Below are 70,521 nucleotides of genomic sequence, written 5' to 3' on the forward strand. Positions count from 1 at the left end.
TCGTCTTTTGGGAGAGCCACTGAAGGAACGAGCTTCTGGGGCCAGAGGGCCTACAAGCCGTGTTGCCAGTGTCTCCAACGTGTGATGTCAGCTACCGAAAGCCAATTGTAAATCCTTTGATTTGTAATTTCCTTAGCTGCATCAGAGATAAGAGGCAACATTTATTCACGATATACTTTGGCACTGATGCTCCACTGTGGGCAATGTAAGCTTTTCAGATAGCTAGAGGAGCAGAATTTGGCGAAAAGGGAATTTGTATGGAGTGTCAGGGTACTTAAGACACAGTACCACAGCGCAGAAGCAGACGGGAAAAGGACGCTGACACAGGCGCTAACAACGGCGCTAATTGCCTAGAACTGGCGTATAAAGACACCAGTCTCGTGACAACACAAGGAAAGTAAACAACGCACCCATCCGTAGCACGATTAACTCTCACGTTCTCCCCCTTTCCCTCCAATCATTCATGTTGCTAGCGCTCAGAAACAGGCTTCAAACAAGGCACTTGAGCCCTCGTTGATTTAAAATTTAAAATAAAAATCCATGTAACGTCTTCAACAAAAGTTTTATGCTACCTCAGTGCGTCCAGCTCATAGAATATCTCAGTGTCTTTTTTTGTAATAGGATCTGGGACGAGAGCGTATCGTTGAATGTTTGCTTAATATGGAAACTCACTAATAAACCGTTGGAAGCAGATGCGCCTTGTTGGAAGCCGTGCGTGCGTGCAGTGTCATGTTGAGCGAAATCCTTTGACGTACTGCCCGTGCAACTTATGTATCATACATGAAAGAGGCGTATTTAAGCCACGCCCTCTTTCACCCCCCCCTTTCTTTCTCGGTCTCTTAGCGAAAGCGTTCTGTGGGGAAAACTTCTTACACGAGAAGAGTTGGGTCCATTTATGCATTTCTTTTGTCTCTTTCGCCACCCACTGATGAGGTTAATAATATTAACATCCAATAAGCTTTAAATAAACCGATACAACCATTACTACCATTAAAGGGCCACGCACTTCCTCGACAGATTTTTTTTGTTAGGTGTGCCGGGCCCAGCAGGGGGGGCGCTGCGAGCGCGAGCGACAACGGACGAATTCCACGTGAGCTCCGCTGATTTCGTGTTTTTACCCTAGACAGTGAGACCCTACAATACTTCCGTTGATATCACCGGTTTCCTGAAGACGAGCGGAATCCAGGGACACCAACCAGAAGTACGTACAACAAGTTTTGACCATTTTAGGTCAACTTTTCCCCGTGACCAAGCCAGATGCCTCGCTAGGCCTACTGCGCCGCGCCGAAGAATACGGAGCTCTGCGTCGCAGTGGCGTTCGCTACCTGCGTCGCAGCAGCGTTCGCCAGCTGGGCTGCGCCGTGGACCGTGCCCGCGCGCCGTAGGTCGCCATGAGGGTCACCGTAGAAGGCATCCCAATTTCTCGAGAAGAATTAGCAGCGAGTGATTGGTTGACTAAAGTTAACAAGCTCCGGGAAGCGCGAACAACATCAGGGCCTGCCGTGCCAGCTTTCCCTGGAGACAAAGCGGGACCGAACCAAGCGTCCCAAATCGACAATGGGCTACGTGCGAAGACGGAAGCTGAACTCACGCCTCGGCAACGAGGACGCTTACTAGCCAAAAAATCTGTAGCATCGAACCAGCCTCGCTTACCCAGCAACGCTCTCAAGCTAATTGTGCGCCCACGGGGCGGACTGCTACTCTCCAAGATTACAACCTACCAACTACTGGAAGCAATTTGCACTGCTGCTCGCTTCCCCAGGGACGCTGTTCGTCACGAAGACCTAATACAAGCTAACCTGATTCAGAATACTTTCGCGTACTGCACCCCAGTCGTCGAAAGAGCTGAACGGATGATGCAACTCAAAGAGATCACCGTTGACAACAAGGCGTATGAGATATCCGTCTACTGCGCTCCAGATGATAGCTCGAGCCGTGGTGTGATTACAACAGAGACAACGCAAACACCCCAGAGACGTGGGAGTCTCTCCTGTGTACTTCCAAGCCAGCAGACCAACGCTGGCTTATCCAGCGCGCGGTGGAGGCCGCGGCATCCCAAAGGATCCCCGCCGACCTCCTCTAAGTCAGCGCAAACGGTCCTTTGACTGGTCCCCTGTTTTTGGGCGCAATAAAAGAGTTTACCTACCTACCGGGCCCAGCAGCAAACGTTTACATGGCTGCGAAGTTCCTGATACTGAAACATTGATTCTCGTATAAATCGGCTGCTCCACGTTCTCAGGCGGAGATGCAGCGTTCGATTGTCGGCTACGGGGAAAATATGTGCGAGGTGCCTGACGGACACTTTGATGCTGTGCTACTGACCTACGTCCTGTGCTCTGCCACCGACGGCCGAAAGCTGCTGCAGGAGTGTCGCCGCGTCCTCGCCAAGGTGAGCGGCAGGTAGCGCCTCGTGGAGTCGTTGTGCAAACAGTGTTCGATAACACACAGCCCGTCACGGGTGTTCTCGGGCAAGGTGTATGACTGTGCGACAATGCGCGCCATGATGTGCATTGCTGGCACCTTCCCAAACTCTCTTTTTTGGTTGTTGGGAATTATCTAATAATTGGTTTTTGGGGAAAGGAAATGGCGCGGTATCTGTCTCATATATCGGCAGACACCTGAACCGCGCCGGAAGGGAAGGGATAAAGGAGGGAGTGAAAGAAGAAAGGAAGAAAGGAGGAATCCGGAATAATTTCGACCACCTGGGGATCTTTAACGTGCACTCACATCGCACAGCACACAGGCGCCTTAGCGTTTTGCCTCCATAAAAACACAGCCGCCGCGGTCGGGTTCGAACCCGGGAACTCCGGATCAGTAGCCGAGTGCCCTAACCACTGAGCCACCGCGGCGGGTCGGAATTATCTGTTCCTTTCTGTTTCTTCACCCACACTGCTGCGTCTTAGCATCTGCGTTTGGACCGACGTTTTTGAACAAAAAATTTCGTGAAAAGGAGAAAGAAGATTAAAAAAAAATAAACCCCAAGTGCTCAGGTGAGCTTAATATGGCAGGCGTGAGCTATAACGATGCGAGACCGTTGCATTGACATCTTCTTTACAAATTAGTTTTTGTTGGCCTGTGGTACTTTCAGTGTGTAGCACTGCCTCAGGCCAGAGACAGAAACTGAGCGTCCTGAGTTTTTTAGCGTCAGCCTCGAAACCTTTTTTAACTTTGTGAATCACTAAGAGCCCATTTTGAGGCATAATTGCTTTTGTGCAGAGTATACTCGGTATGTACCATTTTACAGTGGTGGCCATCGTTATACTGTGAACATGTGAGCTCGCTTATTCAGATATAATCGCAATATTAAATCGAAAGATTCAAGTGACCTTCGCAACTATCACAAAAACTCAGGGAGCAGATGTCCGTGCCCCACAGCAGATGACGCTGGAACGTCTCAACAAAGTGGGGCCGGTGAGAGGCATGCGAACTCATGTTCATGGTAACCATGGTAACTTCTGTATTGGGAGGAATTTTTTCCTCTATTTAGGTAGGTGGCTTGTATCACTGGTTTAAAGTCTTATATGTTTAGGAAGAACATACGATAAAGTTTAGGTGTTTTCAGCGTTTAGGATCGGCGGATATTTGCTCTTCTTACTTATATCGACGTACGACACAGAGCTACGCTTGAGTTTTCAAAGTTCTAGCCGAAAAGAAAAAAAAAACAGTTTGTTTCGCAAGCTTTGTGTAAAAGAAAAAAAAATATGAGCAGGCCGGGCTCAAAATTTCAAGTCTTTCTGAAAAGTATGTCATTTAGTGAGGCAATAAGTTCAAAGATGAACGTACAATGAATGTTGTCTAATGCTGCAAAACTTACGCCTTGTTTGTCCTTCTTATCTGAAAAAAATTTTCAGCAGACTGTTGGAATAAAAGTAAGAAATGCAGGGGTATTTCGATCAGGTTTCATTTTTCAGAGCTTGTAACATCGCCGAATACGCAAGCGGGAAAATGAAATAACGAACAGTGCCCAGCAACAAAATGATCAGGAAAGCTGATTTGCACTTTACAATTACTGTTTGTGATTTGCGGTGTCACTGAAAAAATATTCTCATCGGCCATACAATGCTGAATGCGCCGGTTTTAGTCCGCGTCTGTGGTAGCACTCCATGTCCAATACATGATGGGCCGCTGTATCCAACCTGCCCATAATATATATCAATCAGCTCATCGGTGGTCGGTTAAGACTGGAATACACAGTCGGCTATTTATTTGCAGGTTTCTAAAAGATTTCTCTCAGCATTGTTTGCCGAAGATAAGCAAATACTAGTTTTCAAAGAAACGGCCACGACCGATCCACCACATCCAATTTTTTTAATCTTTAGTTCATAGTTCTCCGCCCAGCACCATTTTAATGGCAAGCCAAAGTTGATTGCAGATATTTTCATACCTTTTATCGAGTTCCGGTTCTATGACTGTCTACACTGGACTGCTAATGTCAGTTTAAACAATTCATACCATAGCTAAATCTACCTACTTATCTTTCTGTCTTAGCTAAATCTAGACTATAAGGGTTCCAACTTATTTGCCACTAGATCGAACTAGAATAACAGTTTTAGATAGGCTTATAACTTTTCTTATTATTTACCAGCCAGTGCAACGAATGGTATTCAGCAAGATTATAGCGTAAAAGAAGGTGTCTTTCTATGACATCCCCCGTGAATAAGCTTCAAACGTTACGGTACTTTTTTTTTTTTCAACCCAAAAGGGCGGGATGCTGCTGTTCAGCGAGCACGTGGGACATCCGGGGCCGGGATTGGAGAGGCTCCTGCAGGACCTGGCGACGCCCCTGGCCAAGCGGATCACCTGCGGGTGCCACCTGAACAGGGATAGTGGTCGCCTCATACGCGAATCCGGCTTCGCACGGGTCGACATGAGCGAGGCCTGCCTCGACATACCTTTCCTCATGAACCGACATGTGTACGGGTTCGCAGTGGCCTGAACATGGCCATAGTGCATTGCTCACGAGTCTTTCATTGTAAGGCGGTGATCTTTGCTCAACGGGTGGAGAGCAGTCTTTCCAACCCTTGCGTAGATAGCCTATTGCATGACGGCTGTCTGTATAAGGGGATTTAACAGGCTATGCAGCTTATAACTGCCTGAAACAAGACTGACTATCTGTGCTTTTTCCTGCAGTGACGTCGGCTCGCATTTGCTAGTAAGCATGAAGGAGAGAGGAAAAAAACAGCTTTGACGAAACTCGAAGTCCGCTGAAAAGTATAAACAGGTGTATATCCACCTATTTGGCAGAAACGTGGAAGCTAACAAAAAGGGTTCGATTTAAGTTGAGGACACCTCAACGAGTTATGGAAAACGAAAAGATAGATAAAGCGTTAAGTGACAGGAAGATGGCAGTGTGGGTCACGTCACATTTTAGTCGAAGCCATGAAAAAATGGGTTTGTGCAGGGCATTAATGCGAAGGCAAGGTAACCGATGGTCGTTAAGGGTAACGGATTAGATACTAAGAGAAGGCAAGCGTAGCAGGGGGCGGCAGAAAGCTAGGTGGACGGGTGAGATTAAGAGGTTTGATGGGGATAAGGTAGCCGCAGCTGGTACAGGACGTGGTTAATTGGAGAGATATGGGAGAGGCCTTTGCCATGCAGTGGGCGTAGTCATGCTGAGGGCGATTATGAAAGCCCGCTGTTATAACGTCGGGACAGCCTTGACGTGCTTAACCAGAACTCTCGGGGTCTGCGAAGAAGCTTGGAGAGACAGAAAGGAAAAGGCCTGTATACAGTCAAGCTAAGACCAGTAGGTATTCAGTGAGCTATTTTGGGATTTGGGACAGAGAGGGGTAAGGGTGGTTTGAACGAGGTCGGTACGTAAGCCCCTTTTGCATTAATATCAGGGGAGTGCATCGTATCAGTGTGCTGGTGGGTACTTCGTACATAATAGAGAGTTTTAGTTTCACGTACGTAGAGGCTTCACGTACGTAGAGCTCTTACGGGTGACCAGTGCGCATGCGCAGAACGCAAAGGGTATGCGCGAGTCTCACGTATACGTACGTGACATTCGGATTTTTACGTTGCGGTCTTTGCGTTGCTTGCGTACCTATAGCGTTGACAAACATGGCGGCGCCCTGCCCACCGCTTCACAGCGATAACAGCTTCGTCGCTAATCCCTCGACGCGATATCGTGTTCTAAACTGTTGTATACGCCTTCGATTTGCCCATTCTTACCCTGGCATAAAGTTTCAAGCGACAAATAGCTTTTGTTTTTCAGATATAAGGGCGAGTTCCCAGCTGTTAAGCCTAACGAAGCAGCGCTCTGACGCAGTTCGACTGGCTTGGCTTTGACTCGTTTGTCTTAGAGTGGCTACAGCAGTGCCTTCATCTGTCAGTAGACATCGCTAGGAAGAACGCGCGGCGTCCGTCGCGTACGTGCAACTAAAAGGGTTTGAAACGACATGCGCGTATGCTACGTAGACTTCTCACGTTTGCGTACGTGAACTCTGTACGTACGTGAAACTAAAACTCTCTAATGTAAAGAATACTGGAAGGCTCATCCGCTGAAAAGGTAGATGGACGTCATGCAGGAAATCCTCCGGGTTGGAGAGCACGGGGGGCGGGGTTTCGCTGGTGGCAGCGTGTAAGGGATAGACACATAAAAAACATGGAGGAAAAGGGAGTTATTAGATTCGTGTTCGCACAAGAAGGAGGCCATTGTCTTCGGGCTCGAAGTACGGGTTGCGTGCTATGTGATTGAGGTTCTTTGCCGGTGTGCGCAGTATTGATCTCGCCAGAGGTCTTCACATCTCCTCGGCCTCAGGTCTTCACTTCTTGGCTGGACTGGATGAGTATAACTGTGTACGTTATCACTGCAGCACCCATCTGAAACATAAGCAAATGAGGAGCGATGATGAACAAGCACGTACTGCCAGTCCTTGCGGACTGATGTCAACAGTTACGTTAGGTACTGTTGTCGTTAATCAAGCCAGACCTTAGTTAATCGCTGGCGTTGACCTTGAAAGGCAACTCATAGGACCAGATAGGCGATGACTGCATGATGATTGTAAAAGAACCATCTTTAACCCAAAAGTCGATGAGCGCTAGAAAAGTGTGACACAGATAGCTTGAGGAAAGTGATATGTGCATGAAATCATGAACATATATACGGCTGCAAAGACTATTACTCAATAACTCTCGACATTTGATCATAAACATTGTGTATATATACATTACAGGGTTCTTTTGTCTGTTCAGTCATGTGTTCACCCTGCTTTTGTTCATTCTTCGCGTCGTTTGGTGCGTTCTGTAGCCGCCGCATTACATTTGTTGCATCACTTCTGCGTCACTACACAAAAAACCACACCTTAAGCCGACTTCCTTATGGGGGAGCAGAACGCGTTTTCGAACACGTTGGTCGGAAAGGAAGATAGAAACGACGTATCGTAGTTAAATAACGTCACTCGTTGCGCGTACCAAGACTCGCTTGCGCCTGTGAGCTTCAGTCACGCCTGCAGTGTAAGCTATAAATCTCGCAGCCATACAGACAGTGCATATGACGTTTAATTATTGAAACGCATGAGAACTCGAGCGGAGCATAAACCAAGCGTCTATATGACACCAAACGCATCGTCACTTCGTCTTCACCGCCTCGAGTATCCCCTTCGTTACGTCCTTGACCTGTTGGTTTCAGTGCTAATGACTATTGAGAGCTTCTGTGGGCCGATAAAACCGTCACATCGAATATATAATGATATACATTCTTTTGCTATGACACGGGCTCTAAACTCTAGAAACCGTCTAATAAGCGTGTTCTGCGATAATCTGCACACACACACACAAAATGACGCTGTCCTTTACTGTGGTCTACAGTTGTGAAATCACAAGTAGCCTACACAACTGTCTTTTTAGGCTCACTCGCCCGATATTTTATACTTCTAGAAAACATGATTTTAATCCTCTCATATATGAGGGCTCATATGAGGTTACGTATTCATCCTACCCTTAAAATTCTCCCAGGCGATTGCAGCGTGTAAATAGCCACACGGTGTCATTAATTATTTAATTCATCATAAAATCTTTGTTGACACGAATGGCCTGAAGGCTAAGTGATGGGAAACGGGAGGGAATGCAAATATAAGGATCATTACATGCCCTCATAGAGGCCTGTAAGCATTAGAGGTTTCGCACCAGAGACTTCGCAGTGGGCGGCTACAATGCTGTGCCGGGATTTCGCGAGCACGGCTATCTCGCACGCCGATGGGCTGGGCTGTAATAACCTCATACCTACCGAAACCATCTGTGCCAAGTTCACGCGAAAAAAACCATGCGCTGAGAGAAACATGGAAGATGGGTCGAGAATTTCGTGAAAGGACCGTACCTGCGAACAATAACAAAATTTGAAAACATTTTCAGTGTGAGAACAATGTCTCCGAGTCGTTTACCTAGAACTTTTGACAGTACACACGTTTTTTTTTTTACATAAACGTTGCAGGTCACGCATTTCGCACCAGTCACGTGACAACGTACTGGATGCGAACACATTTGTATAATGCTATATTTTTTTAGCGTTCCTGCCGCTTACACAAGGCGTCGTCATGCTTTCGTTGTGACACACTCTTTGCTTGCGGTTCTTGTGCCGTTTTCGCCATGCCCGCGGCATCTTCCAGAACTCTCGCGTTAACCACCGGCTTATCTTAGCTTTGTGATGATAGCTATAAGTGATTGCAGGCTGTGAAGCAATGCATAATTTGACTTTACAATTTTTTGCGGTTAACAGCCTTAATACTTATAGTGCGCATTTGCCTTACGATTGACAAAAGCGATGCAGAGCATGCGATCTAGTGACTGTGTTCAGTTCCTGCTTTCGTTGGCTATTTGCGTCTGAGGTTTGCGAACATGAGTGTGTACTCAAAGCTTGGTCTTAATTCCTTCCTTCTAGGAGTATAGACACGAAAATTCGCTTTCATGTTTTCTTTTTTGTAATGATGTGAAAGTTCAGCACGTTGTATTCGTCTGCGATAGCTAAATAATTTGTAATTGAACTACTTCCTTAACCTGTTTCGGTTTCAAAAGTCGAGCGATGGCTATGATGTCAAAGGGCAGCATAGGTCACGTGAGGCATGCAGAAAACTGCAATATAATCGTTGCTTCATCATTCGTTGTGATTTCGGCTGCTCAGGCAGGCTGACTTTGGTGTTGTAGTGAATTAAAACGACTAAGCAGCGATTACACTGCAATTTTGTTTCATGCCCCACGTGACCTATGTTGACCTTTGACGTCATAGCCATTGCTCGGTCGTTTAAACCGGAACAGGTGAGAGAAGAAATTCGATTATAAATTATTTTGATGTCGCAGACGACTACCGCGTGGTGATCTATATATTCTGATGTCTTAAACATCCTTACAAATAAGAAAATCAGAAGCCAAAAAATTTATTTCTATACTCGTTTCACCCTTTTTGCACATACCGTCGCCACTACTTCATGTTATTTAGTAACTTTGAAAGAGCTCATCTTCATTCCTCAGATGCGCATATAACTGTTGATGATTGTAACGCATTTGCCCTGCATTCCCACACGAGATCGACTTTTCGAAAATATAAAATATAAATAGAAGAAAATGAATGTACCAGTGACTAAACACTGAAATTTCTCCAGAAGTTTTTTTCGTCGGCGATATAATCCATGATACTGCGCAGATGTATGGTCAAGCAAGTAATTGCGTGAACCAGAAGACTTATTTCTATACGTGCTTGTTCGCATATAGTTTACTAACTCTGCTCTCCCACACACTTGCTCGAGTTTAATACATGATTTCGCTCAGTGTGGCTTTCCCCTATTTCTCCCGGACCTCCTCCTGCTCCTGCACTGTTCGACATCAGGTATGAAGACTACATAATCTAACAAGGATTGATTGAACGGCATAGGATGCCCGCTACTGAATGCATGAGTAGATACCTGCGTAAGTGCAACGCAGCATTTATTATAGCCTACGACAGCAAAATCATTCGAAAAAAAAAATGTGTAAAGTTCTTGCGTAAAGCGAAGTAAAGAAACGACGCTTACGTCTCTGGCGAACTCGTCGGGGTGGCCCTGAAACGGCAGTGACCGCAAGGTCCACTTCATTTCCGTGATCTGGAAAAACAGAGGGGCGGCCAGTTGGGTAAGGCAGGACAACTCAACAACCCTAACGACTAGCCACGTGCCGTTACAGAAACACCAAGCGGGCAAGCGTCGTTTCCTTCCCTCGAACCTGACCTCAGTCGCAAGTGACTCGGAAGCGAAGGCGATGTCCAGGGCATTGGCGAAGTTGAGGCCAGCGTACATGGTGCCGGAAAACAGTAGACTGGCCGGGCTCGAGGAATCGGTGAGCGCGTAGAGTACGGCGCACACAACACCCATGTTGGCGCCAAATGACAACAGCAGCAGCGTTCCCAGAAGCTTTTGCGCGTCTCCGAGCATGCGCACCACAGCCTCTACGTTTGCGCGGCACTCTCCGAGCACCGCACGCAGGTCGTCGCCTCTGCTAGGCGAGGAGAGAAGACGCGAAGTGGCGTGAGTGAAGACTTTATTCGCAAGCACAAAAGTTAAGGACAACGCAGAGAGCCATGGAAAAAAAATGACAGGTGTAACGTTAAGAAACCGGAAGCGGGCAGAGTGGGTGAGGGAACAGGCACGGGTTAATGACATCCTAGTCGAAATCAAGAGAAAGAAATGGGCAGGGCATGTAATGCGAAGGCAAGATAACCGCTGGTCCTTAAGGGTAACGGATTGGATTCCAAGAGAAGGCTAGCGTAGCAGGGGGCGGCAGAAGGTTAGGTGGGCAGATGAGATTAAGTAGTTTGCAGGCATAGGGTGGATGCAGCTGGCAAAGGACAGGGTTAATTGGAGAAACATGGGAGGGGCCTTTGCCCTGCAGTGGGTGTAGTAAGGCTGATGATGATGATGATGATGATGATGATGATGATGATGACAAAAGGAACATGCCTTTCTCTATGTTCCTAAGGGAAGAGCAGCATGGGGGGTAACACGAGCGATATTTGTGTTTGAGTTCGAAACAACGCTGTTCTGTTTTGTGCTGCAGTTCGTTTCTGCTTTTGTTTTGGTTCTCACAACGTAGTAAATCTTCGGTTGATGCTTGCACCAATAAAAAAAATACCAAAACGTGCAGTTTAAAGGCAGCATATGCGAGGTCCTTAACCAGCATAAAACGAAATACATAGTTGAGCAACGCCTCCAAAAGCGAGAAGGCGATGATACAAAGAACCATGCAGGCTTCCTCTCCAGCTCCCATGCTATGGTATTGCCCTTGTCCTGCGCCGAATATTTTGCACATAACGTATAAGGTAACGTCGAGATCAGACGTCCGGACAAATGGTGCTACAAAGAGAAAGCATTCCTTGCGTATAGGGTATTGTGGTCACTTGATTTTTGTTACAAAATCGCCTTGATTTTGCGTCCACCCGTGCAACACTTGAAATGTCTTCCAATTGGCGACGTGTGGGAAGTGTGCCATGTCCGCAGATTTCATGCAAGTGTGGAAAGTGCCCACCGAGAGGTTATGTTCATGTGCCTCATTATAAATCGGTCTACGTAAAAAACGCTGTAACACATCGCTTTTGCGTACATGCTTTTTTTAAATTTAACTAAAGTGTGTTTACTGCCTTACTGCTGTAGAGCCGTGTACAACTGCGCGTCAAATGACTTTTCCTCGAGCAGGAAGACCTCAAGCTAGCAGAGCTTATTTTGAGGCTGTACAGCGCACAGTAAGAACGTAAGGTCGTAAAACTTGATTCTCATATACATTATGCTAAATTTAATTCATTATTCAATTTGGGCCTCAGTAAATTTTTTAAACAGTACGCATTTCATCGCTTCCTGCTGTGCCGTCACGACAAGGCATTAGTACGGGTTGGAAAATGCAACTTTGTACTATTTACGCACCCAACATTTCCTCCATCCCTCTTTACGCCTGAGTGCACGAAATGACTTTCTCAGGCAGAACATGGGGGCATATTTTATATCTTGCACTTTGCGGGTAAGCAAGTCGTCCCTGCGCTCACTGCCATTGCGCACTGGCTTTCGGCAGCGGAACTAGGGACGTATTTTGCATTTGTTTCTGTATTCTTTGTTTCATCTCTCTGCATGGTCTGAACCGCCTCTGGTACGACAAAGCTTGCTAGCTATGAACTCTGAAGTCACAGGCGGCAGCTGGCAGTTGTAAAGCGGCGAAATAACAAAGCAAGAAATGAATCCCTACAAAACACGAGCCCTGGTCTCCGGCTCAGTGACAACCCGCCGCTATGAGAGAGAGGAAAAAGATGCTGCTTAAGCAAGGGAAATGCACATAAAAAGATACGAACGAAAAGAGCACAAGTACAGGTGCATGCCCATCCCTTTATCCCTATTTTTTTCCCTTGCTTAAGTATGTACGACCGACTCGACCAACAACGTGCATTCTTAAAAGATGCTGTGCTGAGCAACTTTCACGAGCGTCATTTCTATCCGAATCATCAAAGATAGGAGCGAAGAACGTTCGCGCGCTCCGCCGCACCTGCATCTTCCTGCGTCCACGACTAGCACCTGGCCGCTTGCGGCTGCCGACAGCGCCATGTTCTCGACCCTGAGGCAGTGCACGAAGACCTCGGCGAAGCACTTTGCCAGGATGCCGGGCGCGCTGTCCCAGACAGCGACGGCGAAGGCCGCGGCCACGGTGGCGATGGACAACAGCGCGGACAGCAGCACTGGCAGGAAGGCGTGCAGCCGGACCAGAAATACGTGCCAGCGTGTTGTGAAGAAGGTGGTGACGACCAGCAAGTACAGAGCCCTGGAACCGACGACGTAACAACAGACAAAAGCCTACGTCGGGCTTCTGTGAGCTTTGGGAGACGCAGGGCTCTGAAGATTTTTGGGAGCACTTTGGGGCAATAAGGAGTAAAATGTCTGCAAGGTTTAGTCTTTGCGAACTGGCTGTCTTGCCGCAGTTAGTCCTGGGATTCACGTGTTACTTGGGATGGACATGTGCCTGGAGCAACTGTTGGCTGTGAGAGTGCTGAGAAATGCTTGCTGGTACTGCATTTGTTACATTTCCAATTGTGGCTCTGCACGTGGGCTGTGCCAACGATAAACACCCAGGGAGCCTCTGAACATGCTTGATATCCTTGCATTCCAAACACTAGCATTGCCTTCACTTCCGCTTTCGTGTCTCCTCGTCAATATCCTCACCTTTGTTCTCTTCACCAATCCTAGATTCTGAGACTAGGTCTTTCAGCGGACTAACCGCTCGTATCGAGGACTAAGAGCTGCAGGTATTTCTATTTTAACAATTTCTGGCCTAAAGCACGCAGTTAGTGACTGGAACAACTGCTGCGAAGGTGTAAATACCGGAATGAAAGGTCGTGTATATTCCCGTATTCTGTGTAAGCAAGTTCAGTAGGTTTTTCTCAGGCGCTTGTGGGCTGTGTCTATGTGGCTGTGCGTGAGAAAAACTTTATGAATTCGAGGGACAGTAGAGAGTATTTTACAGCGGTTCATTCATTCGTTTCTATTCCATGCTTCTCCTCAGGGGCACTGACTGAACTGCGATTAAATATAAGAAGGTCATGGGAGTACTCCAGCCAAGTAATAAAAGTAAAGGCATTAGACATATACAACTGGAATAAAGTCAGCGTAGGATAGCGGATAGATTCATGCAGATGCAAAAAACTTAGGGGCCTTCTTATGCACATTCTTGAAGAAGAAAATGCGATAGCATTTAGGTTGCCTGTTTAAGGTGTCTACTACCAGTGTCTCATGTTCTTGCGATTTGTCTGCCAAAACTCCGATTGGAACCGCTTCCATTGCCTTTATGTGGTATGCAAAAGTCATCAACTTCTAGAATGTTTGAATAGCTCCCATTGGATTATCATATTTTATTATACTAATGGGACCTACTAATCCCCACTAATCCACCTTGGACTATTTTCTTAGGTGCGCCTACTTCCAAATTTTGGGCGTCCTCAGATTTTCAAATTTGGCGGGGCCCTATGATTGGTCCACTGGTGGTCACATGGGTATGGTGACGTCATGTCACTTTCAGTCGCATTCACAGATCGTGGGGAGCCCTCATACCGTTTCTGGCGCAATGGTGCAGCGGTAAAGCGATCCCCTTAACCGTTGCACCACTGCCCAGTAAGTGGCTGTTTCAAGTTCGGCCACCGAAGGGGCTTGTGCATCCCAGGCTGCTCCTCCCGAGCTTCCGTAAGGCTCATGCGCAGCGCCACGGTGTTCAGGTGGCAACTGCACTGAATTCATTTGAAAAAAAAAAGTCATTAACACGTGCGACGGGGGGCAGGTAGCTCACAACCCGGTGGACAGGTTGCCAAGTGTCATGGTGGCCAAGTTGTGATGACGTCCCAAACTTATGTGACCTTTCTCGACTAATCGGGGAATTTCGTGAGAGAGAAGCCACAAATTTTTGGTGAGATCACAACCTGAATGCTATCGAATTAATAAAAATCGAACCTCAAACAGGTAGTCTCCGATAGATTCTGTACAAGCCAGCTACAAAATGTCCATGCAAGAAGTGCTTCGAGACAACATCTGGGCGACCACAATGCTGGCCGTAAGGCTGGAAAAATTGAGCTGCGTGAAAGTCTTAAAGGAGCAGATGCGCTGCGCTACACACGCGACTGAAGATCGCATTCTTTGATTGCAAGCCGCGCGGTTGGTTAGCTATAGTTAGGTAGCCTTTTTAGTTCAGTTGGTTAGAATTTGAATAGTCAGCAATGAACTTATAAGACGGATTTTACCCCTCATGTAATTCCCCCATACGGAGGGCCCCTGAGGGTATCCTGAATGAATAAATAAATAAATGAACTTATGACTTCGATCAAGCCATATTTTCGCTGATGGCGGTTCTTGCCTGTAGGCTGTCTTGAAGGCGCGAGATCTGCGCCGGTCCTGCTGACGGCGCGTCCGCTCGTACTCCGTGGCCTGCGCTACCAGCGCCCACGTGTCGTGCGACTTGGCCAGCATGGCGGCCAGCTGCGAGATCACTTTGACGAACATGAGCACACGGATGGAGAAGAAGAGATCGCCGTTGAAGTGGCTCATGCGCGAGCCGTGCCTCCTCGAGCGGCCCTCGAAGGCGGCCAGCTCGAGCGACGTCACGGTCACCACCACCGCCACGGTCAGCATGGTGTACCGCCACCGAGACCGCCGCTCTGGCCGCAGGTCTCCCTGACCACGGAAGGGCGGTAGGCAGCCGGACAGCAACAGAAGCCACGAGTCGGAGCGGAAGCGGGCCTCAGCGAAGGACGGCATTGTCCCTGACAAGCAGCGACGTCAAGGTGCAGGCGGATGTTAGCTCTGCAAGCGTACTGCCTGCAATTGGTCTTTCCGGCGAAGTGACATAAAATGATAACTTTTACATTGCTTCGCCTGAAGGCCAGTGACGTTTTAAATGTAGCTGAGCTCTATGCAACGCTACACAACAGCTTCTGAGGTGGCGCAGCAAGATTTGACGCATTTCATGAAATCATGGGCATGCATTCCCTTACAAAAATTTCTTTAGACAACCTACAGACTGTCTATCTATAGACTTCTGTCTATAAAGGCTATAGACTCTCTATAAACAAGCCCTAGGGAACAGTCCATAGGCAATACAAATCCTATAGCCAGTCTATAGACAATCTATAGATTTATGACCTTTAGTAGGCTTTTGTCTATAAACAGTCTACAGACTATGAATAAAGAAAAATAAATACCTATAGGAAGGAAATAGTCCATAAGAAGTCTATAGGCAGTCTATAGACAATTTTTGTAAGGAAACAATGGTAATGATACACACACTGGAAGATCTTATAATTCGTGCACACAGATTACGCTGAAAGGCATGCGAAATATTCTGAAAGGAAAACTCGCGATCCAATTCGTATCCGAGGTTCGGCGTTCAAGTACGAATTAACTGTTCAAGGACATATTGCTGCAAACACGCTTCGAAAAGAAATCTTTGAATTCGCCATAGCCTGTATTTTCGTTCCAGCACATTCGCTCTTAAAACGAAGCAATAGTTACAACTAAGAATTTTCAGCACCTGTGAGTTAAGAGGCAGAACGACGAAATAAGGCGTCTCTCACCGCATTCGTTTTTCCCGGCGTTGCGATGGGTCTCGTCGGCGTAAGTGGATTACTCGAACGAATAATGTTCTGCGTGAAACGATTGCCATGGAAACCACTGTGCAACTCATGTCCGTTATGTTAGTCTTCCCATTCGTTTCTTTACTTGAAGCCCACCACAATAGACATCCAAAGATAGAAGCACCAACTTCTGGACGCTCGCAGGTACCGTGCAATTCGATATTTTAGCTCTCAGCCTAATTAACTGGCGGCGCCACTATGTAAGACGGCGTCAAAAGCTTGCATTTGTATAAGCGGAGGTTGCTGCCAGCGTCAATTTTCATCGATATCGAACACATCCCATGCGCATACATAGACGACGCAGTACGCGAACTTACAGCTGAGCACACCATCAGCGAAGTGCAGCGAGATTATGACGTGAATGCAAACACATTGAGGTTGATGATAATTATTGACTGCCAAGCTTTATTTGTTGACTGTCATGTGCATGTGGTGATATATATGAAAACATCCTCTAATTTAAAAGTGGTTGCAGGATTTGTCGCGAGAACATGCACTGAGTTTGAAGGGAGGAGCGTTGCGGAGTGGAATGGCAGAAGAATGAACAGCAAGTTTGAAATTCTTGTTTTCTTATCGTGAAAACACTGGCCTCACTGGAAACTGTTTGCTGTTCGCGCGACGATACGAGCTGTTCCATTTATAAATTTTAGGAGAGCTAACTTTATTCCTGACATAGTTTTTTAATCTTCAGTCCGTTCCAGTTCATTGGGCATTTCTCCCTGTAGAGCGCCTTCCCTATGCACAACGGCATGGCGGTGATTTTTACGCCCCGTGAAAAATCATCGCTCTCCATTCAAGGCATTTCTCTCTCTCGCTGCCTCATCCTCCGAATTAGTCCAGCCAGCCCTTAGCGTAGGTTCGGGAGAGCACGCAGCTAAATATACGAATAGGTCGACCTTTCGGCGACAGGATGAATCTTTCCACATCAGTACGCAAGCGTCGAATGGTCCACTCAGGAAACTCCTTTTAAGGGCGGACCGTTGTACTTAGTCGACACAACCGCAGGCGAGGAGGGCATGCCGCATTGTTTCGTAATACAAAGAGGGCATACTAAAAAACAACAACTCTGTAGTGCCTTCTAAAGTACGAGCCAGTGATTTGCACTATCGTTATCTGTAGCGCTTAAATGATGGAACTCTTCAGCGTTGCTTTCGCTACGCAGAAATCAACGTTCACAGTATACGTTTTCACAGATGGCTTTATTTTTATAGACATTCACAATGCCTTTTTATCAATCATATACAGAAGAGAACCCTGCGAAAAGGCTAAGGCTGTCTCTGAAAAAAAGAAAAACTTTATGAAAGCAAGTTTAATGTAGCTCGTGTGACAAATGATATGTGCATGTGTTGATCACGCAATATGACACTGCGTGCACGCTACAAATTCTTAGCGCACGCCCACGAACGCATGCGTTTTTGAGTGCGAGCACGTGTGTGTGTGTGTGCTCGTGTGTCAAAGAGAAAGTGTTTGTTGATGATTATGTGAGAGAGCGGTTATTATTTTGATGACTGCGTCACTTCTGAAGTGCATTTCAGTAAGGTTTCGTTCTTGTAATTATTTTCGCTAGTTTTTCGGGACCAGCCTGCGCCCAATTTAATGGTTGCCTGCGTACAGTTAGGAGACAAAAGTTATGAAGAAAAGGTCTATCGTTATCTGAAAAATCCCAGAACAATCACTGTCTGGCGCTCTCAGATAATTTTTTTTTGCAAATACAGATCTTCTCGTTACAATTTAAACGCCTACAGGAACTATAGTTATACAGACCAGAGTTCACTAGTTTTTCATTTCGAAGACGTGCACGAAAAAAAAAAGTGGGATGCATTCAGCCACACTGACTTTAACGGGGGAATGGACAGATAACGACAACAATGCACCAACTTATGGTGTGAGTAAGCAAGGCTTTCATACAGTGAGTGGCGATCTCTTTGGAAAATTTGCAATTTCAAAATGTAGACAAGGCACTTATCAAAATAACCATGGCAGTTTGCATATTACTAACTTGTACGTAATAAATAACTTATCTACGGGGCGGTGACATCCGGCAGTGCACAGCAGATGGAGTGGTGTTGTCTGAAAATATGTTATTCCTGATACAGCATTAAATTGACATACTTTGCCCGATATGTTTCTCGGCAAGCGGCAGGTTATCAAGACGGAAAGTGGTAATTCAGGTTTTTGGACAGCGGCTTAACCGTTTAAATAGTACGAAACAATGAAACACGTACCACTTTCTCGAACATATACAGCAAGCATCCACAAAATCCCACTAGTTCTCAAAATGCGTGCGAACCAAAGCGTAACAGATTGCACGAATTGTGAACAAATGGCGATGACAGTCACATCGTAATAAGAACACAACAAGCCAGCTGTAAAACTTGGAACACGTCGCATACACAGGCACCGGTCTTTGGTGGCTAAAGAAGGCACGGCATCAGCCAATACGGCCGAAAGCCACATAATCGCTTGGAAATAAGTTGACGAAGAAAACGTCGCTCACTGAAGTTCATATAAGCTCTGCTGAAAAAATTGAAGCTGTCCGCAAGCGTTTCATTAAGGCACTGACACCGCTCGGTGACCAGACACATTGGCGTAGCTGCCACACTCGTCCACAGCAGCGCAACGAGGCGCTGTCTTTCCTCACAGTCGACGAATAGAGAGACCGGAGGCTACGTCACACGCAGCCGTATCACTGTAGGCTCAGATGATTTGGCGGCAGCAGAGCAGGAGTGAGACGATTAGCGTGAACACAGCGGATGCGATGGGCGGCGCTGATGACGCTGGTTTGTCCTTCGGCGCCGAAGACGCTGTCTTGGCGGGCGCTTCCTGTACCTCCGGCTTCTCAGCCGCTGGCGGTTTCTTCGATTCTACTTCCGGCTTGTGGCTTGGATTGTGGCTCGTGGATTCCTCTTCCGGCTGTGCTTCCGACGAAGAGCTAGGAGGCGACGATGACGTCGTTGTGGATGCTGGAGTGGGTGGAAGTGCGTCTGGGTCCAGGGCGGCTTCTTCCGGACAACCCAGATCCTTGAGGGTCAAGCGCGTTACCTGCAGTGAAGTTGAATGCTTCATTTGCATTTATGTGAAAAGAGGCGCCGACGGCTGGAAATTGCTACAGACATTCTTGCGTTCGTAAAACTTGTATGATTTTTTTTTTTGCCGTTCCCGGCTACCATAACTACGCTCATTGTTCAAAGCACAAGAACGCACGCCCATGCGCAAGCACAGTTGACCACTTAACTGGAACGCAGACAAAAAGAAGAAGAGAAATAGGCTCCCGTGAAAGTTCTGGCTTAGGTGATTCTCTCCGACCAGAGGAAAGCTCTCGAGCCCGTGAGGTAAAGAGCAACGGACACGATGAAGAGTTTATGTGGGTATTTTTAAACTCGTTCATGGTTTATTTGGACACATGGGCACTCGTGGATGGCATAGGGTCACACGGCGTATGACCTCCTCGCGAAAGCATTTTGTATTTGAAAATATAAGTAAAAATAAAAAAAAAATGAAAAGCGCGGATTTCGACTCACTGTGCTCACCTTGCTGCTGCCGCGCTCCGGGTCGCTGAAGTCACACTTGACATGCCGCAACTCGCGGCGGAACCTCTCGCTTTCCGTGCGGTTCTCCAGCCGGAGGATCCAGGCCAGGCGACAGTCGCAGGTCAGTTTGTTGCCTGCGTAAGCAGAGAATGAGCACAGCGAGTTAATTCGAGTCCGGTGTGGAGAGGAAGAAACAGACAAGGAGAAGGAACCACCTCTATAAAAAAAGGGACGAAAATTTTCAGTACGCATAGCAGAGTTTTTGTAGCACTTCGTTACGTGCTGCATAGCAGCAAAAAAAAATAGTAAGCATAAAATTTTGCTGTAGTGTAGCGCATTGCTTTGTCGTAGTGACAGGACAAGTTATCTCGTGACAACAGGCGACTTCGTAATACTGCAGAAAAAAACTGTCTTTGCGACAGAACAAAACATTTTGTCGCATTTTGGGCCAGACTCTCCTGTATTTTCCGACTGGAATAGACGTTATCCACAGCGCACACTAGGATTTGTTACCGTAAAGACCGAGTGAAAGAAAAAATGACGGAGGGTAAGTATATACACGATCGAACAGACACGCTACCCAATTGAAACTACGCTGAGTCCAAAGTATTTTAGGGGAATCCCCAAGGTGGAGTGAGCGTTTATAAGAGAGCAATTGCTTTGACGATGATGATGATGATGATGTTGCGCTTGGGTGGATGCTAATGAGTAATAACCAACTGCTGCAGTCTCAAAGGCACAAACCAAGTGGCCGCAGGTAGTGTCCGTATAGCATCCGTTTCGATGGTTTGCCTGGCGAGCGGGAAAATAAAGATAAAAGGCGCGATAAAATGTCAGAAGATAAGGAGTGTGGCAGTCACGTATGCCACTTTCTTTTGTTTTTCTCCTCTGGGACTTGTGACTTGTGACACTAAAGCCGTATGTTGCAGCATCAAAGGCGATAACGCAGGTCATTTACGCCGAGCTAGTGTAACAGCACTTCGGTCGCGTCTGCCAGGAACGCTGTATCTGATATAATGCTGCATGTTTCCCAACACAGGATAAGGTTGTCGGTAGCGTTGTGAGCGTCTGCGACTGAATTCCCTGAGAAGGTCCCGCTCACACTGACCGTGCGTTTCAAATGGTGCGTGTTTCACTTGTGACAACAATTTCTCGATGCTCAGTTTGGAAATATTTCCAGCGCAGAATGGAACTATATCCCGACATCTGTTAAAAGCAAGCATCAAGCTTCACCCATATAAATGTAATAAAGCTGATATTTCTCCGTGGTCTCTGTGCTTGTACCACATCGAGTTCAGTATGTTTGGACATTGAATGAGGAAGAGCCAGCCTTCAATAAGTATGGTTTTCCTGTCTTACTGTGATTTCCAAAACCTATAGGAGAAAAGCCTTCATGCTTTTCGTTCTGTATGCCTCGCTGCGAAGATGAGAATGATAGCTATACATGCATGGTCCCCTCACCAACCGTTGGGAGCGCCCATCGTCAGTGTCACACGGGTGAACATCATATTGGCCAGAAGACGAAAGTGGAAGTTTTTGGTTACGACATTCAATGACAACGCCGCCATTTAGCCCGGAGAAGGTTCTCTACACAACTACCGCAGCAAAGAAACCAACCGACTTAGCACAAGCCCAGGCAAACATGTAAAACATTCTCGTCGGCTGGTGATGAACGCGTAGATTTGGGATGACAAACTTCCGTCAGGGGCGCCATTTTACCTAAAGAAGGTCATTCGCACGCCTATCGCTGTTTAAGGATGGGAACCATAATAATGTTCCCTCCCACTACTGCTTAACCCGTATTAGGGGACACATTTTTTTTCCCCGGAAATGGTACCAAAATAATCACTTACTGCCCGTGCTGCCATCTGTCGCGAAATTGAAAAAAAAAATGATTTGGCCGAGCTTTACTCGCATTAAGCCGGACACGGAATGCCAGAAAACGGCCAACAAGCTGGACTCATCATGGACCAGAAATGACAGTCGACTCATTGCAAACCTGGCTTGCCCAAGTCCACTAGGTGGTTAAATTAAGAGGTGGAAACCGAATTGGCCAGGATATGGGACGGATTCTTCGTCGTCCAGCCGCTGTAAGCATGAGCAACTGACACTAGCCTCGTTTCCATGAAAGCTAGAGAAGTCGACTCCAGTCCACTTTCTGAGGGAAAGTGCGAAAACGTCGAGGAAGGGAGTGGAGGACTCACGCCTTCCCTTCTCAAAGCTAGCTCTTTCCCTCAAAATCTGGACTGGAGTCGACTTCTGTCGCATTCATGTAACCACAGCTGCTGAGGGGGCGGGAATAAGAGTGCGATGGGCACAATATATTACCATAAGCGTAAATACGCGGATACATAGGGCAAACATGATACGGCTGCCGTAGAGTAGTGGCAACCAGAGATTGCAGGCAGGGGCCTTCACTCCTTATTGAACTTAATTAGGCTGATGATGGAGTCTGTCATGGGTGTAGTATCCCATACGACGCAAAAAAAAAATACAGGGACACTCGGTACATTAATATTAAAAGGGTTACACGTTGAAAATCTCACCACATATGCCCGAGTCTGTGATTGAAAGACGTCTGGCATGCGCTATTTTCAAAATTGCGTTTCAGAAGCTGATAGGTGACATGATTCCGAAAACAATAACGCACATAGGCGAGGTAAAAGAATGGTTTTATGGTTTATGTGGGTTTAACGTCCCAAAGCGGCTCAGGCTACGAGGGACGCCGTAGTGAAGGGCTCTGGAAATTTCGACCACCTGGGATTCTTTAACGATCACTGACATCGCACAGTAGACGAGCCTCTAGAATTTCGCCTCCATCGAAATTCGACCAACGAGGCCGGGACCTAAACCGCATCTTTCAGGTCAGCAGCCGAGCGCCATAACCACTGAGCCACCGCGGCGGCGGTAAAAGAATGATATGTTACAATTGATTAAAACTACACAGACGAACGATTCTTGAAACATTGATGGCCGAAAAAAAAATTCCGACGGGGATCGTTAAAGCTATGCATTCTGCTTTTGCATGCATTATCGTACTAATAAGATAGCACGGGAGACATGGGAGAGGCCTTTGCCCTGCAGTGGGCGTAGTCAGGCTGATGATGATGGCGATGATGATGACGAGAAGCATCATCGTGAAAATAAAAGCGGCTTGACATAATTCCCAGGTGGCAGATGGCGTCACCTGCCAAATGTGGCAGGTGTACTGAAAGGTGGCAGGCGCGGCAGATGTGGCAGCGGTGTACTAGAAGAGCTCAGGAAGAACATTACAAGGGCAGAGAAGCCTGGGTCTCACAACCCGGGTCTGGATACGACATCAAAAGCTGCGAATACTATCACATTGGCAACACATATTGTAATTAGGTGTTGTGGACTTCTCACGGTGCGTTCGGATGCAGAAGTGGTCTGTTTCGGGTCTGCGTGGCGCGTTACTCCTCGGCTTTAACTACAACGGGTGCAACCGGCACTAACCTGCGGCATTTCGGGCACCTCTCTAGCGATTATATATGGGAGTCGTTTCAGCGACGCCCCTGCGCCACGGTCCGTCTCGCGCGGCAACATGCCGCGGCGCTCGAGGCTATAATTAAAGCGCCTGCGTCCGTGTTGAGCGAGGAACCGTTACACGACTCGTTGCAGGACGCGCGTGCCTCGTCGCCGAGAGGTGCTCGCTGAGCCACACACAGCGCCAGCGCCGCCGGAACATGCGAGGTCAGCGAGGCTGGCCTCGCTTGGTTCTGTGGCCGGATGGACAAAGCAGAAAGGGTGACAGCCTTCGGCCATTGTCGTCCCGGTGCTATTCTTGTTTTCTCCGCATCGCGCGCCTGCTAGCCGGTCGCTTTGGTTGCTGTCCCAAGAGGAGCACTGACAGCGAGGGTGCGGGACGGCACCGTCGGCACGTCTATAGCACGTGGTTGCTGTTGTTGCCACTTCTCTGCGTTGCTTCGAAAAGGCGCGCGTAAAAAAGCAGACATCGGGAAGCGTACCGTATTTCTGGGGGCCTTGTGTCCTCAAGCTACGCGGCTTCTGGACGGAACGGCCCACCTTTCAAATTTTGGGGTAAGCGCGACCGGTGAGTAAAATGAAGCAAGTTTGCGAAGGCATCTCTGGAGAGCGCTATCTTTAGAGGGTGACTCTCTAAAGCTGTGTATACTTTGCATTCCAACATCTCCTACTGTCTCTGTTTGCCTATAGTGTGGTAAACGGTCTGTTAATTTTAAACACTTTTGGTCGCTCCGTTTAGTTTATTGGCGGACATCTGTTTGCCATGTTTAGAAAGGGTCTCATTCAGTCCAGCTACTCCCAGGTCTGTTCCCTTAAACCAAGGCAGCCTAAACATGAACTCAACACTGTTCTCTGCAATAACAAATCTCCAGCTGAGTGACTGGCGTTCAGCTTATATAAGGGATGCGTATTCATTCGTTTTACGCTTCGTTTTGCCATCTGTAAGAGTGGATAAGGCGAAAAGGAAGAGTATTCTTAGTTTGGGCATATGATCGTCTGGCTCGTCGGAACAAGCCGCTCGGGCTTCGGCCCCTTCAGTTCCACCTGCCGGCGCTCGCTCCCTGCCTTCCAGCCGCGCCTTCACCGAGACCGACCGTTCGCGCCTGCTAGTCGCTGGAAATAAATAACGAGCGCCCGCTCGGCTTTCCTCGTGGTGGGCTCGTGTCCAGACGAGGCGCGGAGTGCCACTCGTGGTGGAAAAGCCTCGAGCTAAGAAACAGCGATGAGCGAAACGCAATTGAAAAAGAAAGCAGGCGCTCGAGTAAAGAAGCGAGACACGGCGGCGGATGCTTTTTCCGGCCACGATTATGGAGCACGTCCGCGGTCGAAAATAGCGGACCGAGCTCCGCAGATGGAACGCAGCGACCGCCGAGGTCGACGCACATCGGCCGCGCTTCGATGGTTCCGAGGCGGGCACCGGCTGGCCTAGACTCGCGGAAGGAGTATTGGAGGAGCGAAGGAAGATGCAGTCAGTGCAGTGCAAGCAATTTCAAATCGAGCGGCGCGTGCGGTGACTTCTCTGAACGCATACGTCGCTTGAACGTTATCGCATTTCTTCCAAGTGCAGTAAACATGAACAGCCTCTGCTGTGCTTTTCGTGCGGCTTTCATTGCAAGAATACAGCCGGAAGGGTTTGGTTCTGGGCCATGGAGTGTGGCCCATTTTGCATCGCCATAGTTCAAAATCTCTCGAAAATAAGTGTCCCGTACTTACACCTCATGAGTTCAGATCCTCCGCTGGTGGTACAAGAGTTCAGCTGTATGGTTTAGGCCAGTGGGGCTTTGACAATATCTGTATTACTGGCATAAACTAAAATCTACTTATATGAACCGGGACTTGTGCTTCGCGCTTCTGATTCTTGCTTGGCAGCTACGTCTATTGTCAATACAGAGTAACTAAATATTAAAAACACCTAATGACGGTAATTATTTTGTGTAATTAACATTTTGTAACTTTCTATACTACCAGGGTTAAAATTATGCTTTACAGTATTGCCCTACGGCAAAGTTCCAGGCAATTAGCGGGGCATCTGTTCTTCTGGAACACAGATCTCTTGCAAGAACAAGAAAGAGCCTCTCGAAGGCTGGCTTGCCAAGCGGGAGGTCTTTGCCGGGATACGTCGCCCACAAGAATTGCAGCATCAAGTCTTTTCCCGCAGAAAGTGCCGCCCTTTACATACGAAGGGAGATTCCTCATGTGGCTTTGAATGTCACCGATCTTTGCACCGACAGTATTGAGGTAGTGGCTGTGAGGATTCGGCTCGCCTTCCGAACTCTGTCCATTGCATCAGTATACGTGTCCCCGCGGAAGAAGGTCGATATGGCTTTGTTTCTCCAGCAACTTCGTGACCGCTGCCCAGCACCCAGAATCATCTGCGGTGACTTCAACGCCCACCACCCTGCCTGGGGTGACAGGAACACAGATCCTCGCGGACGCCAACTTGTAGAAGTCATCGACAGTTTGGACCTGTGCGTGGCCAATGACGGAAGTCCCACTTTCTTTCGGCCTCCAACCTCACCCGCATCTATAGACCTAACCTTACATTCACCTGACGTCCGTGTGCAGTGGTCAACTAGAGCTGACCGAATGGGAAGTGATCACTACCCGATATTTGTGTTTACTGCCGACTTCCATCTGCGTGGTCCTAAAATTTGCCATGTTGTTAATTGGGACAAATACAGGGAGCACTTAGCCTGTGTTTCCGGTGATGTGACAGACAAAATGATTTATGCTAAGATGGCTGCTACCACGGCGCTCAAGCTACCTGATCATTTTCCGACTCCGGATTTAAAACTCAGGAACCTCTGCGCAGCGCGCAGAAGGGCGGAGCGACAACTGTTGCGGAAGAAGGACGACAGAGCCTTGAAGACAACTTTCAACAGGCTCAATTAACTCTGCCATTAGACGTCATGCGAACAAGCTCTGTAGGTCCCAGTGGGCATCCTTTTGCGCTAGTTTGACTGTTTTCTCACCGATAACGAGAATTTGGCGTGTCGTTGGCAGTCTTGCTGGTGGCTCTCGTCCGAGTAAACCTTTCGAGGCGCTTGCATTGCGCACGCAGAAACATCTCGTGTGCTTGGCAGAGGAATTTGCGGATGCATTTGTAAATTCTAGACCAGGCATTCATCCCTGCGCTCTACCTGCTACGTCTCCATCTGTTATGGACGCCCCGTTCACACTTCGAGAACTACAGACAGCGCTCCGCAGCCTGAGGCGTCGCTGTGCACCAGGTCCTGACAGCATTACCAATCAAATGTTACAGAACCTACCTCTGGAACACCAGAAGAAGCTCCTAACCTATCTCAATCGAGTGTGGGAGTCTGGTGACGTTCCCCCTTCATGGAAAGTGGCTTGTGTAGTCCCACTGCTGAAGGCCAGCACAGAGATGACAGACGCGCCCTCGTATCGTCCTGTATCGCTGACGTCGTGTGTGGCTAAGCTTATGGAGAAGATGGCAAGTAAGCGTTTGTCTTGGTGGCTTGAGGATAGAAGGGCACTACCAATATGCATGACTGGATTCCGCACATGTTTAAGCGCGCAAGATAGCGTCCTGGACTTGATAAGCCACATTGAACATCAGAGTGCTTTTGGACTTTCAACACTAGTTATTTTCCTAGACGTATCAAAGGCTTATGATAGCGTCCTCCAGAGCTCAATACTGAATAGTCTGCAGGTTATAGGCGTACAGGGCTATCTTCTGCGATTCATTCACTCATTTCTCAGTGATCGTAAATTTAGAGTGCGGTTAGGCACTACAATGAGCTCCGAAAGGGCGGTATCGCGAGGGGTACCTCAGGGTAGTGTCCTGTCCCCAATGCTCTTTAATGTTGTCATGGCTGGTCTTCCCGCAAAAGTGCAAAAACATTGTAGGCATGTCCATATGTCGATATATGCAGACGACATTTGTCTTTGGTTAACCGGATATCAACACAAACGCATAGCTCTATTAGCGCGACAGGCCGTGCTTTCAGTTAAAAGTTACCTTCAAGGTGTTGGGTTGACTCCCTTGGTGGAAAAATCTGGCTTCGTCCTGTTTCCAGGTAGGGGACGACGGTATGCGCGGCTGAGCATAGACCTTGATCAGTCTTGCCTTCGTCAGGTTAACCACATACGTTTTTTGGGCGTCACTATTGACTCACGTCTACAGTGGCGACGAGCTGTGGACTCGATTGTGGCTTCACTATCTTCGCGTCTCAATGTGCTTCGTAGAGTTGCTAGTGAGCAATGGGGAAACCATCCTGCTTCAATGATCAGGCTTCACGATCCCCTGGTGACAAGCCGCATAATGTACCAGCTCCCTTTAATTTCCCCCTCGGTATCGCAGCTGGAACGCCTTGAGGTTTTTCACAGAAGGGGACTAAGGAGGGCTCTCGGCGTTCCGCAGGCTGCTCCAAACAATGCAGTACTGTATGAGTCTCAATCGAAACCTCTTCGGTTAGCCGCTTCACAAAGACTTTTGCTGCAAATTGGCCGCCTCAGAGAGACTGTTGCCGGGAGAGCGCTTCTACAGCGCCTTCGAAAGAGATCTGAGTCCCGGGCGTACTTGGCTTTAGATACTCTTCGTTCTCTGGGTCTCGACGTTCGAGATCGACCTAAGACGTTGAAGCCACCTTGGTCCTTTCCGAGCCACGATTGCTCCTTGACAATTCCCCACGTTCGCTCTAAGCGGAGTTCTCCTTTAGCGGCAATGCGTTCGCTCGTGCTGGAACATCTTGAGACCGAATATGCCAGTCATCTTCAAATTTTTACAGACGGCTCTGTGGACAAGGTCAGAGGAACTAGTGCAGCTGCTTTTCATATTCCGTCTTTGAAGTATGATTGGTCTGTTCGTTTTACTAAAGTCGTGACCTCCACAATGGCCGAAAGCGTTACCATTGAGGCAGCTCTAAAGAAGCTACGGTGTTGTACGCCTCAACCTACTGTCATAATTGCGGATTCAAAATCTGCCCTTCAAAGGTTAGAGTACGGGTTCCCCACTGATGCCTTGAGTTTTAGATCCCTACGTTTGGTGCAGAATCTCCATAGCAAAGGCTTCTCAATACGTTTTCAATGGGTGCCCTCGCAGATAGGTGTCTTAGGCAACGAGATAGCAGACAACCTCGCCCATACAGCTCTCTCCGGGATTCCAGTACATAGAGTCCCTCATGAAGTCAAGCAAATGTTCAGAGATGTGGTGTTGTGCCACTTCAGTTCTTTGTGAAGCTCTCCTCATCAGCCATGTGTGACCAAGGGTCTCAAAAGGTACCAAGCCACTTTGCTGCACCGCGTTCGCACGGATTCTGCTCGTACGCCGGCGTGGATGTATAAGACTGGCCTAGCTTTGTCACCATTGTGTTCAACGTGTGGTGTGTGTGGTGACATAGAACATTACCTCTTGTGCTGTACATTGTACAACGCGGAACGGGCTGTGTTATTCGGATCCCTCAAGAAGGCAGGAGTTCCTCACAGTTCTCTTCAGGACATTGTTTTCCCGCGCGGGAGCCAGTCGAGTAGAAGGGATGCTTCTCGCCTTCTTCTAGTTTACCTGCAGGACACGGATTTGGCCTCCACGTGGTGACCTCAGGAGTGTCTATGTGGGTTTTTGCGGACAGTGTTTCTGTGATTTCTATTTAAGTGTCGCTACGGTGGAGCAATTGCCGGCAGCAACTGCAAGGCTAATCCCACCGGTAGCTTACAACCACTCAACTCAACTCATCTGTTCTCCTGGCGACTCAAAAGGCTCTGAAGGAAGGTGCCTTCTCAGCACGCGAAATATACAGGGTGCCGTGAGCTATAGTGCTCATATGCCCACCGCTACAATTCTGTTGAGACTGTGACCACGTCGCCATTATGGTTCGAACCAAACGGTGTGGCGCAGCATGGCGTATATCGCGGAAGGCCCAATGTTTACTCTGCCTGCCAAGATGCTGCACAATGGTGCGTCCAGGCGTCATATCGATTTGGTTGGAAATTTGAAAAAAAGATGATGACAGCACTCTAGACCTGCCGCTTGGCCATCTTTGAATCAAATGGCGGTTTCCTGGAAGAAATGTCGCTGGTGTCCCAAAGGATATCGCTGACACTGGGACGTCCTGCAAGTGCCATAAGGATATCGCTGACACTGGGACGTCCTGCAAGTGCCATAAGGATATCGCTGACACTGGGACGCCTTGAAAGTGCCATAACAGTAGCTCTGTCAAAGGAACTGGCAGCATTTGAGACCACAAGTGAAGAGGCGAAGAGGTGAAGAGTATTTTCCAAAAATCTGTGTTAAATAACAGCATGTGGACTTTACTGCCGTTGTGGTAGCAAAGCCGAAGTCTTGGTTTTCTTCAAAATACGGCCGCACGAGCTTTCATCTTTTACATTACCCTGACCCAACCGCAAGTTGATGAAAAGTGGCACAGGCGTAGAATTAACAACAGAATATTAACTTGAGCTTTGAAAGCAGGGCAGGGCGGGGTTTTAGAGTACGTAAATAAAATTCTGTAAAATGCGCACGATTCGGTTTCCGATTCATCTTGCGGCCGCAGTCCTCGGCGAGACGGACTATTAGAACAAATGCTATTTTCACGAGACCCGCACCGTTGAGGTAAAACGTCATAAATTACTTTTTAGCCTATCCATTGCATCACGTGCTTAAATTAAAGCCTTGACGGGAACGGTTTGCCGGGACTGCTCCCATAAAAGAATGATGCATAACCAATCAGTCCAGTCGTATAGCATTGCTAACCGAATTTGTCGAAAGACGAGGTGGAGAAGATCACAGACAAAGTTGTCCTAGAATTCGTTTGGTTACGCAATCACGAGCGCGCCGCCCGCCGCAAGGTTCCTTCTCAATTTGACCCACATTAAGAGGCATTAACGACGCCCGCTCGTCTGTATTAGTCCAGCCTATACAGGTAGATAAACCGGTAGAAGGCCAGGCGCGCCGTGATGCGGGGTCTAGTGCGCCCATTACCATATATGCTGGCGCTCTACGCCCCATCGGCGCCGGGAAATGTGATGCACCTGAGTGCACAACGAGGTGAATTGAGGGCAGAATTCTGATGTGTTTAAACAGTGCATCGTCTGAGAATGTGTTAGCCTTGAAGTGGAAGCACTAGCTCGCGCCTGAAATTTAGTGGATGAATTCTTAATACTGTTTACGGGTCACAATTGTGTTTTATTTGGCGTGCCACTTGTGACCTCGCATCGTACAATGGGACCACCGACATTAGGGTGCAAGCCCAGTCAGGAACCGTTCTTACGTGTGAGATGCTTCGCTAGTTCGTCTCCTGATATCCAGGCCTAGCCTGTGGGTTCTGTTTAGGAATCTACAGTGGATTGCCATTGATAATAAATACCTTTTAGATTGCAGTCTTGATGCCCTTCCCCCTTTCTAAATCAGTTCCTTATGGCATACTTCTAAAATGAAACGAAAGCCTGCGGTCAATGTAAATACACGCAATCTATTTAATGCAGCCGCATTAAATATATTTCGTACACGATATCCCCCAACTCCAGATGTACACTTAGAAATTAATGCAAAAGAAAAAAGGTAAATCACCCTGCACACGGTATACTGCACAGTATACTGCAAAACGTGCACAGTTCTGGGCAGGGGCTGTATACTTATATATTTAAAAGCAAAAGCTAAAAAGCATGCAATCTGGACAAAAATTTGCTTACGTCGAGCCGTTACCTCTAGCTGTGCAGATCCTTTGCAGCTTTGCGCAGCATGTGCCCTGACTTTTGTAGCTCTGTAGAGCTTTAAGTCTGTCTTTATGCTGTGGTGCCTAGCGTGCAAACCGCACGACAGGCGGCAAGCATTGCGCCTTGTGGCTCGTTGGCGACTTCCCAACGCGGGGTGGAGCGGGGTCGTTACGCTTTCGCAGGAGTTAATTGCATAAGCTCATATCACGCAGGGTGGAAGCGCTGAAGACGGCACGAGCATCAGATATGTGTGTCGCCCTTGTTGTTCGCTGACGGGCCTCCGTGTAGTTGATGCGAGAGCACCCAGCACAGGCGCGGTGCAGTCGAGGAGAGCTGAGGGCGACCTCTGAGATGAATAGTTCCAGGAAAACGGCATATCAGTGTCTTTGTGCTCCGCCTTCACGGCTTTAAAAGGCTCATCCAGGGAGTTCATGACATCGGGAGCTGCTCGTCAGGCGAACAGTTTAAAAGTAGTTCTGTGTCGCTACTTCCGTTTTGTTTATTATTTCCTTTTGCTTGCCATCTAGATATTCATATAATCTTCAGAAAAACTTTTATTTTCAGAGTTCTGTCAAGCTAGGTTTACACCCTAGAGTGAAGCTATAGCCTGAAAATTTTAGGTGTGCAAAGCACACGAACTCTGAAAGTCTTCATTGCCTAGTAAGAAGGCAGTTCCGACCGCGTAACTACCGAAAATGTCGTAGCGAACTTTTTCAAAACAAACCAAAACAATGCAATTCATCCTATATACCTGAGGTATGACCCTCACTTTTCGCCTAGGTCACATGCTGGAGTCATCCCTCAGATAACTGGCGCACAGGCGCACGTGTGCACACCTCGTCACCTTGCATAAGATTTTATATTAAAACAACGTCATCCAAGCGCCCATGTAGTTTATTTGCTCGGACGCACGTGTACTACCCGGAGTACTGACTCGTTAAACGGCATCCCACTGAAACCTCACATGAATTTTTCAAGTACTCTTCTTTCCTTCCGCAATTTCCCAGAAAAATGAGTTGGATGGATCCCTGAGGAAACCGCGAGGTAATCAATTTCTCGATTAATTATGTTATGATTACCGCTTTTCCCTTTGCTATTTAGCCTTGTGTTGTATACTTTACCAGTTGTGTGTATTCTATTATTTCTGGTCGCTTGTTTATTACCATGTCCACCCTACAATGTCCCGCAGTTGAGACAGCTGTATATGTAAATAAATGAATAAAAATCTTCCGCATCCTAGTTGGGCGGGTTTGCTTCGAAGCGGGTCAGATCGAGGCGCCGTTGAAACCGCGCACCATTCTAACCCTTAGCGGCGGATAAACATACGAGGGCAAGCGTGGTTAAACAGGTGCGTATACAGAGGCTAGGGTGTGCGAAGCTCGCCGCAAGCTGGGAAGGACGCTGGCTCTACCGTCCAACCGGTTGCAACAGCGAGGAGGGCTGCGAGCGACCCGGCAGCTCGAGGCAGCGGAGTTCCCGACACGCCACGAACGCGAGAAGCGTCGCGGAAGCTAAGATGCCTCCGGTCTTCACTCTCTCACGACCTTGAGTACGCGTGTGAGCCACGTCACTGGGCCATAGGCGGCGGCGGCGGAGGAAAATAAAAGGCGCGATGAACAAAGGATGAGAACGGAGAGCCGCTGGCGCGCTCTCCAGACAAGACGACGATTCGCTCCGCTCTCCCTTGTGGCCCTTCTTGTTGGCGAAAAGAGCTGCCAACTAAAGAAAGGGGGCGGAATAAGAAGCGATACCGTATTAAATCGTCGAACTGCCTGCCCCCATTCTTCACCCCGCGCTTGACGCTATCGTGTGTCGAAGTGTTAACGTCGTGGTCCCACGGAGGGTCCGTTCTGTGCGCTAACCCTGTTATATAGCCTCAATAGAGGCCTTTAAGGGTAAAATAAATTATTATGATGATGGAGTACGGGTGTACCGGTGCACACGTAGGCGCGTGCACTGCAAAGGATGCATGTGCTCTCGAGGCTAACAAGAAAAACACGAGGACTTGCACACCTTCCACTGTCGCACAAGAACTGCAGTTCACATAGTTCGAACTGACAAGGACGTACGGGTGGGTAGTACGTGATGTGTCTAGATTCGCGATTTTTTTTTTCGAGAAACGTGTCATTAGGCAGAGGTTTAGAAACCTTGGGGTGGGGGACGTAGGGCTATGTTTTAACAAAAAATCAGATGCCAGTTATTGCGTGTGTACGCGAACACTAGACATGACCAAGGGGTTGTACTGATAACTATAGACCGGAAAATAAAAAAAGATAATAAAACTACGGTGAATTCAATTATCAAGCGTATGTTTCAACCGATAAATGTCAGTGTGATTAAATTGCACGCCTGATCTAGCTGGCTACCGAATATAAATTACACTCATTCAACGAAGAAAAAAACAAAGTGCGCATGCCGTGGGCATGGAGAAACGGTATACCGTTGGATCAAGTAGGGAAGTTGTGCGTTTGGAGGTATTGCTCCGCCACATTACATCCTCTGCAGACTGGGAGGCTACAGCTCACCTCCAAACGCTGTCTGCTAGCGTAGTACTGTTAACTCTCGGAACCCGCTTTGGGCTGTTGCTTGGTTAAGCAGGTTTCTCTGTTGCAAATGAGGCCACCCGAAGCCATGCACAAGCGTCGCGAAAAAGTGGCATGTTCTGGCTACCGCGATGGCTGAGCAGCAGTTCCATCGCTGTCTTCAACACGCAAACCTCGATTCATAATGCCCCGTCCTCTCGCTCCGGCTAGCACGACAACTTAGAATAGCGACCAACCTTTCAGAAAACAACTTCCACTTGCGTTTTTGTTTAATGGTTCCATCATTTAAATTACCTTACATTTTTCTATCAGACCATTTGCTTCTGCAAGCACAGTTATAAATGTGTTGCCAGTAATTAACAGCCATTCGGTCTTTTATTACCGCTAACTCAAGTGATAAGGCTGACAAAAAAGGAAACGTGAACTTTAATCTTTTACTGCACTGGAATACGATATTATATTATATAAAAAGAACCAATACTGCTCTCATATGCAACAATATCCCCGAAAAAGAAACAAAACTTCGTTTTAGAATATGAAGCAACAAAAGGCTGGAAAATTTTCCAAAAATAAAAACCGACAGTCCAACTCCTAGGTACGACTACTAGAGTAATAGCTGGATAGAAACTACCACAACGAAAGGAAGCTCGAGACACAAGGATAAACTAACAACTAAAAACATTTACAAAAGGCGAACGTAGATAAGGACAGATAGTAGATGCAAGGCGATAATGAAAATACCGAACATAAATTCAAGGACGGCGGCACGTGGTGGTATAATGTAGGAGGCTAGGTTCGCTTCTATCAATCGGTGCGACTGATACGCGTGGCGCTGACGCACTGCTCACCGTTATATTTTATGGCGGAAACGTCGATGATTGCGCGCACAAGCCGATCCTTCCTTTCCGGTTCCTTCCGTCAAGATTTCATTTGTTAGTTCAGTCTCATGTGACAGGCTCGTTCTCTTCGTTGTCGCCCCTGTTCCGCTGTTACGAAAAAGTATGATTCATAACCAACTAGCTCAGTTGCGCACAGAGTTAGTCAATACGGAACTGGGCTAATTGGCTTTGGGTGGCAGTTTTCGTAACAGCCGGAAGGGGGCGACGACGAAGTATAGAAGCACGAGCAGAGACTGAAAGACAAGCTCAGTTCCAGCTGCGTCTACGACTCGGACTCCATGAACTGCCACTTATTCTCCGTTCCCCCGTCGTAATGGAAAGCTGCATGGATATGCAGAGCCGATGCTCATTAATTCCGGCTCACATCCTGTCATTCGCTCACGCACTTTTTCTCTTGTAGTCTTCGGTTTGTCTTCTTACTTCTTGCGGCTATCTTCCTATTTCCGCGCAGCCAATGGCACAGTAAAAGCCAGATGGCCGCCAGAGCGCTGTCCCTGCCTAATGCAGCAGAATATATTTTTCTACAGTCGCTGTCGCGGAGTCGCCAGAAGACGCCGTCAAGCGCTTCCAACACGCGTTCGAATATATCGCCTGTCTTAGCAGCCTCGACAGACATACTTTACTTGCGTGAGCTTCGCAGGAAAGCTTGTGATGTGCGAATGAATACGGTACACAGACGCGGGGGCGCCGCAGAGACGCGTTCGTGTGCATTTTGCGTGCATTAAAAAAATAACGATAAGCTGAGAAGAAAAAAGCAAACACTAGCGCCATGCGCCACCGGAACGTCTTTCCCTCTCTCGGGATGCTAGCGGCACGCCTTCTCTATTTTGGGCGCGCACTGGCGCTTGCGTATACCGCGCGGGAGTCGGCCTAAGGAGGCGACGAACGAGAAAGTACAAAATAAAATGCACTATAATAAAATTCCGAAGAGAAAGAGTAGAAGATGGTAAATTAAACCCACGTAGAAAAAAAAAAGCGATGTGCAAAAAAGTAAGACAGAGGCGCAACCCGGAAGAAAAGTTGGTACCTTCTCGTCCTACGCAATACCCATCTTTTTCTCCCAACGGAAAGAAACGTGGCACCCCTCCCACGTCTGGAACGTTGCTATGCGGCCAAGTCTCGTCTCAGCGGCACCTACAGCGGTGGTCGCCCTACCGCGCGAATTGGTAGCAATGGACAGACGGCTTGTAAAGTGAAGACGTGGCTTTTGTTTGTTCCCATTTACCAAGGACAGCGTATGGCACTGACAGACACAAGTTGAAGCCTAGAGCCTCAAAGCTGGCGACCTTGAGGACTCGCCAAGAAAAAAAAATGGGTAAAATGCGGAAGACAACTGCTAAAGAGAATCTAACGACGCGTCGAGAGTATCTCCAGTAGTGCAAGCTTCTTAGTTTTGTGTGTGCTGTGAGTTGAGAGAGTTCTCCCAACGGAAGCGAAACGAACAAGTGAGGGAAAAGTTGGCTACTTAGCAATAAAAGAAGGCCAGAAGTAGAAGAGCCCGCTGCGTGACTCACCCGTGAAGGTCATCTCGAAGTCCTCGCCGGTCTCCATGAACTTGAGGTTGTGCACAGTCCTCCATGTAAGCGTCAGCAGATGGTTATCGGACAAATCCACAGAGATGAGGTTGGGCGCGCCCACAAACATGTCGGCCGGTAGGATGCGGAGCTGGTTCTTGGTCAGGAAGATGACGCGGAGCCTCGCCAGGCCGTCGAACGCCAGCGGGTCCACCACGGAGATTTCATTGAGCTTCAGGTCCAGATCTTCCAGCAGTGGCATGCTCGCGAAGATTCCAGCATCCAGTCGCTTCAGCTTGTTGCGGTACAGATCGAGCCTGATCAGTTGGGCCAGGCCCTTGAAGGTCCGGTTGGTGACCTCGTGTATGGCGTTATCTCCCAGCTCCAGCTCCTTCAAGGCGCCCAGTTCCGAGAAGGCCAAGTCCTCGATGAACTCGATCTTGTTCTTGCCCAGGAAGAGCTCCGTCAGGGAGGGAAGCCGCGAGAACCAACCGGCCTTGACGTGCCGTAGCTTGTTCTCGCCCATCTCGAGTTTCTCGAGCCTGGGAAGATGCGCTATGGCGTCCTTCTGGAGGTCGATGATGTCGTTGCCTTCCAACTGTAGCAGGGTGAGCGTTGAGAGCTTGTAGAAGGCCTTCGAGTGGAGCACGCCCAAGTTGCACTCCGTGAAACGGAGTCTCTCGAGCCGGCCCAGTTGGCGCAGCGGCTCGGTGGGAATAAAGTCGAGTCGATAGTCTTGGCCGTACACGGTGAACGCGACCGACGTGAGCGCCTTCTGACGTCGCAGCGCCTGGAAGACGGCATGGCTTCCGGTGAGCGGCTTGCCCACGTAGCAAACCACGCCTGTGGCGTCGGCTTCGAAGTACTCGGAGGTGCAGCGACAGTACATAGGCTCCTCCTGAGCGAGGTTACAGAGGTTTGGAACGGCCGGAACGTTGCCGTCCTCGATCGCCGCGGATTCGATGCCGGGGAAGGCCAGAAGCAGGAGTAGGCAGCACGTAGCCAGGGTCGAGGGGTAGCGAAGAGACGCTCGTGTTAACCTGCAAAAGGTGTGTACAGGAAGATAACGCTATGAATAAGGTTTGAGGTGAGACAGTAAGTCAGAACAAGAACAAAAAAGAAGCAGCCTGTTGGTTCGGTTGCACCTGACAGAGTCGCAGCTCGTGAAAACGTTTTTCTGTTCTTCACCCTGTTCTCCAAAAGTAAGTTATGAGGTTTAGAGCAGAGTTTGGACACGTCTCTAAGTAGATGCGGACTTCATATTAAGTTCGATTGCTTCGAAGTAGTAGGGTCACCAGATTTTCTGAAAAAAAAAAATGAAAATTGGGCGAGCTAGTAGGGATTATTTATGTTGGAGCACGAAACACACATAAAGAGGAATTACAGAACGAAGTGGTGCTTTTTGTAGTGCTCTAATATAATGGAATCATATCTTGGTTACGTGCTTTTTGTCTCGGAAAAAGCCCCTCAGACATTTGTACGCGTTGATCAGCACGTGGATTTCGCTTGCGCCCGCTAATGACTTATAATTCAGTTTTCTTCTTTCAAGTATTTCGGTTTCGGCTTCAACCACTGAGCAGCGGCTATGACGTCGCAGATGTGTTGAGGCAACGTTCCTGGTCATGTGAGGCATACAAAACCTCCGTAAATCACTCCTTTCTCGTTTTAATTCCTTGCAACCTTTTGCGCCAGCCTGCCACCCCCCCCCCCCCCCCCCCGAGCAGGAATTACAACAAATGAACAAACAGCTATTACATCAAATGTTTGTATGTATCACGTCACCGCAAGGTTGTCTCAACCAGTCTGTGACGAACGTCATATCCGCTGCTGAGTGCTTGACACCAAGGCCGAAATAACTAGAGAGAAAAATTTCAGTAATAATCTACATACCGGGCTCAAGTGAATTCCACTTGACTATCTATGTTTACTGATCTCTTGTACTATCGGGGACAAAAATAACAGACAGTCGGCATATTTAACATGCGGCCGTCTGGCGCCTAACATTTCCCGATACCCTATAAGTTCAAGTACCTCCCCCCCCCCCCTCCCCCATCTTCCACTTCCCGCCTTCAGTCTTGGTGACAAGGCGATTGCAGCTGCCGCTGTCCTACACCGCCACCTTCTGTCCCCCCCCCCCCCCCCTCCTAATGCACTCACATTTGCTACTATACATACTTCGGTCACGTGAACGCAGACTGCACATTCCCCACCAACGCGTCCGCTCTCAATGACTCAATATAATGTGGATAATATTGGTTTTAGTTTAATGGGGTTTATGTCCCAAAGCGACTGAGGCTATGGGCAACGCCGAAGTTGAGGGCTCCGGATAATTCCAACCACTTGAGGTTCTTTATTGTGCATTGATGTATCGCAGTACACGGCTCTCTAGCACTCCGCCTCCATCGAAATGCGACCACCGCCGCCGGGATCGAACCCGCGTCTTTCGGGTCAGCAGCCGAGCACCATAACCTCTGAGCCCCCGCGGCGGCAGTGGATAATATTGCCCTGAACCGCTGAGAGAGCAATGAAGTTTTGTCACGGGATATTCCATCGACGGCGAAAATATTTATCGGAGAAGTGTCCTAGGTCCATTGGTGTAGAACAGTCGCATAGATGACACGGTCGCTCACTTCCAAGGCGGCATACAACGCTTTTATTTTCTCTCCTACTTCCTTCTTCGACTAATGCTATGGTGCATTTTCGGCGATGAACGTGTTCACTACGTGTTCGGAGTGCGTGAAGCGTGGCCGCAAGAAAAAACGAGGAGACGCGCGCACTCCTCCGGGGTTGTCGACCGGCGACACGGTTCGCGTGGTCGACGCGCTCGGTTTTCCACGAGCAGCTCGATCGCACGGGGAGCGGCGCTGGTGTGGGGTGACGCCCTTTTCACATGCGCCGCAGCGATCAGGCTTCACCGAACGCCTATGCTGGCGGCCGCCTTTGGCTTCTCTCCGGGGGCGGGACATGGGCCATCTGGAGCTCCCAATCGGCCATTAAGTGCATTCGCGACGCCCCGTGCGCTTGCTGCTTTGTTTGGAAGCACTAAGCGTGAGCCTAAAGACTCAAAGAAGGAAGGCGAGCAATCCGGAAGGTTTTGAGGAGAGGCGTCCACGACGATTTTCCAGCCAAGTCAAGCCGAAATGACATGTAGGAACAGAAGGATGTCCGTTTGAGGGGAGTACAACTACGAGCAATGCGAAAAGAAACGGCCAGTTCGCACTAAGGAACGGATCTTACACTATGGCCACCATTAAGCACGAAAAGGAAGTCAGGCCCCATGCGTACAGAGAAAAACTATTTACAAGAAAGCGAAAATGCTTGTGACCCATATTTGGCTCTCTACCGTTCATTGCACGCTAACAAAATGTTCCCTTTCATACCGCTGCGACATGTATATATAGGGCCGAAATGTGCTACCGCAAAGAAAGCCTCGTCCCAGGCTCAGCTTAAAATTATGCAGCTACCCACTACTCTGCATTAGTGGTCATGACGTCTAGTTGCAAGGCACGAGGTCTCGAGTTGTATCCTGGCCACTGTATACGCTTCATTTAGACTAAAGTGAAATGCAAAAAAAAAAGTTAAAATACAGAGACTTCGGTACGTTAAAGAACCCCAGATGACTGACATCAATCCTAACCGTTAGAGCTGTCGTTGACGTGTTCTTCACTGAGAAGGGCGAAGAGTTTCGAATTCTTTTACGGAGTTCCCACGTAGTGTAACTGTTTCCAACATCCCTGTGCTGCCCTCTGTATCAATAAAACCATAAAGCGTAGCGATAGCCAGGCCTGGTGCCGGCTAATGAGTGGCTGAACTGGTGGAGCTCTTTGAAATGGAAGACAGCCACTCACAAATCGCTGGAAAAATAGCTTTGTCAGTTGGATCCTTGATCAGCTAAAAGCTTTCCCAACAGTGTTTCACAAAGACGGAGTAGTTAGCATTAGACATATTTCACCGAATAGAAACATTAGCTACTTAAGCTCCTAATTGGCAGGAGTTACGTAAGGCGGATTTATTGCAAATCTGGCGTTTTCTCGGAGAACTAAGACATCACTGAGCGTTCAATGCCGCCCTGTACAAACGGGCTACGCACGCAGCCGTCGAGAGCGACTCCGATCCATCAGCCTCCTCGAAGCGCACGCTACGTGGCCAGCCGACAGTCATTGCGAGACAAGGCAGTGCCTTGTTAGGCCCGTCAAAGCAAACAAGCTCGGCGGTCTGGCGCCAAAACATGCAAGCGAACACTGCGGGGGCTGTGAACACAGAGGGAGCGCTGGTGGTCCCCTCTGGCGGGCATGGCTGCGCGAACACGTCCGATAGGAAAGTGGAGGGTGCTTTGCAGAGAAAGACGGAACTCGTGAAAGGCTACACGGGGGAATAATACCCTTGTAGCTTCCACATAATATTTTTTCCGTCAGTGCCCAACTCACGGTGCCCAATTACCAACGACGACAGGGTTAAAAAGAACTGATAGTAGAGGTTGCGCGCATAGCGCCCATCCGATTTTAATTAGACCAAATGCGTCGCTAATCAGAACCTATCAGGTGCACATGCATAAGTGTCTTTTGGTTGGTCGTTGCTGCAAGCGATTAAAGAAATGTCTTTAAAAACTTTGTCACCCATTTTAACTGGTAACTTATAAAGAAGCTCTTGATTATTGTTGAAGGTACACGGTGTTTCTGGTGTTTTCATGTAAAAAAGAAACATCCGAAGGAGGTATACACTAAATGGGCCTACTGCCATTAGTGGTCGCCTGCATGCGTTTGATAGCGTTTAAATATATTTGGAACCACCTTTCGTACCGTCCTAAATACAAACTGCAATATGATCGTAAAAAAAGGAAGCTTCCAGGATGGCGATATGCTTATACCAAGCAATATGTGCTTGGCGTCTTTCACAGCTTGCATGAAGCTGTACGAATAGAAGCGTTTTTTTTTTCCACACGTTATCACATCGCCACTTTCCGAGTCGTCTCGGGTTGCTGTGATGAAGATAATTCCTTCTCAACTCCGCAGTAAACACGTTGCCTTCTGATCAGACGTGGCTGTCGTTTCCGAGCAACCACCGGTTCACTTGTGCAGTGTCAGCGGTATTGGTTACGTCAGCAGATTTAGCGGCGTCTAGTGGCGATGGAGAGGCCACACTGAAGAAGCTTCCATGTGCACTTGTTTCTTAGCCAGTTAGAATGCTGTCCAGATGCCGTGGCTAGTAGGAACTCACGAGGAAGGTCTATCTGTGATCCCGTGGTCTAAGAAGGTGAGGTACATGTATGTCTAGGATACGGCAGAGGCAAAGAAGGAAAGGGGGTGGGGTGCGGTACAGCTAGCATTGTAATTGTTTGTCCCGGGAAAGGGCAAGAAGTTTGGTACTTTTTTTTTCACTGCGGCAAGCCATCGATATAGTTGACTATGAGATTGACGCTGACATTGACTAAACTATACGTATTCTCAAGGTTAACTCTTCCGCTTCTCCGCGCGTCGGAATAATAGAGAGCCCACGCGCAGTCTAGATTAAAAAAAGGGATTAAGAGAGAAAGAAATATTGGCGACGAAGCGGGTAGGGAGGCCTGACTACAGGCGTGGCTAACCGGCGGTCGGTGTGTCGCCGTCGGACGGGCGAGCCAAGTAGAATGCATGCGTTGTCGGGAAGTGGATCGTGTGTCAGCCGCAAGCGACGAGGCCTTGAGAAACGTGAAGCGCTGTTGTACACGCCAGCATCGCACCACCTCCCTCCCTGCCTTCCTCCCATCCATCTTTTCCGTCTCTGCGAAAAGATAGCCTCGACACCGGAGACTCAGAGAGAAGCAAACGGTGAACGAGGCTGGACTGTTGTTGTACACCGTACGAGACTAGTTTATTCGCTACTATTCATGCTCATGTGTGTGTGGCGGTGCGCACTTTTCATTCACATTTCACTTTTCAGTGATTTTTGCTTTAATTGCAATTATGAATAATCGATATGTCGGATGTTGTTGTAGAACACCTTGCCATGCGGCTATACTGTAGAAAACGACGCGGTGCCTAGCGAGAGCCTACCAATTTTCAGAGAGACAGCCCACACGCTATAAAAACTGAGCAAAGCGAAATGATGAATTCATGGCACTAACTACGAGCTCAAGGGCCACGCGCTGCAGATGAACTTGTGGTTTATGGAGGAGGAGGAGGAGGAGGAGGAGGAGGAGGAAACTTTATTTGGGCCAGCGCTAAGTCCCAGTGGCGAGCGAAGCTAATCAGATCGTGCCGACGTGGATTCGAAACTCAGTCGCAGCAATATTTATTTGTGGTTGATGGGGCTTAACGTCCAAAGAGATTCAGGCTATGGCCGTAGTGGAGGGCCCCGGGTAATGACGACCACCTCGAGATTTTTAACGTGCACTGACATCGTAGAGTACACGGGCCACTCAGCATTCCGCCTCCACTGAAATGCGCCCGTCGCCTTCGCGATCGAAACCGCGTGTTTCAGGTCAGCAGACGATCACCATAACAACTGAGCCATCCCGGCGGCTAGTGAACTTGTGGTACGTATACCCTAAGAATTTAGAGCGAGTGCTTGCTTCACCAGGAAGGATGTGGACAAAGTTACCGACGGAAGCATAATCGTCTGAAACAGGTGGATTATTTTCGGATCGCATGACAATCGCTTAGCAATGAATGCGTTGACAAAAGGGGCAGATGCATTGATGTATACATACAGTTTGGAAAACTGTCTACACAAGGCTCTGGACATCCCCGTCATCATCGTTAGCCGAACTCCGTCCCCAGCAGAACAAATGGCTCTTCCGTATCCGCTCATTTAACCCTATCCTGAGCCAGCTGCAGCTGCCTTATCCCAGCAAACTTCCCAGTCTCATCAGCCCACCTGACTCTGACGTCCTCTGCCTACGTTTGCCTCCTCTCGAAATCCATCTGCTACCCCTATTGACCACTGGTTATTTTCTGTTCCCGTTACACGCGTTAGCCTTTGCAATTTCGTCTTCTGGACTTCAACCAGGATATAATTAGCTTGCATATGTTCCCTGAGCCAAAATACTATCTTCCAGTTTCCTATCTGTAAACCGATCATTTTCATTTCCACTGCTGTCTGCGCTGTCGTCAGCTTAACTTCAAGGCTTTTCAATAGTCTCCAAGTCTCTGCCGCCTGAATGAGTTCTGGGAAGATAAATTATTGTGTGCTTTTCTCTTGAGTGACACTGTTAAGACGACAATCGTGGCCAGTGAAGCGTTCAACACAGTTAATTGTTGTCCTATGCGCGCGCCACGGTAGACCTGTTTCTCTGAACCACGCAGCAGCCAAATTGCCATCTCAGCCATGAGATGTTCTCTGGGAAAATCCATGATAACCGCAAGTAAGGTTGAACGACGAAGTAATGTTTCAGATGCTTCTGCATGAGGTTAGAATTTCAGATTATTGTGCTTTGGTGCGTGCCTTAATTCACGGGTCGTTACTTCCTTCTGATGAGTTCTGAGCGAGCTGGTGTTGAAAAGAAAAAAAGTAGAAGGCAAAAAAAAAAGACCAAGAAGGAAAGCAGGAACGAAAGAAAGGCAGAAATGCAAGAAAACCTGCGGCGTGTGCAGTTCAATACCCGCCAACAAAGCATTTCCCGTAGAAGCCTCACCGCAGCTGTGACCGATATTCCGGTACCGCAGCGTAAATCTTCGGCGAAATGCTGCCGGAAAACGGGAAAGAAGGGATAAATTTGGGGTACTTTATCGGCGCAATGCGTGCAACCACTTTTTTAGCCCGCACACATGACAGGTCATATGTTTTTTTAATCTAGTTGCGCTTTGCAAGCGAAACAGCTGCGCTTTCAATGCGAACGCACAGTGTGACGCGTGCTGAACAGTTGTTTCGACAAGAAAGCGAGAGCAGAAAAATATCGCCCAGTATTTAAAGCAAGTCGTTTGTTTACCTGTCGCGAAATGCGGCACGCAGGGTAGGCGGGGTGATCTACTGCACGGCTCAAATAAGCAGTGCCACGCTCTAGTTCATCGCCGATTGCGATGGGATACGAAATTGGATTGTGCCTTCGAGCGCAACGCTTGCGGCTGCCAACCTCGTTTGCCTTTCCACGTGAAACAACTGAAGTAGGTCCAGCCTCACGTGGAATTCATTCCGGGTTTGTGGATAATGGTATGGAGGTCTCCATACAGGTTGCGTCTGATGATAACCCGGCTATTTCTGACGCTGATCCACGCGCTCAGTAGGGATCTTTAGGTTTTCTCCTCTCATATTGCATCTCAAGAAAAAAAAAACTAATTATCTTCTGTGCTATTTTAGCGGCCTATATGGAGCCTCGGAGAAAAAGAAGCGTCACGGGAGCCGCTGTACTTGTCCGTCAGGGGAAAGGGGGGTGTCAAGAAGGCGAGATGTTTTTGCGACCCACACATGTGCGGGGCTTTTTCGGTTGTCCCGGCTGGGAGAAACGCAATGTGCGCTTAAGGCAGCACAAGTGTGGTTTTGTGCGCAATCAAACCGAGGCGGGCAATCCAGAGAGTTCAGTGCGCAATGCGTGATACACGTAGGCGCACACTTCGCTGGTGGAACATGTTCCCAAACTTGTGCGAAGGTGCCACGAGGCGACACGCGCACCTAAATACTTGCCAAGAATGCTGGGTCGCATTTTTGCTAGCTTTACTATCACAAGTAATGTTGCGCTATAGAGCGCTAAAGAGTGGCTCTTATCCGGAACAAGATATCTATTCCGTGATTCAGGGTGGCAACGTTTTGTATTCAGCGCAACGACTACGCTTTTGGCTCCCAGGGAGCGGCTTTGCCGAAGAAAGAAGCTGCTCTTCTTGGATAAGAGCAGTAAGAAACAAACCTGTCCTGTTAGTATTCATCGTGACCGCTGCGAGTGGGTGTCTCTCTAGATATTTCAATCTAAACGCTCCTCCGGCGTAGCGGCTGGGCGGGCTCCGACATCGCCGAGTTCTTAAAGCGACCGCAGGGCTGTCGACAAATGCTCAGCGGCCTAGTCAGCACGTGCGCTCGCCTAACGATGCCAGTCGCTGCGTGTGGGTCTTCGTGCTGCTGGCAACAGGAAGCGTACGTTATTTTGTGGCATCTGCCTTCTGTTTACGCGGATCGTGGGGACTGCAGTGGGCGCTTAGCGAGGCGCACGCTTCCTACGCACCGGTTAGCGGGTGGTCCGCCTTAAGCCGTACAGCGTCAGTAGCGCAATTAATCTTCTTTCTCACAGCCTTAAAGAGAAAAGGACGACGATGTCTGCGCATCGTTGCTTGAGGCTGAACGCTATTTGTCAAAAACATACAGGTCGCCGGGTTTGTAGCAGCCATGGAGCTGCGCATCTGTGAAGGGGTGAGTAAGACTGTTCTCACCCACGAGGAATTTGGACTGTTTGGGATGCAAAATCTACCCGCCGCGGTGGCGCAGTGGTTAGGGCGCTGGGCTAGTGATACAGAGTATCCGGATTCGAACCCGACTACGGCGGCTGCGTTTCGATGCAGGCGAAACGCAATGGCGCCCGTGTGCTGTGCGATGTCAGTGCACGTGAAAGATCCCCAGGTGGTCGAAATTATTCCAGAGCCCTCCACTACGGCACCTCTTTCTTCTTTCACTCCCTCCTTTATCCCTTCGCTTATGGCGCGGTTCAGGTGTCCGCCAAGATGTGAGACAGATACTGCGCTATTTACTTTCCCTTAAAACAAATGTTCATTTTTTTTTCATGCAAAATGATCTCCACCTTGCATGCTGTACAAGCCAACGCAGTGGCCTGCATATTTTTGACAAAAGCTGTACGTTCCAAATCAACACTACGAATGTATGAGGCCTGCTCACGTGCACGCCTCGAATGTAATGGGCTTTGCCACATGCGGAGCGTGTTGGAACTTTGAATGAACGCTAGCACACTGACCCAGTGATACCAATCCAAAAACTGGCTAGCGTCCGTCGCGTCTACTCCTATGCCTTCGACCTTGCCTTTTTTGCGCTTCCTTTACATTAATGATGAACGTATTAGCCAAGACCCAGCTTTTGTTCACACACCGTAGCACCTAACAATAAATTCCCAGTAGAGCCTTCAAGACGAATGGCGGTGGACCTGGTGTATATGGACGCAAAAAGTCAAAAGAAAAAAAAAACTTAATATTTCCCGAAGTACACCTTCCGTGTTGTTCGTAGCGGTAAAATGTCTTTTCAACTGCTAAAGTAGTAATGCGCGAATTCAACTGGTTGAACGTGGACTCGATGGCGGATTAATTTTCGAGGCGGAAACCCGACACGACACTCTCGCATGTCCACCATTCTTGGAAAAAATTTTGAATATTGAAATATTTTAAGGTATCGTTATGTAAATATTGAAGTTGATGGTCCATGCTTCAGATGCGCAGCAAGATCTTCCTTTTAGAGTGTTTCCATCGCAAGCATCGGACAGTTAAGACTGCCTTAAAAAAACAATTGGAAACGCTTTTGACAACAGCAAAAACGTGAATAGCAAAACGATTCAAGCGTGCCGAGGCGAGATCTGCGTATATATAGATTGTTGTAGTGAACTCTTAAAGTGAACTCTTAAAGTGTATTAAAAAATTGCTTTCGTAAACTGGTCCCCGTTCAAGATTGCTTTTGTCCGCAATTGTTGGGTATGCATACAGGCGGTGCATACCGACGCCGTCACCTGTACACGTGGCTGTTCCGAGTCGGCATAACGCGGCGCCGATGCCAACATACGTTCTTCAAGCGGGAGTGAACAGCTGCCGGCGCCGCATGGCAGAACAGCTCCACCCGCGCAGTCGGATTCATTGTGCCTCCCTCTGAAGTTGGGCCGCATTTTGTCGGTCTTGTGCTGTTCAGTCACAAAAGGCCGCCAGAAAAAAAAAAATGTGGGGGAGGAGAAGAGAAATGGGATAAAACATCAGCGAAAGCGGTAACACGGCACATGGCAGACCGCCCGCTGAGCCACAGGTGGTGTCTCTTCGGCTGTGGTGGGACGCCCGCGGGCGTTACATGAGGTAGGCAGGACACGTTGGCGACAACAGCTTGCAAGCTAGCTGGTTTAGACCGCGTTGCAGAGCAAGTGAAGGACGGTGCAAACGAACAAAATTAACTTTTGTCTACATCTCATGGCGTCCAGGGTAGGGACGCTATAACAGTTTTGTTGTATTTTAATTGTATTTTTATTCCTCCCGACTTTCGTCATCGGCTGAAGCGACGCCATACCCTGGTTGTTGCCGGGATCAGGCAATCGGCGTTGTGGACATAACGAACGTGTGGTGCGGCGCCCATGCTTCGATGCATGCACTAGAAGAACGGCATAAGAATGAAGGAAATCAATGTTTTGATTATGGTGACCCAGTACAATATCCTGGCAGAAATTAACCTGGGATTCGCCTCGCTTTAAAAGATGTACTTGTGCGCCGTCGCATATCGCAACTCAGCTTGGGGCTTGGTGAGGTAGGCGTAGAGATTTTATGAAGAGCTCTGGGAATTTGCACAGAGACACTTGCGCTACATAATTAATAGCTCCTCATCGATGTCTTTTTTTTTGTTCATCTTGATGATTGCTAAGCGCTTGAAATTATCATCATTTGTAGAGTCAGCCCTTAGCACTACGGTCGGATGTTCGGCGTCCAGCCTGACACTGACATGCATGACCATATTATTCATGTATGGGAAGTTCCGTTTCCTTTCCCACATGCGTTACGGTTGTAAGTTCGAATCTCTCAACGCGTGGTGAATGTATTTCCTCGTGTATGCATAAATAATCAGTTGCTGCTATGTCTGATGTCCATGTAAGGGCGACTGTTGCGTGATTTGTTGCAAGATCAACTCAGAAACCACTGCCACCGGAGCAAGCAGTAGAGCTGATGCATGTGTATGAACGAGAGTGTGTTGTGGTTTGCTGTAGCGTGAGCCTAGCTTCTAAAGGACGCGACTCTATTCGTGTCTGTGACGTCTCTTCGGTTCGGGCTGGGCGTAGGAGTTTTAAAGGCAGATACGGTGTAATCTTATCAATGTGTGTTCCACAAATGGGCATTGAGGACAAGTTGAAGTAGGCCTGTTTTGAGATATTGCCGCGTTATAATCATCAAGAAGATACCTTCACAGAGAACGGGCGACTTATGAACTATAAAAGCCTCAAAAAGATACAGAGGTGTCGTCGCCGTCCGCCTTTTTCGGAAGCAAATGCGGTGACATTAAGACAGAGTTGTCGCGGATCTCTGAGGCTAGGCCGCACCACTATTCACTTCAAAACAGTGATGACGGAGTCATTTTAAACCTTGACGTCACTAGTATCTACTGAACGGCGGGGGAAAAAATGTCGATTTTGAAACCCAATTTTCTCTCGAATCTTCTACCTCTTCTCTGGAATCTTTTTCTGCCGTGAAAACAGTAACACAGATAAAAAGAGCCCAACAATATATTTTGACTAAGAACATTGGTTTATGGTTTGGTTTATCGGGGTTTAACGTCCCAAAACGACTCAGGCTATGAGAGACGCCGTAGTGAAGGGCTCCGGAAATTTCGACCACCTGAGGTTATTTAACGTGCACTGACATCGCACAGTACACGGGCCTCTAGAATTTCGCCTCCACCGAAATTTGACAGCCGCGGCCGGGATCGAACCCGCGTCTTTCGGGTCAGCAGCCAGCAGCCGAGCACCATAACCTCTGAGCCACCGCGGCGGTTTTTGACTGAGAAGAAAAATTGAATGAACCTTTCTTGAGTTTGACGGAAAGAGCAGCTGCTGGAGACGTTATGAATGAGAAACATCTGAAACCCTATGGGCAGACTGTTTTTTTTTTTTGTAGGTAAGACTGTAAGCAAGAAAAAAAAAGGCTTAAGTACCGTACGAAAATAACATGCCAACAATAAGACATCCAATTTCTTATTTACTACACTTCCGCTGTGGACATAGCTGCTGTTTACTTTTTGTCTTTCCTAAAGAGGGTGCGGCAGACCAGATGCCACAGTGTTCATTACACTAGGAAACCAGACGCCAGCTTTAAAGATGATCTGTCGCGCAGGGCTGGTACAAGACTCGTGTTTTAAGAACGACGAAAAGTCACTCAACAAAATTCTGGTGAGAAAGTACGTACATAATTTCGTTTGGGCATAAACCGCAATTCTAGTTTGTTTTTTATTTAACTAATAGCATGAATGTCCATGTGGTTACTGTACAGAGTTGATAACATAAAGTAAACATCAAACATATGCGTGAAAGATTTATCAGTTCGAAACGACATAAATTTTCCATTTGCTCCGTTCTGCCTGCAGCCCCTCACATTTTCTGGATAACTCTGAACTCGCTGGACGCAGAGAAGGCAGTGGAGGTATGACGCGCGCCTCTTAGAGATAGCGATGGCGGTGGGGAAGACAGTTGTTAGGCGTTAGTGACGTTTTCCATGTGGATTTATTACTTGACAAGCCTGAAATGCTAAGACGCTCTTGCCAGTGAAGTTTCTGCTGAGCTGCCGCCGAGTAACGCAAATTCTCAAGCGCTCCCACTAAACATCATGGTGTATTTCCAAAGATAGGCCTTCATCGGTCGTTTAGTGATAAAGTTTAGAAATCCATGGAGAGCTGCTCAAAGGGATAACCCAACTGTCGACCTGTCAATTTCAACACCAACGTTTTATTTACTGGGACAAAAGCCTGTCTTTCTCTTCTTTTTTTTTTGCTACAATATAACAGTGACTACAGTGACCATAAGCGGTAGATGCGTTTGAAAAAGTTAATGGCAGCCAGACCACCCGCGACACACTTTGGAGGAGAAAGGAATCTCGAGGATCGCAGTGGGGAAGACAGCAACGACGGCGGCTATCACGCAATTTGTCTGAATGATACTAAACGAAGATGAATAAGCTTTGATTGACGCAGTTGGCACGTGTGCGCATCGCGATCAGTTACAGCGCACGCGCGTCTCGCCATTTCTCGCTTAATTTTATTTCCAGCAAGTGGATGCTTTGTTGCTTATCTATAGCCCAAAGAGAGACCTCCGGTTCTTACACCTTCCGCAGACGCGGTTCGGCGAACGCAGCGTCCCTTTGCAGCCGGTTGGAACCCCATCGAGAGAAGGGTGTTGCCGCTTTTGGCTCTCGCGCTGACGGAGCGACAAGCGATGGGCGCGATAAAAGACGCTCCGGAGCAGCTCAGCGCAAGCGCGAGACATGCACGCGGAAAAGTTTCTCAGCGCACACCACTGTCGCGTGCTTGAGAGGCGGAGAGGTGGGAGGTGGGGGCACATGCCAGAGCCGTGTACGGCGGCGCGCAATGGTTGCGAATGCCTGGAACCACTCGGGCATGAACCCAAGCGCATCGGAATTTCAAAGCGTTTCTGACTATTCCGTGGGAATACGGGTAGGAAAAGACCGGCGATCCGTGCTATTGATTACCATTTTGGCGGCGATCGGAACTATGAGTGAAATCGTGTGGGCGATTTATGGAACCATAACGTTAATAGAGACGCCATTTCTGTTAATAGCAAACTAAATTAAAATGCTCGCGGTAGACTCTCTTGGGCAGTAAAGCGGGTCGTTGAGGGAAACCCGATAGCCGCGGAGATACTTCAATTTATGCTAACGTGCTAGCTCGGTCTTTATGCAGGCAAAAATGTTAAAAAATTGGTAAATTTCGCACAGCCAGAGTAACCGACTACTACGATTAAACATTAATTATAAGAAGCGTAATCGTGGAGTAATAAACATTATATTGTCTCTAAGGGAACTCGGCGTTCCAAGATAATTTAGTGCGAAATCACTTTCTCTTTTCGTTGTGGCATTCTTATCAGACACTGTTTACACAAAGGCACCACACTGTCAACCTTACCTCAGGCTTCACCTTTGGAACGAGGGGACACTACCTTGGGCCTGTGCACCCATGGTTGTGGCCACCTTTTGCTCACGATTTGTGGGAGCGGGGAGAGGCTACATAGATTTCGACATAGGTGTCTAGATCAAAAGTTTGTTACAAATTAACAGGTACACCAGACATTGGGCCACTTACCACCAGTATACTAAATCTACAAACATTAAGTGGTGTCAGTTCCCGTAGCAAAATCGCTGGAGCCGCCACACAACAACATAATTGGCAATGAATGCCAGGGTATCCTGTAAGAACCTGTGCTCTCCAGTCTATTAAGTGCGAATGTGTTTCAGCTAGGGCCATCCCACACATTTGTTGAGAGCATTACGCGACCGTTCAGCGAAGGGCTGTGTCGTTGATCAGTCGCTATAAGCTTACGACTAATTTTATAGGCCATGGGGCACAGAGAAATACTGGTGGGCAGAAAAGAGGAGTAAGACTTTCTGACGGGATAGTTGGTACATGATATTTTCGAAATACTGTGCGCTTCTTTCCTGTCGTCCCTGTTTTTTCCTGCGAACATCAATTTAGCGCACAGCATTCCGAAAAGAGGAGGGGGTAAGCGATTCGTTTGCTGTGGAAAGGGCAGTTATAGACGGGAAACAAAGGAGGGCACGAGGGCTCGGACATATTTGGAGGCACACCACCCTAAATGTGGCCAGAAAGAGGACAGAGAAACAGTTTGTGAACTTCGTTAAAACATTAAGTTGGGCTAGTTGGTAACGGCTTAAAGGAATCATATTCTTGGTGTTGTGTCTGTTTCTTACCGCTAAGAATATGATTCCTTTAAGCCGTTACCAGTTTGTGAAGTTGGGGATTCTTCTAGTAATTTGCGAAGCAAACCTAATTTATTGATATCAAAAGAAAGACCAAAATGATAAAGCTCAAAGATAACTTTCCAAAATAGTGCCTAACTTTATTACAAGTTGTTTTGCGGTTTCTAGAAAATATGTATCAGAGAATTTTAATCAGCAGGGCTAATACCAGCGACATCTTTATGCTGCATCGAAAGGACGCACGTCAAAGCATTGTTTTCAAGCCGATGGCGTTCTTAATCTTTGCTTGTAGCGAAATACTACGGCATAATACAGGGCAACACAGCAAAGAGAAGAGCGCTGAATGACATGAAGTAAACAAGCGCGAAAAGGGGCGAAAACTGCTTTACTTCGCTCGCGATGGATCTCCCAGGTGTCGTAGTGGCCGCCACTTCAACGACCTGGAGCCCGGCAAAGGCTACGCGTTTATCTGACACACGTATCCGCCACCTTCCGCAATCTACACCGTCGACGCTGTGCTTGATCCACAATCATGGTGCCCTCGACGACAAGTGCTGACGAACCCTATTTCATTTTGAGGTCGCAGGCTTTAAAAGACAAGCACATGGCGGAAATGGCAGCGACGCAACACCTCTAGCAGATTTACATTTCGGGGAGGAGCAGAAGGGCTGACGCAACTGCTGAATCTCCAGCCCAACAGCTGCAACATAGAGGAATAAATCGTTCCGTGCAGATGTGCTCTCAGTAAATTTTATGCGCGCTGCAAGATTTATAATGGAGGAGTGGGGCGGCTGTGGGGTATTTAGAAATTATCATTCGTAGACACCAGCGTTTACATCAGGCGAATACACGTTAGATTTATGAAGATCCATGCGCACACCTACCCATGAGTACAACTCTGAGATTTACTAAGAGACAGATGAGAGGGGAAAAAAGTAAGAAATAATTATCTTTGGTACAATGAAGTTAAAAGCAACAACGAAGCGGGTGTTCGCCTTGGGAAACCGTTGCAGATAAAAAGGTAGGAGTCAGGCGAGCAGGTGGAGAAAACAAAGCTGCCAGGAGTGCGAAAGCAAGTAGCCCTCAGTACAACACTGATAACGATATCAGACGCCGGTGTTCCGGCTGAGAGTTTATTAATAAGGAGAGTGGCGGCGGAGGCTGTACTTGAGCTGGCGCCAGGTTGCTCGGGTGGGCAGTCTCTCAACAGCAACAGAAGTGGAGTAGGGGTAGAGTTAGTATAGGCTACTACTGCTGCGGGGACTACTTTTACCATTTTGCCATGCACGTGGGGGAAGAGCGACGCCTCATGTAGAACGCTACGATCTTGTCGTCCCCTCGTCCAGCTAAGTACATCACGCGAAGTATACAATAACCTAATGTCCCTCCAGTTGTATTTAGCATAAAGCTTGCTTCATTTTTGGTAGATATGGTTTCGAAGCCCCCGTGGACCGTTTTCGGTTATAGAATATCTGGTACGGGTCCCATTTGAACCCAACATATTTTTGGAAATGTGGCGGAGTGCTTGAAGGTTGCTTCACTTTCGCCACCGGTTGGCCCGGTATTGCACTGCCTCCGGGGTCGGCCTGGGACATTATAGCGCGCGTCTTTTCTATCCTATCTTTCTATCTTATCTTTAAACTCTCCCACTTTCTGCACGTGGTAGCGATTGTGGCTCAGCTTGAGCCAGTGGGCAGGCCTGTGCACTTTCCTTTTCATCCTTCCTGGCAGCAACAGTAGAAGCCGGGCAGTCATATATCAAAGGGCGGAGCTAGAGGCTTCATTCTGTGTTTGACCGTGCATCCGGCGTTGGAGCTTCTGGAAAAGCTTAGTGTCTGCCGGCTGTCTAGCGGTCTGCACATTTTTGGACACGCCTTGGTGACTTTTAAGCTATACATCTAGCGCCCAACACTGTTTCCATGAGCGTGCATCGGACGCAAGAAGAAACTAGAAAATTCCGCCAACTCAAGGCATGTGGCCACCGCCTTGAATGCTGAGGTTGGCGTCCGCGAGACCACGCAGCAACAATGTTCAAAGAAAACCCTCGACAGCTCAGTAATGCTCAACCAAATACCGACATTGCGGCTTTTATTTTCTTCACGGGACTATTTATTTGCATCCATCATTCTTAAGTCGGCTGCAACGTTAGTCGTTATTAAGGAAAGAAAAAAACAGGATATCATAGGTGGCCATTGGAGGGGCTGCGAGAGCAAGCCTACTTCATCGCCGTGCATGCTTAATAACGCTAGTCATGAATTCAAAACACGAAATTAAAAATATTAGTTCGAAAATAAGCTGCGCCTGAGCATGTCCTTTGATCCCGGAGCGACGAACGAGTTCGTTCGTTCTTACCTGGGCCCTTCTCGTGGGGGACAGCGGCAGCGCGACCGCGCACCGCTTCCTGCTTGGATCCTCGCGCTCCGCATGATCAACTCAGCGGCGCCGTAAAATCCACGTGCGTTGCCGCATCTGCCGGCGCCGAAGCCCCGGAGGGAGTCGGTGTCTTCCTCCATAGCTCCTCCGGGCGGCTCCCGGCGAGCCGACTGTTCAACGCCTCTCCCGGTCGCCGACGTCGGAAAACGCGCGCGCCGCCTCACGTACTCTCCTCGCCGCTGGCCCCCGACGCACTTCGCGAGCGGCCGGCAGAGGTCTGCCGCTTCTGGCACCACGCCGACCACGCCTCTCCGAGGATGACTGCGGCGACGGGGAGACGAGGACGCCGCCGCGCCGCTTCTCTCGAAACTCGCCAAGCCCGGCAAAACGAGGCCGCCGCGCGCCGAGGTCGTCGCGTCGGCAACGCTGAAGCGCGGACCAGATGGCCGCGTGCTCTCAGCGGCGCACGGACTGGCTCGCTCGTTATCGGCGGTAGCAACAGATCGCGTCTCTCAGCCACTTGCTTTTCTCTCCTTTTTGTTCGATTAACTCGGCACCTTTTTATTTTGCTTGCAGCTTTCGGCTTCTCCGTTTCCGTTAGCTGGCCGTTCCCTTCATCGGCGCGGGGTGCAAGCAGCATGATGTTCGCAACTTCAGGAGGCCGTGGGCTTATTCGCTGCGCCGCGGGACGTTCAGAGAAGGAGCACGACAATATCAGGGTGGGATATGCGTTATCGGCACTGACGGGAAAAACTCGGCGCCCTAAAAAAATAAAAGAAGGAATCATGAGGGGTTCGCGGTGGGCTTCTTTCGTCCAGGTTCTGCTTTTGCCTCAGAGAAAGACCACTCACTGTATTCGCTGTCCGTGTAAGCATCGCGTCTGTGCTCTGCATAGTTTGCGCATGTGCCTTTTGGGCCTTTTTCTTTTTGACCTCACAAAGGCGTGCAAGAGCAGGGAAAACAAAAGAACGCCGTTTTTTTTTTTTTGGGGGGGGGGGGGGGGGAGATGCTCTAAGCAAACAAACCCGAGCGTCCGGTTCTGCCCCCCCGCCTGGCCAGCAGTCTGGGCTACCGTCTGTTCTTTGCATCCCCAGGAGTGCCAGCGTTTCCCTTGACTTGGCCCGTTGGCTCGCCGTGATGTACACAGCAGCCAGAGAAGCTAGTTGAATGCTACTGCGCTTTCAATGAATGTTCTAGATGGCCGTAGATGCTGCTTACTGTATAAGGACGTAGGAGAGAAGTTACAGGCTAACATGAAGCGCTAGATGACTCATTTTGTTCAGTTTTTCACGCGACACTGACAAGCCATTAAATATCAGTTGCGGTTCTGATCGGTTTAAAGCCAAGAAACTTTTCTTAGCTATTTTTTACAGTTCTGGTATGACGCGCTTCAGGGATGGCAGATGCCGCGCCAAACAACCGGAACAGCTTATAGGGTGCCGCCCCCCGACACATCCACGCTCGGTTGATGTCAGCCGAGCGTGTCCCAAGTTCAAAGTGGCTGGCACGAAATATGAACGTAAAAGAAGTTCAGGAGTAGGGTGGCTGGTCTACGGTTCATTCAGTATCCAAACTTCCTCTTGAAAGAACGAGAAAACCGTCGTATGGCTATCAGACCATACCGCAACCTACGCTTCATAATCCCGGTTCTGCTTTAGCAGCGAGCCCTCTTCGTAAAGCAATGATCCATTAAAGAAGTCGCGAAGATGCATTGAAAACTTTCCACAAAATTCGACGATCACAAAGCTAACCTCACCACGAAGTTGCATGACATCAAGCAGTCAATGTCCTTCTTAAATCAATAGTTTGACGAATTTACCTCTCCCACTGAAGACATGAAGCGGGAGGAGCAGACACTTAAAAAAGAAAACAGTGATCTTAGAAGAGCCCTAAAAAGTTCAAAATCTGAGATAGTGGAATTAAAGCAGCATTCAAGACAGCAAGACATTGAAATTAAACGGCTTCTCCTCAACACTGGTGCAAATCTTGCTTATGCCCTGATGCAGTATGGCGAAAAGCACAGTCCCAGTATTGAATACTGATATCGACGTCATTCATCGCGTTCTCGGTAAGGACAAGAAAAATCAAACAAAGTTGTGAGGCTCACACCCCGCTCTTTTCAAAACAGAATACTACAGGCAGTCAAAAAACTAAGTTTGTCTCCGGCAGACTTCGGCTATGAAGGCACCAACACTATCTGTGTTGCGTTGAGCGTTCCACAACGAAAGTTCAGTAACCGAAATTGTCTGACTGGCTGGTCAGGCGACACGCGCTTCAGCCAGGCATAATATTCTCCGGGTGAAAATTGGAGCATTTTATCTATATAGATAGAGAGTAGATTTATTGGTGCTTTTTTTGTTGCTGAGCACATGTTCGTATGCCGAGAATTGCTCAGCGGTGTTTTCCTTTAGTTTTGAGGGCCCTACAATAGCGAGGCGAACTTTCAGGTTATGAAGCTGCTTGAAATATGCCTGGGCCTGAAACAATTATCGCTATGTTCTTAAAAAAATTGAATGCGATTTCTTACTCTAATAAAGTGCACATTCGAATTGCTGCAGTAATAAACAACCTCACTAAACCGTGTGAGCAATTATTTTACCTTCAGTTCCGAAAAAAAAAACCAATGTAACAGATTTTTTTTTCGCAGGCTTTAATTAAACGCCTACAGCAGCACACTTCATTTGCGTCGCATCTGGCGGCTCGAGAATGATCCGTGCTATTGCGGCACGAATTGAGTACGCGTCGCATGCGATGTACGTGTCATTTACGTGCGCCGTTTCGAACATTGTAATACAGATCATTCTATAAGAAATGTACTACAAGCGTCGTACCAAACGGGAATAGAATAACTGTGACGTAAAACCATCAACTCGAAAACATTGGCCACTCGAGAAGAAAGACAGTCAGGGACAATTCCCACTTCCACGCAGCGGTCTTTGAGAAATGAAAATTTAAAATTGTTTTTGAGGAAACGAAATGGCACGGTATCTGTCTCAGGTCTCGGCGGACACCTGAACCGCACCGTAAGGGAAGGGATAAACGAGGGAGTAAAAGAAGAAAGGAAGAAAGAGGTGCAGTAGTGGAGGGCTCCGGAATAATTTCGACCAACTGGGGATCTTTAACGTGCACTGACATCGCACAGCACACAGGCGCATTTTGCGTTTCACCTCGACCCGCCATGGCGGCTCAGTGGTTAGGGCGCTCGACTACTGATCCGGAGTTCCCGGGTTCGAACCCGACCGCGGCGGCTGCGTTTTTATGGAGGAAAAACGCTAAGGCGCCCGTGTGCTGTGCGATGTCAGTGCACGTTAAAGATCCCCAGGTGGTCGAAATTATTCCGGTGCCCTCCACTACGGCACCTCTCTCTTCCTTTCTTCTTTCACTCCCTCCTTTATCCCTTCCCTTACGGCGCGGTTCAGGTGTCCAGCGATATATGAGACAGATACTGCGCCATTTCCTTTCCCTAAAACCAATTATTATTATTATTCACCTCGATCGGAACGCTGCTGCCGCGGTGGGGTTCGAACCCGGGTACTCTGGATCAGTAGCCGAGCGTGGTCTTTGCGCAATCGAAGTGAAAATCAAGCCCTTATATTCAGTTTCCCTCCACTAAACTCTTCCCGTTTTTCTGTTTGCGTTTAAGTTGTCTTATCATTTCATGTTTTTATGCTCGTGGTACACTTAGCTATACTTATGTGCCATAAAACCCAACTCACGCTTTTATGCATGTTGAGAGCCTGTAAGCATCCCTCGTAGGCGGGAACGTCGACACCGGAAGAATGCATGCTGAACAGTGCTAAAAGTGACTGCCTATTTTCTGATTGTGCAGTGCGACTCGTGAATGAAGGCTGAGCCGCTGCCGTCAATGGTGATGAAGACAGAATACGCTGACGCCGTCAGCAGCGTCGGGAAACCGTCCGCCTCTCCTCTCCGCCCCTCACCACCTGCCCAAAGGAAGACGCCGGAGTAAGAATGACTGAACAGGATTGAAAATTGCAGGTGGTGAATACCCGCCACGGGGACTCAGCGGTTAGGGTGCCCGGCTACTGATCCGGAGTAGCCGGGTTCGAACCAGACCGCGGTGGAGGCGCAGCGCAAAGGCGCCCGTGTGCTGTGCGATGTTAGTGCACGGTAAAGATCCCCAGGTGACGGAAATTATTCCGGAGCCCTCCGCTACGGCAGCTCTTTCTTCATTTCTTCTTTCACTCTCTCCTTTATCCCTTCACTTACGGTGCGGTCCAGGTGTTCGCCGAGATGTGAGACAGATACTGCACTATATCCTTTCCTTAAACACCAGATTTTTATGTGTGGTGGCTGAGCCTAAATTAACTAAGAATTGGTCAATGAAAGTACAGATGTCTAATAACCGCGCTGAGGGAAATCAAAGATGAAATATAATGACTTAGCAAATTAATGATCAAGAAGTATGGCACAGAAAGATTAAAGATTATGAAGAATACCTCTGCTGAAGATGGATTGCTGGATCGGAAATTGCGTATGCTTGAATCGTTGGTGCTTTGACCACGTTCGAAGTTTAACCGGTAGGAACGTGCTTTAAAAACATCTTTCATGAGCCTCTCATTGCCGTATAAGGGCAATTAAAAAATCAAATTCTATCAAATTTCTTCCGCATCAATCCAATAGATCGCCTTCTCCTCCCAATTTTATCACCAATTATCTCGGAAGTTTTTCGGCAATTGCTCTTGGCACTTCACATAACCAAGTGTCGTAAACAGCATATGAATTTAAATTGCGCGACGACCTGATGCAGTCATTTACTTGTTCTTGAGCCCAAGGAGTACAGAGACGATAAAAAAATCTAACTTTTCGACGCCCCTCATGAACTTGTATTCGATGCTTATTATTATTATTGACTTTCAATGTCGACGTGAGGTTTTGTGGCTTCACTCCAGCTTTGAAATGTAAAAAATGTACAAACTTCCCTTACGGCTTCGACATTTGAAGCCATGTTGGCAATGTCATTAGCTGCTAAGAGAGAACATGGTCTTCATTTTTAAAAATCCCCGCGTGACAGCTTCCTCCTTCTTTATCCTATGCTCTGTTCTCATCTTTATTGACCAACCATGCAAACGATTCTCCCTGATAGTGTCACTTGCTAGAATTCCTACCCGTTTCATCATCGGAGGAGTCGCTGTCAGAGACATCGCTATTGGCTATCTGCACGAACAACACTTCAAGCTGAAATCGTCGAAGTTTCTTCTTTCATACGCACGGTAATAAAAAACTACAGTTAACTGCAGTTCTTGCTCACAAAAACTCCAAATCGGGACAAGGAAACGATCTCCACATTTATGGACGAAAAACATTGAAAGTAGACTGCAAAACTTTTTCTTTGCCTGTGACAATGCAGTGAAAATTGGAGGATGTTTGCACATTATCTTATTTACACATTTCGCATGTTAAACTGCATCATAAACGACTAGTTGGAAAGCGATCATGCGAAAATAAAAGGTACTTATTCGCCCCGTCAATGAATGTGCAAGTGTCTATATTTAATTTTATTTTTTTCAATTACTTCTCGCAGATGTCAAGTCTGTCTGTCAAGCCTTTTGCACGATGGTGCAAAAGACTTGACAGACAGTGTAAAAATGCTTAGGGTGCGCAATTAAAAGGCGGGAGTTTGACTTGTATGCTAGAATATAATTAGGTTTAGGTAACGTGCACGTATATGGCCACCGTGCCTGAAGGGGTTATAGATTGGCAGGTCGTCACTGGCAGCAAAATAAATCGTAGGACACTTATTGTGAGCGTTTTTAAAAGCGAAAGGCGCTAATCTGCTGAGTGGCGAGAACGGAATTCTCGCATTTGTAGGAAGATCATATACGAGGCTGCTGGATGTGACGTCACCGAATGCTCTCGATTTTGGCAGTTTCGCTATTTCACCACGTTCTCTGAATGAGGTGCGCACGAGTTTTTGGGCGGAATCAGTGCAACGATGACGATGTCCAAATGCATGTGCTTCGTCGAAAGGCGGCAAAAAGGCCGGAGTAGTTCGAGAATTTTGGACCGCTATTTTTATTTTGTTTGCAATTTGGCCGGTTTTTATGATGAGCGCAGGCGCCCCAGAGCTGCCATATACGTGACAGAGGGAGTGGAAAAGCGTGCTTGCATGTAGTGCGTTGACCGATGGAAGACAGTTCTCACACGGCCTTATTGGCGAACCATGCACGCACCATAGCAGACAACGGCGCAACCCCTAGCCGCCTCCAGCATACATGAGCGCCCCCCCCCCCCCCCCTTAAGTTTGTAAACACACAACGTTGGTGTATAAGGAGGAGAGGATCTTTGGGTATTTTTAACCAAGTGCTGTCAACAGCCTAGCTTCAGAAGTTGTTGGGGGACTGAAATAATTTATGCTTTGTTCTGCTGCTGTGTCAGGCAAGTCAAGGACAGGGATGCGACATGAATTTTGCAATGGTGCTTAGATGGCGTCTCAGTGCAGCATTTGACGGCGCAAGAGTTTCTTCGTACTTGCGAGGTGTAGTAACGACAAGCCAGAATGTACCACATCTTTTTGTTTATTGTCTTGTTAAGTAAGCAGATAACGTGTGGGGGAAGAGATGATTTGGTATTAGACGCATTCACCATGTATGCATTTCTGAAATGAAAAAAAGTACAATAAACAGTTAACGAAAGTGCGAAAGACAAAGAAATGAAAATCGTGTAGTGCGTCAAAATTGAGATGCTGAAAACGATTGCCTTAGAGACGCGTCCCCTCATTTGAATACTGCTTATACTCGTGCTTCCATCGTCATTAAATGGTCGGTTTTTGGGGTTTAGTTTCCCAGTGCGACTCAGGCTACGATGGACGCCGTAGTCGAGGGTTCCGGATAATTTCGGCCACCTGCGGTTCTTTACGGTGCACTGACATTGCACAGTACACAGGCCTCTGGAATTTCGCCTCCATCCAAATGAGGCACCTCGGCAGGGACCAAAACCGTATCATTCGGGCCAACAGCCGAGTACCATAACTACTGAGCGACCACGGCGGCCTCATCTTCGCTACATGTTTACGTCGGGGGGATAAGATATATTTGTTGATTTTTGATAATTTTCCTAGTGTTTTCAATGTATGTGTGAGGGACAGCTTTTAACCGTGCTAGTGGCTCTGAGAAATTTTACAAAGAAGTGAATAGAAAACAATGCAGTGAATGTGGTCGGAACATCAAAATGATCACTAAATGGCGTAAGGAATGCGGTTGAAGGAACTTGGCAGGAGAAAGAAAGACTGAACATTAATTTCGTCAAGAGAAGTTGGTAAAATATTGACTGAACGTGGCTAAGGGTAGCATGAAGAAGTAGTTGTTGTTTATTGCCCTGAGGCATTAAACATCGCGCCAAAAAAAAAAAAAACAGTAGTTGTAGTAGTAGTAGTGGTTTATTAAAATAACAATGAAAAAGAAGGATAAGATCTTTTCTAGCCCCGGCATGTGCCGTCGATACTGAAGCACCTGAGCTTGAGCAGCGGAAATAAAGGATAGCAGGCAGAATGGAGAAATGAAATGAAAGAGGTGAGGGGACAGGAAGAGAGGATAGGGGGCGAGGTAATATACACAAACTATTTACACAGTAAGAAATGTGTACAGGATGCGCGTGATTAGTTCATGTTGGAGGAATTAAAACACACGCGCACAGCACTGTGCTGACTACAACTGGAGCGGGGCGTCCAGTTTTTAATCGTCCAGGGTAGCACTCGCGGAGCGTCCGGTCACTGCGTGTAACTACCTGGCGGAGAACAGACGGGACGTCAAGCCCGTCTGTTCGAGGAATGCACAGAGGGAGAAGCTGTGCTTCTGATTCACTTCTGTGGTTTGCATAAGATATCCAAGTGTATACTTTTTTATTACCAGTAGAGCAGAGTTGACACGTAGGACGAGAGTATGTCAAGCTTTAAGTGCAGTAACCCATGAGCATGGGCTTTGGTTTTGAATTTTATTTTTCTAATTCCTGCTTTACGTTATCATCTGTTTTATGAAATTGTTTGTTTCAATTTTTATAACGATCTCTTTATGCTCTTTACAAGCCGAGTGCTCTTTATAAATAATTGCACTTGAAAAAAATGCGACTGATTGAACCCTTGGTTTCATTATACTGCGGCTTTCGCACATTGACTGCACTTTCTTATCGTCTATACCACAGCTAAGGCATATGTATACTGTCGCGGGACACACTTCATGTCCCAAGCGCCCAGAACAATATGCCGATCTCCTTATGGCTCCTCGAATGCCCATTAGCCATACAATCTCCTCAATACCTCTACCCACACCCTGCTTCGTGGGGTGCTTGAATGGCCTTCAATCAGCTGCAAGACCAGCTGGCCCTCATGCGGCAAGTCCGCTACTTAGCGGCTCATACACGAGATACGCAGTAAAGTGTATGTTCTCTCCCTGATTATGCATTTGTTTTGTTGACTTGCGCTAAATCGTAACTGCCCGGTGGCTTGCGCCGTTAGCGACAAAGTGAAGTTTGAAATGAGGCCTGACTGGAATGTTAGTTGTTCAAGCCAATTCTACGAAATTAGTGGTTATCACATGCATATCTATCGCCTAGCCGGCAAGTGCGTTCAAAATTAAGATTAACCTTTCCGCTACACTCCCTACCCACGCACTATAAATTCAGATTACCGCGCCCCGCTTTCCATCTCCTACCTGGCGAGGAAAGTAAGTCTTGCCCAGCAAACGAATAAATGTTGGTTACACTTCGGCCGATACTGAAACCTCATAACCGGAGAGATGTGACGTAGTCAAATTGTTTTTAGAGATGATTAAAACTTACCAGCAGCACACACCACCGCGTACGTACGAAAGTTTTCTAGGGCACAATCGCACCATACACTCTTACACAATAATGGTACTGTGCCACAACGACACTTGCAAGCAAAAGCAGAAACTGGTTCCATTCTTCCGAATTGCCAGTTGCAGTGAAATTGATTTACCTATGTTTGGGGTCAGTTTTAACACGGGGTAAATCTGCGTCATTTCAAAGCCTCCGATATTAAAACTGGGCGGTTTCTTGGGGTCGAAGTTAAGAGTGTGCACTGAGGACCACTCCTTCTAGTCTCAGTAAAAATTCAATCTGATATCATTTCAGTTGTAAAAAAAATATTCTTTGACTCTTCCTGGCTAAGTTCAAATTTGTCTGGCAGTAAAAGACGCATTTATTATTGGCTAGAAAATTTTGTCTAACAAACTTCTCTCCAGTCGGTTCAAACTCTGAGGTTCTTACTGAAAAGATAAGGAGGTTTTGCCACCAAGTGAGTGAAGGTGTAGCCTAACCTCTGGGATCCGCGCCCAAGAATCGGTGTCGACATTTTACTTGCCCAATAAGCGAAGACGGCGGCATCTGTATTGCACTGCTTGGCCTTTTCAAGCTTATAAACACTCCGTTTTTGTTGAAAGTGGTCTCTTTGTATTTATAACTAAATACTGGTACCTATCGATGCAGGCCAACGTCTAATGTTCCCCTTTAAGTTTGGAGCAGTTTCCAGCCGATGCTGTGCGCGTTCCCTGCCTGAAATCGTGCCAAATTAGAACCAAACAACAAAGATTGCCTAAATTCTTCATTCTTGTTCGAGGCCGGATCTGGAAATCGCTTAGTTTTTACACTAAAAATTGATTAGGCGGCTGTCTATTTCAGGCTATTTTTTGTTCTATTGACCTTCTGGCCCAACAAATTCAAGGTATATAAGAACGGCCTTCGCCATTTTTAACCGAAATAATTTTTTTTCACGAGTTAACACCAAGTTGACTAGTGAAACTATATATAGCGAGAATTATTGAAGCTTCTGACCTTCCCTGCCTCGCAAGGCGTCCCGTCGGGCAAATTAACTGGATTTGTTTCCTCGCATGTCCTCCTTCTATATCTCGTCGCACCACTACTGCAGCAGTAGACCTTGCAGTTTCCGTGCTGTTTGTGCAGTTTCTTGCCCTGAAAAACCAAAGGATAAAACGCAGAAATAGTGAGGAAAGTGCTCTTAAGGAGTGCTTCAAGAGCGATGAAGTGTGGTACTTGGGATAACTGCTTAAAAAGCTTGGGGCATACATGAAGGAAACTGCGGAATAAGGTTTAATGCGCTGCTTTCACTGTTTATGTCCCCCCCCCCCCCCCCCCCATATCATACACAAAACAATTCTTAGGCTTTGAATTAGGTACGCGTGTTAGAGCTATAATAACGTTCTTTTCGCCACCCGCAATAACCCGAGATTGTGTGCAAATATATGCATTGGTCAATATTTATAATGTTCTTTTTTGTTTCTATTTTGTCTTTCTCTTGCGTTACTGTCGCCTCTTTCTTCACCTAAATGACAACGATACCATCTTTTGTGCTATTAAATTTTTGTGCATACGTTTATGAATATGTTCTGCCCGATCAGTGTTCGTTGTAATAAACCCAGACTGTGGTTCCACATACGACTTACAGAAAGTACTGTTCTCTTGATATAGGCCTTCATTGGAAATGCATGGCTGCAAAACCGACACATCATTTATTCTGATGTTATAATCATCATTTATGAAACGATATTCTTGTGGAAATTAAGCCACCAAGAAAAGCTAATTGAACAATTTAATTTACTCAGGACGTCTCGATTGGAGGTGGCTCGTTGGCCACCTGTTGCATGGGTGTTTAACGACTTAATTAAAGCACAGCCTCGGGGTATCATTGACAGCTGGCGGTGCTTTCTCCGTATTTCAAAGCGTATCGTAAGATGATCGTTTACTATCGTGTAAGTTTCAACTCTTATATCAGTCCTAATAGTTGGAGAGACGGGCGCCAGGGGCTGTACGTTCTTCAGCATGCTTCAGAAATTATTACGTGAAAATTATTATTTTTTCTGTGTGCTGAAGTTAGTTTTAAAAGCTGCTTGTGCAAGGCACTAAATTTAATCATGCAGCGCCCAAAACGAATTGAGGTTACATTGATTTATTACACATACTGGTTAATGCGTTTTATCTAATTGGAACATTCGAAATCCGGATTCATAAAGAAACATTTTGTTTGATTTTTCGGGGTTCAGGATTGACTAGACCTCTTTTCAATCATTGGGGCTAACTGCTACATTTTTATTTATAGCAGTGCTTTCCCATTTCCTTAATCCAGCGTGGAATATCGTCATCCTACCCTGTAGTGGCTGCTTCGAACTTTAATATTTATTTTTCATAATCATTTTATCCAAAAAATAACAAAAACAATGGCGATATATTTCCTAACCACGTATTGGTTTCATGTATCACGAGAAAATGTAAGTTTTTTTAAGCTGATGAAGTCGCATACTATGGCAATAAGCCTACGCAAAAAAAAAAATAGCATGGGTTTTAGAAACGGGAGCAAGGGAAAGAGTTCTGGACCATAGCACAAGTTTAGTGCAACGCTAAAAGTAAGGCAGAAGGATGGAATAGTTCGGGAATGGTGCTGAAGAAGAGAGAAATGAATTCTTTGGGAAAAAAAGAATGTTACGCTTTCGATTGGCACAAACTCAGATTACTAAAATCTTTTTTTTTACTATTTTCACAAGCCGGGCAGATGAGAAGAAACTCTCCCTGAGGAAAAAAAAATTGAAAAACCCACTTTCAATGTGTGTCTCCGTGGCGTGGTTGCCAGAGCGACTGGTTCATTGATCAACACCGCATTCGGCTGCGTATAATGGGCAATTTTTTTTAAGCGGTACGGCTTAATGTGGTGCGCGGGACGAACAACACCAAGCGAGAGTTGGCCCGTAAAAGTGCTCAGTGATGGAGAAATAGAACATCTAAGCGTAGAACATGGGGCATAATTTTCTTTCCGTCTCCTCGACCTCCTGTTTCGGCTAGTCGCACGCCGTGTCTGAATAATCACCAATTTACCCAACATCCCGCGATTCTACACGCCATTAAGCTAGCAGATGGTCCCTCATAATGATATCACTGAAAAACTCGGACCCATGCCCACCTCTGGTGCGAAGAACTGATAGTGGTAGCTGCCCTGCCATCCTCCCTCCTATGAAGGTCGTTGCTTCAGGGCTCATTTGGACTATAAGATCGCAAAGAGCCCATTTTCGACAGCATCCTGACCTCCGCCCATATGTCCTGAATTAATCAGAATGGCTGGGCAATATTATATTCTTTTTGGACATCATGTGAACGTACGAGGATGTGCGACTAAATAATATCCGTTTAACCAGGGTAAAATTCGGATCTCGTGCATCGCTATGAAATGTTGGAGCAAACGAGGGAAGAGGCCACACGTGATGTCATTTAGGTGGCATTTTACTTCAAGTTTATCGCGCCTGCTTCTTGCGCTGTTAAATACAGCACAAAACATTGGTAAAGTCGACAGCTTCAGAAGGTACTTGCCGAGCACTTAAACCCGGGCTCGGGGCTGCCTCGAAGCTCGCACACGTCACACTTCCTCTCTCCATAAAAGTTCACCGGCGAGTCCTTTTTCTCGAGAGCGCCATGCGGCGTGTCCTTCCAACAAACGTCCTTACCTCTGAAATATAAGTGTCTTACAGTTCAAGAAGAGACATATTCAAACCAAGGCTGCGAACAAAAATAAAATACATGCAGAAGGTCTCAAATATTGCAACAGTCGCACCTTAAGGCTTAAAAAAAGACATGTCTTGTACAAGGCTTCCCGCTTAAAAGCTTTTGTCGTCGAATTCTCAAATATTGCAACAGTCGCACCTTAAGGCTTAAAAAAAGACATGTCTTGTACAAGGCTTCCCGCTTAAAAGCTTTTGTCGTCGAATTACGCCGGAACTACGAAGAGCGAAGGGATAGATCTTTAGTCTTCGTACCTAATCTGCGCGCGAATTGATCAGTAACAAAATTTCCCAGGAATTTATGGACACCCGGGATTGACTTAATCTAATCCAAAACTCCAACCTTCTCGATATGAAAAAGCAACGCTCTTGCCTGGTCTGTCGATACCATCAGTAAAGAAGAGATGGGGCGGGTTTCGAAAGAGCACTGTGCTATAGCATTGGAGTGCCCAGATTGGGGTACATGCTAAATGCAATTTAAGAGTTTGCAGTCTGTAGTATGCTGACATCATGATAAGCAGAGGAGTAACCAGCGAAGGTGGGAAATGTTGACCCCCTTTGAAGCGCCCAACTCCTCTTCCTTCGAAAGGTGGTACAATACAATTTTTTCTTCCCTCTCACCCCCCCCCCCCCCCCCCCCCCCCCCGCTTTTGAGGTATCGGACAGATAGCAAAACCACCGCCTCCTCTCCTTTTGCCTAAAATGGCGAAAATTCCAATATACGGCGAAGCACACTGTAGTGCAATGGCAGCGTACCCATTGTGTGAAAATTTGAATACTACTCTTGTTCTAAGACTGCAATAGATAGAAGGGTTATCCCTCATGCAGTACGCGTAAATTTCCTTCTTTTCATGCTACCGCGAAACTTTGATTTCTATTTTCTCGTTTTTTTTTCAACTGCAACCGTAAGACAACAAGGCAATCAATTTCTGGTAGCATTCTCTTTCAAATATTGCTAGAATAGTTTTACCGCACTTACTGGACGCGTCCGTGAAAAGTCCACATTGAACTCTCGCTACATTCCGACAGCATGGGATGAGGGCCTCCATTGATCGAAGACATCAGGTATTCGTCAGAGCGGTCGCACTCACCCCACATCCCATTATCTTTTTTTGCTCCTAACCTGCGCAAAAAAATAGTTGCAACGCAATAATACATAAAAAGGTTCTCTCTAGATATATGTAAAGGCTAGAAACAAATGGAGGTATGATTGGCACGTGATAATAAATATTGCCTGAAATCCAATCAGCTCGTCAGTTCATTTCTTTGGAGCATATGCTGATGTTGTGGTGTTGGAGACAGTATTTATGCAAGCTACCCTTGTGCCATTAAAGATGCAATAATTATCGTCATCATATAAAAGATTACTCTCTTCTGTTACCCACTTGAAATCAAGCGCACTTACAACAGTTGTAGTTATGAACAAATAGAAAACATCTGTCGGTAACTACCTTGCAAAGGCTAAGGTGAAACTATACTATAGTGACGCTCAACAACAGCTATTGATAAAACGTCTAGCGTTGACGAAGAGCTTCGTATGCGTCGGAAAAATCGTAGGCCGGTGAAACGCTTTAGGATTTTAGCATTTATAGCAGGCCTGTAAAACCTCCAGAAGCTTAGCGCACCCAGATGAGTACGCCTACTTCTCAACCTCCGAGTACCGCCTCATCACTTACGCCACACTGTCGACAGCGCTTAATCCCCGGCTAATATGCACCTTATGTCTCAGGCCCACATGCACAAAATTTCCTTTTGGCTGAAGATGAACGCGAGAGTTTTCGGTTATGGAATTCCACTAAGTTAACACAGGTGAAGTACCATTACTCGCCTATTGCTCTAATAAACGTACTCGGAAAGCTTACGTGTTTGTAAAGTCCTGGTGTGAAATGTTGACGCTAGTGAAATCGCACTGCTCTGATACTGACATATTGAAGGGACTTAGTAAAAATCAAGGAATTATTAAGTAATTATTAAGAGACTGACTTACAGAAGGGCCACTTGGACTGCCATCAGGTGCGCTCCATTGAAGGTAATTCCATCGTCATACACTATTCCGACGGAGGCATCTCCGTAGCAAATTGAACGAGGTGCCGCTAGCCCTGGTTAAAAAAAAAATTAACAGTAAACTCAATGTGTCTTGAAAGTTGAAAGTTGAAAGTTTATTAATGCATTCAGAAAAAGTTACAAACGTATACAGCGAGAGGTCCCATGGTACAAGACCGCGGGCGGGACCTCCCATGACAGAAAGTTTGAATAAGCAACAAGATAAGAAATACACAACAGATTAATTAGCGACGCAGAGAATAAATACATAGTGAAATATGAGTTAAATACATATTTAAATACAATATTTAAATACAAACAATAGAATGCAGGAGAATGTACAATAAAACGCGCACAGATGCCGCGATACACATGCGATTTGCGAAAATGGAGTGGTGAAATTTCTGTCTTCACCCAGAATTTTATGTGGCTAAAAGAATTTACTTTATCTAGGATCTTGCTACTCAGTTAAAGAAAAATTAATGTTTTGCTGAACCCCTACTTTAAACCTTGTGCTTTCTGTGTATGCCCATAATTCAGAATAACGATTAACAAATGTCAATGAAGGGAATAAATTTTCAGAGAAATATTGCTTCCTTGTTCTTTAAAAGTTGTTTATTTGACTTCCAAATATTGTTTGAATGGGAAGACAAGCCCTTAAGGTTAATTTAACAGGTACTATCTAAGTTTAAATTTCGCCGAACGTAGCTAGATGCCGATGTATATGACGGCCATCGGGAAATAATGCATAGTATATGGCTAAGACTTCTTGGTTCTTACCGTACCACTCGCCGGTCATGTCTGATACTCTTGTCTTCATCTTGTGTCTGCAAAGAACAGCGTCAGTGGTAGTAATAGATGATGACAGCATGGATATTCCCAGTGAGGTGAAGATTAGGTGAGAATGCAATAGCGAATGCTTAGACGGAGAGTGAATAGCATACCTTCTCTGCATTGCTGCTATCAAAAAGAGGCCGTTTGCACTGGCGACAAACTAAATTATAATTTTTAACGGTGATGTCACGCGGGAACAAGTTGGCAGAAGATAAAATGTCTGCAGCTGTCGGACAATGGCCGAGTTAGTGTGATGGACACAGGACAGTAGGCTAACAACTGTATGTGATACGTTGCACGCATGCAGAAAGATTGGAAATGTATTCGCAAAAAGTACCATTCACTCTAAGATAACGCAAAATAACGCGTTATTAAAGGAAAAGTAAAAAAAAGATAGAAAACAAACTTTTCGTAAGAGTTAACATCCTTTTGTTTAGTTTCTGCAAAGCGTCACAATTGAGCGTATAATTAGGTGCTAGCAGAAAAAAGGAATAGTAACAGATGAAGACATTCGAAGAAGGAAAGAAAGGACCAGGAGACTACAGGAGAAAAAGAATATGGGTACATGCAGCGTAATCCTGAAGTTGAGCTGACTTTGTTTACTTATTTCAGATGATGTCAATCCGATTAAGATTTTTACAGGATGGGCATATAATAAAAAACGCACTAACTAATACAAATAGACTTCCATACATTGTAATGATATGTTGGTTACAATTATTACATGAGCATGTAAGATAAATACAGGTAACAAAAAATAAAACAAATGATACAGCATATTTGGTATAAAAGGGTGCACTTATACATGGTAAATAATGGAATTATAGAGAGGCTGTCTCATACAGTGATGTGAGTTCTCTGCTATATCTGGCTAAACGTGGTTTAATTATTGTGCATCAATTCTGTAAGAGTTACAAATTTCGGCAATAGTGCGGAAAAAATGAATACCTAAAAGAGTTGGCGCGGAATGCATAATCTTTGAAAATTAATGAGTGCTTATGCCAGGAAGGTCCGGGTTCATCACACGCATATATACGTCGAAGTATCTATGTCTTCTGTGTATGAACTAATGGGAACAATAATTTTTGTTGCACTAGTTTTGCACGGTTTTATAAAGTAGGAATGACGGCCAGTTTAAGTAGTTGGAAGGGCGAATCACTGGTCATGTATTGGTTAAAGAATCTAATTGCCTTTCGCTGCACTCCTTTATTTTTGTTAATGAGCTGCTGCATAAAAGGGGACCCAATTGTGTTACCATATTCAAGAACTGAGCATATAAGTGCGTTATATGCTAATAGTTTGGTCTCCGGTGGTGATCTCGAAGTCGTCTCCTAAGAAAGAACAATCGTTTTAAT

The 70,521-nt window shown here is 47.2% G+C and overlaps 4 protein-coding genes and 1 long non-coding RNA gene across 5 annotated transcripts in view; 1 reads left to right on the forward strand and 4 right to left on the reverse strand.

Annotated features, from left to right (window-relative positions):
- Window positions 1-2,247: 2,247 nt before the first annotated feature.
- On the forward strand, window positions 2,248-5,092 carry LOC144136535 (thiol S-methyltransferase TMT1B-like). The gene is made up of 2 exons (XM_077668922.1): window positions 2,248-2,389; window positions 4,703-5,092. The coding sequence occupies exons 1-2, from the start codon at window positions 2,279-2,281 to the stop codon at window positions 4,934-4,936; spliced, it is 345 nt and encodes a 114-aa protein (XP_077525048.1). The 5' UTR covers window positions 2,248-2,278; the 3' UTR covers window positions 4,937-5,092.
- A 1,558-nt stretch (window positions 5,093-6,650) lies between these two features.
- Window positions 6,651-15,245, reverse strand: LOC144095180 (uncharacterized). The gene is made up of 6 exons (XM_077628967.1): window positions 14,845-15,245; window positions 12,476-12,768; window positions 10,200-10,462; window positions 10,008-10,076; window positions 8,231-8,320; window positions 6,651-6,825 (listed from the first exon to the last, which is right to left on the reverse strand). The coding sequence occupies exons 1-6, from the start codon at window positions 15,243-15,245 to the stop codon at window positions 6,760-6,762; spliced, it is 1,182 nt and encodes a 393-aa protein (XP_077485093.1). The 3' UTR covers window positions 6,651-6,759.
- Window positions 15,246-17,300: 2,055 nt separating this feature from the next.
- LOC144136521 (uncharacterized) lies at window positions 17,301-54,244 on the reverse strand. The gene is made up of 4 exons (XM_077668899.1): window positions 53,730-54,244; window positions 35,785-36,824; window positions 19,642-19,784; window positions 17,301-19,162 (listed from the first exon to the last, which is right to left on the reverse strand). The coding sequence occupies exons 1-4, from the start codon at window positions 53,888-53,890 to the stop codon at window positions 18,818-18,820; spliced, it is 1,689 nt and encodes a 562-aa protein (XP_077525025.1). The 5' UTR covers window positions 53,891-54,244; the 3' UTR covers window positions 17,301-18,817.
- A 6,029-nt stretch (window positions 54,245-60,273) lies between these two features.
- Window positions 60,274-63,693, reverse strand: LOC144136540 (uncharacterized). Its single transcript, XR_013315629.1, has 2 exons — window positions 63,561-63,693; window positions 60,274-60,369 (listed from the first exon to the last, which is right to left on the reverse strand). It is a non-coding gene; the product is annotated as an uncharacterized LOC144136540 (long non-coding RNA).
- Window positions 63,694-64,344: 651 nt separating this feature from the next.
- The window catches only part of LOC144095181 (uncharacterized), a 15,906-nt gene continuing 9,729 nt past the window's right edge, over window positions 64,345-70,521 (reverse strand). The window contains exons 7-11 of the mRNA XM_077628968.1: window positions 69,113-69,159; window positions 68,277-68,388; window positions 67,269-67,412; window positions 66,102-66,237; window positions 64,345-64,380 (exon numbers count right to left, since the gene is read on the reverse strand). Of these exons, the coding sequence (XP_077485094.1) occupies window positions 64,345-64,380; window positions 66,102-66,237; window positions 67,269-67,412; window positions 68,277-68,388; window positions 69,113-69,159 (475 nt within the window). The remainder of the gene's footprint in view (window positions 64,381-66,101; window positions 66,238-67,268; window positions 67,413-68,276; window positions 68,389-69,112; window positions 69,160-70,521) is intronic.

This window comes from Amblyomma americanum, chromosome 6 (assembly GCF_052857255.1).
Source record: "Amblyomma americanum isolate KBUSLIRL-KWMA chromosome 6, ASM5285725v1, whole genome shotgun sequence".
NCBI lineage: Eukaryota > Metazoa > Arthropoda > Arachnida > Ixodida > Ixodidae > Amblyomma > Amblyomma americanum.

What these genes read in the sequence shown, in the direction of transcription:
- LOC144136535 (XM_077668922.1), top strand. Translation starts at nt 2,279, where the DNA reads ATGTGCGAGGTGCCTGACGGACACTTTGATGCTGTGCTACTGACCTAC. An exon ending in GTCGCCGCGTCCTCGCCAAG is followed by an intron (nt 2,390 to 4,702) that starts GTGAGCGGCAGG and finishes TCAACCCAAAAG; the next exon opens with GGCGGGATGCTGCTGTTCAG.
- LOC144095180 (XM_077628967.1), bottom strand. Translation starts at nt 15,245, where the DNA reads ATGCCGTCCTTCGCTGAGGCCCGCTTCCGCTCCGACTCGTGGCTTCTG. An exon ending in GCCTTCAAGACAGCCTACAG is followed by an intron (nt 12,769 to 14,844) that starts GCAAGAACCGCC and finishes CGTCGGTTCCAG; the next exon opens with GGCTCTGTACTTGCTGGTCG. An exon ending in CCGAGTCACTTGCGACTGAG is followed by an intron (nt 10,077 to 10,199) that starts GTCAGGTTCGAG and finishes CTGTTTTTCCAG; the next exon opens with ATCACGGAAATGAAGTGGAC.
- LOC144136521 (XM_077668899.1), bottom strand. Translation starts at nt 53,890, where the DNA reads ATGGAGGAAGACACCGACTCCCTCCGGGGCTTCGGCGCCGGCAGATGC. An exon ending in CCCCCACGAGAAGGGCCCAG is followed by an intron (nt 36,825 to 53,729) that starts GTAAGAACGAAC and finishes CACCTTTTGCAG; the next exon opens with GTTAACACGAGCGTCTCTTC. An exon ending in GCAGCAGCAAGGTGAGCACA is followed by an intron (nt 19,163 to 19,641) that starts GTGAGTCGAAAT and finishes ACTTCACTGCAG; the next exon opens with GTAACGCGCTTGACCCTCAA.